Source organism: Bos taurus, chromosome 11 (genome assembly GCF_002263795.3).
Source record: "Bos taurus isolate L1 Dominette 01449 registration number 42190680 breed Hereford chromosome 11, ARS-UCD2.0, whole genome shotgun sequence".
In the NCBI taxonomy this organism is placed as follows: domain Eukaryota; kingdom Metazoa; phylum Chordata; class Mammalia; order Artiodactyla; family Bovidae; genus Bos; species Bos taurus.
Window position 1 is genome coordinate 93284958 of NC_037338.1, and position 63911 is coordinate 93348868.

At 40.9% G+C, this 63911-nt stretch overlaps 5 protein-coding genes across 5 annotated transcripts; all 5 read right to left on the bottom strand.

The window, feature by feature from the left end:
* Positions 1-789: 789 nt before the first annotated feature.
* On the bottom strand, positions 790-1843 carry OR1L12 (olfactory receptor family 1 subfamily L member 12). Its single transcript, XM_002691543.2, has one exon. It carries the CDS (start codon positions 1840-1842, stop codon positions 790-792), a length of 1053 nt encoding a protein of 350 aa, XP_002691589.2. The 5' UTR covers position 1843.
* Positions 1844-23055: 21212 nt separating this feature from the next.
* Positions 23056-24003, bottom strand: OR1L8H (olfactory receptor family 1 subfamily L member 8H). Its single transcript, NM_001390474.1, has one exon. The coding sequence runs from the start codon at positions 24001-24003 to the stop codon at positions 23056-23058; it is 948 nt and encodes a 315-aa protein (NP_001377403.1).
* A 13136-nt stretch (positions 24004-37139) lies between these two features.
* Positions 37140-38084, bottom strand: OR1L8 (olfactory receptor family 1 subfamily L member 8). Its single transcript, NM_001389890.1, has one exon. The coding sequence runs from the start codon at positions 38082-38084 to the stop codon at positions 37140-37142; it is 945 nt and encodes a 314-aa protein (NP_001376819.1).
* Positions 38085-46083: 7999 nt separating this feature from the next.
* OR1L8C (olfactory receptor family 1 subfamily L member 8C) lies at positions 46084-47028 on the bottom strand. The gene has a single exon (NM_001389967.1). It carries the CDS (start codon positions 47026-47028, stop codon positions 46084-46086), a length of 945 nt encoding a protein of 314 aa, NP_001376896.1.
* A 9236-nt stretch (positions 47029-56264) lies between these two features.
* Positions 56265-57212, bottom strand: OR1L8F (olfactory receptor family 1 subfamily L member 8F). The gene has a single exon (NM_001390697.1). It carries the CDS (start codon positions 57210-57212, stop codon positions 56265-56267), a length of 948 nt encoding a protein of 315 aa, NP_001377626.1.
* Positions 57213-63911: the final 6699 nt, after the last annotated feature.

Genomic DNA, 63911 nt, shown 5'->3' on the forward strand with positions numbered 1-63911 from the left:
TGCTTCTCAAGAGCCCTGAAAAGAGACAGTTTTCCCCTTACTTGTTTCTAGGTTCCAGATTCTCATGTAATCAGCCATTCTGTGCCCATGACTTTTTTTTAAAATTTTATTTTATTTTTAAACTTTACAATATTGTATTAGTTTTTCCAAATATCTAAATGAATCTGCCACAGGTATACCTGTGTTCCCCATCCTGAACCCTCCTCCCTCCCCATATACCCTCCCTCTGGGTCGTCCCAGTGCACCAGCCCCAAGCATCCAGTATCATGCATCAAACCTGGACTGGCGACTCGTTTCATACATGATATTATACATGTTTCAATGCCATTCTCCCAAATCTCCCCACCCTCTCCCTCTCCCACAGAGTCCATAAGATTGATCTATACATCAGTGTCTCTTTTGCATGACTTATTGAATAAGGAGATATTTGGTCGAGAGAAATTAATGCAGGATATTCATTTCCAGCTGCACTTGAAAGGAGCGAATGACAAAAGAGAATGGGAGGGGGAGATGAGGACTGAGTATGAAGACTCTGGCCAGCTGGGGGGCTGCAATAAGGTGGCTTTGATTGGTGGATATATATATATATATATATATATATATATGAATATATTGTATACTTCTATAATTATACTAAAAATAAGACTGTAGATTCTAGTCTTGTCAGTCATCTACACCATTTTTAATGGACTCTTGGCTTAGGAGTGTAACCTTCAGTAACTTACTTCAATTAGAAGCGAGGGGCCTCAGGAGAAGACTTACCCCTGAGTATGCCCACAGGAGTGCTGCCTAGGACATCCTCCTGCTCATCAGCTTCCTCAGGTCTCTCTTCATATCTTTGCTCCTCAGGCTGTAGAGAAAAGGGTTCAGCATGGAGGACAGAATGGTGTAGATGACTGTTGCCACTCGGTCCTTGATGGTGTAGGTGGACAGGGGTCGGAAATAAACATAAATAATGCTTCCATAAAAGAGGGTCACCATGGTGACATGGGAACCACAGGTAGAGAAAGCTTTATGTTTCCCAGCAGCCGAAGGGATCTTAAGAACGACAATGAGGATGCGTAGGTAAGAGATGATAACACATATGAAAGGGCTCACCAGGGTTACCAGTCCTTCGGTGTTAATGACAATTTCATTGACAAGCGTGGAGGAGCAGGACAGCTTCAGTAGAGGGTTGATGTCGCAGAGGAAGTGGTGGATGATATTGGAGTCACAAAAGAGAAGACGATTTATCAGGAGAACCAGTAAGAGGGAATGGAGGTGAGAGATGGAGCAGGAGAAGGTTACCAGCAGGACACAGCGGTGGCGGTTCATGGTGGTGACATAGTGGAAGGGGTCACAGATGGCCACATAGCGGTCAATGGCCATGGCTGCCAGGAGGTAACTCTCTGTGTTGGCAAAAGCCAAGAAGAAATACATCTGGGTCATACACTCAGCATAGGAGATGGACTTCTTCTTTGACAGAAAGTTCACCAGCATCTTGGGAACTATGGTGGTTGTGTAGCAAACATCAATAAAGGATAAAATGCTAAGGAAAAAATACATGGGTGTCTGAAGCTGAGTGTCAGAGCGGATGGCCAGAATGATAAGCACGTTTCCCACTATGGTGACTACGTACATGATGAAGAAGAGGGCAAAGAGTGGCTTCTGGTCCTCAGGCCGGGAGGAGAGTCCCAGAAGGATGAACTCGGAGACACTGCTGGTTTGGTTAACTCTCTCCATGGTCCTGCATAGGCCAATACATATATTCAAATATATAGTAAAAAAAAATTTTAATTCAACAAATTTCAATTCATTCCTCTCTTTCCTAGGATTCCTATAAAAAGTCCATGATTTTGTCATCCTTTCCACAGTCCACAAAAGTAAGTTGAACAATAAAATTGAACCTGTGTTAAGTGCAAGGACATCAGAGAGTGAATTTCCTTTCAGAAAGAATCCCAGGTAGACTTCAGCCATGCACTATTCTTATTTCCCCACAAATATTTATTAGATTTGCTGAAGTTCATCTCTCTACCATCCTTGCAAACCAAACAAAACAAATAAACAAAAAACCAAACAGTGAATCAGGTAAATAAGGTAACTGCTGACATAGGCACACAGTGACACAGTGCCAGTAGTCACCCTTTCAGAGCCAGTATTTTAATTCAAACCTGGTTTGGGGGGAAAAAAAAAAAACTGTTTGGCCAAAGAGTTGGCCAAAATTTCATTTGGGGTTTTCCATAAGATATGGAAAAACCTGAATGAACTTTTTGGTCAGCCCAATATTTGAACCTATGCATTAAAACATTCATAAACATTGAGGATTTATGGTCTCACAATTATTCAGTATCACTGTTTTAAACACTCACTAGGAACCCAACACTGAGATTAAAAAGATGAGTGATTCTCAGTTCCTATTCTTAAGGCGGTTATAGTCTGGCAGGAAAGACAAACTTTTACACAAATAACTGCCACAAAATTCTACAGGTATGGTGATAGACATACTTAAAAGCAGTGAGCATCATGTGGTGTCTTTGAGAAGAGCATGCGTTTTGAAATCAGCTCCTTCTCTTTCTGGCTGTGTGGCTTTGGGCTGGTTACCTAACATCTCTGTTTCCTGGTGTCCTTCTCTGAAATCTGGGACAGTAAACACCTCCCTTCTCGGCTTCCTCTTCTCCTGCTCCACCATCGTCTTCATGTCTTCCTTTACTTCCTGCCCAAATCCTCTCCTTTGTCAGGTGTATCTGGATGCTCTTGAAAACACTTATTCTGTACTTCTTTGCAAAACCTTATAGCTTTCATATTTTTCATTGTTTGACCGTGCTTCACCCAAGTTTACGAGACTTGGTGGGAGAAACATTTCTTTGTGCTTTGTATGATTTGAAAATGAGCGCACAATTAAGAGAAACAAAAGTCATACTTAAGACCTATTAAGCCTTACTGTGTATTAGGCAGCGAGCTAAATGCTTTATGTATATGACAGATGACAATTCTCTAACCTGGTTCTCAGCAACAGTCCCTTTCAATAGATGAGAACATTGAGGTTAGGCACTGAGCACTTTCCTCAAGATCACGCAACCCAGAAGGGCCAGAGCCTAGATCCCAAATGGGATAGTCTTAAGCACAAATGCTTTCATAAAGCTTCAGAAGTTTATGCTAGGAACAAATGTCCAGGGGAGTTGTTTTTCACTGTGGAATTTTCCACCCTAACATCTTTATTCCAGTGACGACAGGCTTGCAAAATCAGTGTTGCGTGTAGTCTCTTACTGTAACTGCTAGAGACAGGACCGCTCCCAAGTCTTGTGTGGACTGGGAGCTGTGGTTCTGTGGAGCTGTGCCAGGGGGTAGGGAAACATTCAGGAGACAGAGCCAGGAGATGTGGGTTGAGATCTGGGCTCCACCGTCTACACACAATGTGTCTGGCAAAATCCCTTCATCACTCTGAGTTTCACTTTCCTAATCCTTAAGGTAAAAACTGCTCTCAAGAGAAAAACGAGGAACATGGGTGTGAAAACCACAAACACAGTATATGTCAGCAGGATGACTGGGAAATGTCTGATAAAGAAGAAAGTAGCATCAGGGGAAGGTGAGGTGGAGCTGAATGGAATGCAGACACAGGAAAGGAGTTCGGCTATGAGAACAGACCAGGCTGAGTCTAGAATCATGGTGGGTGGATGTTACTGGAATCAGTGATTTTCCTATTTTATTCCGTTCCGTGTAGTACCCATTAGCGTGGGCTTTGATTCTTTAAGGATCTCCGTGGTTTCACCTGCTAGGTATCTCTTGAATCTTCAACTCTTCCTCTCCCTGGTCAGCACTCTGTTGAAAGCCATCATTTCCCATTCAGATTGTTGCAGCCTCATCTAAATGATGTATTTGGTTCCCCTGTCCTCTCTTGACAGCCCCTCCCCCGTCATTCTCTGCCCTGCAGCCACCATGATCTTTTAACAATAAATGTAATCACCTGACTTTTGAGGTTCAAGTCTGTTTGTTTCCTAGGGCTACTGTAACAAGGTATCACATCGGAGAGATGTGGTTGGAAAACTCTCCCCAGATGGTGAGTGGAGCTCTGGCATCACCCTTACCCCAGAATCCTTGGAGAATGGGTCTCCAGGAAGTCCCTCCTTGTATCTTAACTGGGTCTTCCCAACACAGCTTCAGTGATTACCCAACAGCAAGGTCAGAGACTCCTTGGAGCTTGCTTGGTGCTCATTCAGGGCTCAGTGAGGGACACGAAGTCTCAGGGAGAGGTGGCGACTTGGCCAAGACCATGGAACAGAGTTGGGCCTCCTGCAGACCCAGGGCGCCCAGCACCTGGCACTGGCCCCTTCCTGAGTTTTACGCAGAAAATGCCAGGTCCCTCCTGCAAACATGCTTCCTTCTCTGGGCTCAGAGCCAATGTGACAGGAAACTCTGACTCTTCATGCATCTGATTATAGGGAGTCAAGAGTGTAGCAACGGTCATGAGGAGCCCGAGAAGTCATCTCAGATTGCTGGGGTCAGAGGGCATGACCTTCTGGTTTAGGTCTCCTCATGTCACAGAATCATGCAAATAGTGTTGCTTAAGGCCTGACTTAAAACAATCAAAACGCCTTTTCTCATGGTTCTGGAGGCTAGAAGTACAAAGTCAAGCTTGTGGCAGGATTGGTTCCTTCTAGAGATGCTTAGGGAGGTCTGCTCCAGGCCTCTTGCCCAGCTTCTGGTGGATACAGGTAATCCTTGATATTCCTTGACTTGGAGATGCCTCACTTCAGTCTCTGCCTCTGTTTTCACATGGCCATCTTCTGCTCTGTTTCTTTACATGGCCTTCTCCTCTCTGTGCCTGTGCCCAGAATTCCTTCTAAGAAGGACACCAGCCTCTAGGGCCCACCTGACTCCACTGTAACCTCATCTTAACTTGATTATATGTACAAAGACCCTACTGACAAGTTAGGTCTCATTCTGTTTCCATACCAAATCCTATCTGAAAACAGTGTACTTAAGAATCTTCACAGCTTCTGTTAGAGACATAATTGACATAATTCCTTTATAGGAATGAAGGAAAATACTCCCATTTTTGAACCATCCTTTTATGTCAGTTCTACACAATTGCCTGTTACTTTATACATATTTTAAAAGATATAATTATGTAAATATTTAATATTCTGCTAATTTGATTTTGAATTGTAAATGTCAAGTATCCTGCTATTATACTTTGTTAAAAAGGAAACAGCATAGATTTTTAGAATATTTTTATGAAGAAATTTAAGGCACTGAAAATAAAAAAATTAGGTCACTTTCTGGAGTTTTTGGTGAATATAAATTTGGTGAGAGGGGGGACACTACTCAAGCCCCTCTTCATTTAATATGAATTGAGTTCCTATTCCCCTCCAGTCTCATCACATTCCTGCTTCCCCAGGGACTTCCTCCTGGTCTTCAAACACATTTCTATCTGGATGGTCCTTGCCCCTCGCCCCACATGCTTTTCCTCTCTATCGTCCTTTGGGTATCAACTCAGACGATACTTTTTCTGGGTCAAGTCACCCTGTTTTATGTTCTCATGAAACTCCTTTCCCTTCCTTTATGGCACATATCAGAGTCTGTAATTATTCATTTATTTATGTGAGTGGGGTTTGTCTTGACCAAATACAGGAATCCAGTTTCCTTTCCCTCACCGTTCTATCCCCAGAGTTTAGCACAGTGTTTGTGGAGGAAACGAAGCCACACCTGGCATTGAGGCTGGGGCACCACGAGATAAAAGTCAGAGTTGGGTGTTACGATGAAGGAGGTGATGATGCCTTGTGTCCTCAAGTTGCTTGTCTGTGTAGAACTTGTGTCTGTGATTCCTGATGGGCTGGTTGACTAGACTTGGCTCTGGCAATGTGTTTACCTGAGCTACAAACCCAGCCCAGGCACTGCTCTTGATTCTGTATTTTCTCTCATTTCCCACATCCCACTGATGATCACATCCTATCGATGTTGCCTGTCCACCTCTCTTGGTCTCTGCCAGCACTGCTCAAATGGAGACCTTTATAATTTCCAGCTTCCAAAATAGCCTCCTGGCAGCCATATTTGTCTTTCAATTTCCTCTCAGCACTGTAGGCAGGTCAGTTTTTCTAAAGTGCAAATTTGAATAGCTCGCTATATTAGTTTGCTGGGGCTGTTGAAACAAAGTACCATGCACTGAGAGGCATAACAGTGGAAATGTACTGTCTCACAGTTGCCGGGATGAAAAGTCCACAAAGTGTCAGCGTGGTTGGTTCCTTCTGAGGGCTGTGAGGAAGTGTCTGTTCCATGCCTCTGTACTTGACTTACAGATGGGGTCTTCTCCTTGTGTCTCTTCTCATCCTCTTTCATTTTGCATGTGTGTTTCTGTGTTCAAATTTCCCCTTTTAATGAGGACGCCAGTCATATTAGATTAGGATCCACCCGGATAACCTCATTTCAACTTGATTACCTCTGAAAAGACCCTACCTCCAGGGGACTTCCCTGGTGGTCCAGTGGTTAAGAATCTGCCTTCCAAGGCAGGAGATGCAAGTTTGATCCCTGATCGGGTAACCAGAATCCCACATGCTACCAACTACAGAGCCCATGTGCTCTGGAGCCCCCAAGCCACCACTAGAGAAAAGCCCGTTCGCTGCCATAAAGATCCCATGAGCTGCAACTAAGACCAGATGCAGCCAAAAATACATAAATATTAAAAAAATAATTTAAGAATCTTAAAGATCCTGTTTATGAATAAGGTCACAATCTGAGGTTCTTGGGATTAGGCTAGGCTAAGTCACTTCAGTCATGTCCGACTCTGTGTGACCCCATAGACCGCAGCCTATCAGGCTCCCCCGTCCCTGGGATTCTCCAGGCAAGAACACTGGAGTAGGTTGCCATTTCCTTCTCCAATGCATGAAAGTGAAAAGTGAAAGTGAAGTCACTCAGTTGTGTCCAACCCTCAGCGACCCCATGGACTGCAGCCTTCCAGGCTCCTCCATCCATGGGATTTTCCAGGCAAGAGTACTGGAGTGGGGTGCCATTGCCTTCTCCTCTTGGGATTAGGGCTCCAATATATCTTTTTTTGGGGGGGACACATTTCAACCCATAAGAGTTACTTTTCTACTGCAGAAGACTCCTTGTTGCTAAGTTGCTTCAGTTGTGTCCAACTCTTTGTGACCCTATGAACTGTAGCCCACCAGGCTCCTCTGTCCATAGGATTCTCCAGGGAAGAATAGTGGGGTGGGTTGCCATTTCCTTCTTCAGGGGATCTTCCTGACTCAGGGATCAGACCAGCATCTCTTATGTCTCCTGCATTGACATTGACAGGCAGGTTCTTTACCACTAGAGCTAACTGGGAAGCCCCCAGCCTCCCTGTTACCCATAGACTAAAGGCCAACTCTTTCCTGAGCTTACAGTGCATCCTATGATGTGTCTCCTGCTGGGCTCTGCGTCTCATCTTTTGCCTCCCTCTCTACTCTCTTTCATGCCAGCATTTCTTGCTTCTTCTTGCCTTGGGGATTTACTGTTCCATCTGTTTGAAATGTTCCCCATACCCCGTTTGTTAGCTCTGGTGGCTGGTGGTCACTCAGAATGGATACCCCATCCTTTCTGAAGCCTGGCCTGCCCTTCTTCCTGGATGGGCACCTGGGTGAGGTGCCCCTTTGGCACACATAGCACGGAACTGAATCTCAGTATTTCCAAGGCTGTCTTCCCTACTTAAGCTGCATAAGAATGAGGATTGTGTCTGGTTCTTCGTTACACCATCCACTCTGGCGCCATGCCTGGGACATAAAAATCCCTTGATAAATATTTGTAAAATGAAAGCATGCCTGGATGGTCATTTAGGAGTTTGAACAGATGGAAGGAAGAGTTGTGGCAGATCTCAAGTTGCAATCTTAAGAGCAGCATTCCATTTCATTCACCGCATGCGGTTGGGGCAGAGTCCAGGCAGGAATAGCTCGAGCCTGCTCTCCTGGAAGGTGCCTCTTGATTTCTCATTGCTTCAACTTTAAAGCACACACAGTGGAGCTCTGAGCCAGAGAAACTCTTAGAGATCGTGTAGTCTAATTTGTGGGTGCTCAGTTGCCAAATCCTGTCTGACTCTTTGTGATCCCTCTGTCCATGGGAATTCCCAGGCAAGAATACTGGAGTGGATTTCCATTTCCTTCTCCAGGGGATCTTCCTGACTCAGGGATCGAACCTGCATCTCTTGCATTGGCAGGTGGGTTCTTTATCACTGAGCCACCAGAGAAGACTGTAGTCCAATTCGCTTGTCTTAAAGAAGGGGGAAATGAAGGCATGGGGGGTGGGAGGACCTTATTATCATGATATTTTGATTGTTAGAACAGGGACTGGAACCCAGGCAACTTGGCTTCTCCCTGAAGCGTCTAGGTTATGCTCTGCCTGTTATGGATGCAGAGAGGCTAAGAGCTCGGGCTCTGGCCCACTTTCTAGGTCTGGGGTCCTGTCCTCATCAGGCAAATGGTCTAGGGCAAGTTACTTAACCTCTCTGGGGCACAGTTTCTCCACCCTTAAAATGGGGATAATGGGAGGCCCTATCTCATAGAGGACTCAGTGAACTAACGTCAAAGCACAGCACCTAACGTCAGCACCTCCACCCCCAAAGTTAGCTACTTTTACTACGAGGCAGAGAAAAACATTTGATCAAGTAAGCAACCAGTCATGGTTAAATGTTGGAAGTCTGCCTGGTCTGCAATTAGGTAACCACACATATGAAAACCAGAGGCTTACTCACAGTGGTCACTCATTCCTTTGTGTACACATAGATAACACTCGATTTCATTTGGTTAATTTTGACAATAACACAAGGATAACATTTTCCTGATTCACTGACATCAAAACATTCAAGTTTTTTGACAAGGTTTGATTCATGACCACTTTGGGACTCACCGATTTCAGATGGCGGGCAGGGAGGAAGGCGTGCCCGCTCAGTGTGGATTGTTTAGTCCTGGTTGTTTCCTGAGTCCAGAAGTTTTCTCTCCCACAGCTGTCTCTCCAGATGTGGAAGCCTTTTCCATGCCATGCTGGCAAGTGTATTCAGAACCCACACTTCAGCTGAAGGTCCCAGCCTCCTTACCCTCCTCCCCAACCCCTGTTAAAGGAAACCACTGAGAATGTGGTCAATAAGAGTGATGGGTTTCCCGACGCTGTTTCAAATCCTTTCTCTTTCCCCACCTCTGGTGCCCAGCTCCATCCTGACTCGTCTTTTCATAAGACAGAGCTCCCCAGAATCATTGAGCTGAGGATCCTCCCAGCCCATAATAGTTTAGCATCTTTGGCCTGGCCTCTTTGGAGCTCCTTATCTCTGAGGGAGAAGGTGTTCTCTCTTCCTGCTAGACCCTAGGGAACTCTGCCCAAGGGAGATGGAGAATGTCAGGTGCCTCCCGCTTAGTGCTGAGAATATTCCCAGAGCCTCCTTGGATTCATGGTCATGTCTCACAGATGTGACTCAGCCACCCCACTTATTGACCACTAGGATTGAGGAACAATGGTGGGTATTCTGGAAAATAGGGATTTTTTTTTTTTAAAGATCGGGGATAGAGTAATATGTTGTTGTTCAGTTGCTCAGTCACGTCCAACTATTTGCAACCCCATGGATTGCAGCATCCCAGGAGTCTCTGTTCTGCATCATCTCCCGGGGTTTGCTCAAACTCATGTCCATTGAGTTGATGATATTATCCAACTGTCTCATCCTCTGTCACCTCCTTCTCGTCCTGCCCTCAATCTTTCCCAGCATCAGGGTCTTTTCCAATGAGTCAGTTCTTCACATCAGGTGGCCAAAGTATTGGAGCTTCAGTTTCAGCATAGTCCTTCCAATGAATATTCAGGGTTGATTTCCTTTAGGTTTGACTGGTTTGATCTCCTTTCTGTCCAAGGGACTCTCAAGAGTCTTCCCCAGCACCACAGATTGAAGGCACCAACTCTTTGGCGCTCAGCCTTTTTTATAGTTCAGCTCTCACATCTGTACACGACTACTGAAAAAATCATAGCTTTGACTATACCTCTGGACATTTGGAGGCAAAGTAATGTCTCTGCTTTTTAATATGCAGTCTAGGTTTGACATTGTTTTTCTTCCAAGAAGCAAGTATCTTTCAATTTTATGGTTGCAGTCACTGTCCGCAGTGATTTTGGGGCCCCCCAAATAAAGTTTTGTCACTGTTTCCATTGCTTCCCTGTCTACTTGCCATGAAATAACATGGGAGAACAGTAGACTTCTGGTGATGAAAAAGTGTGTGGTGTGTGTGTGTGTGTGTGTGTGTGCTAATGCTAATCCACAGACAAGTGATGAAGGTAGGATAGAATTCCAGGTTGGTTTATGAAGTACCATCAGCTTCTTTGGGTTCTAGACATCTTGATGTCAGGTGCCCCTCCGAGTGAATTTTTAGTATGGAGTTACAATAATGTTTTATATGATTTATAAATTGGGATGGCTCTTAGCATTAATTATTTCAGTTTCAACTGCAGTATCGGCCAAACAGCTCTTTCCAGTTGTTAGCTGATGTGGAGTCATTGGTCTCCAGGGAACACCTCTGGCTCCCGGGCCAAGGAGGAGGATGTAGGCCTGGTCCTTTGAATTCTGGGAAGCATCCTCAAGAGCTTCTGTACATATCACAGGAGCTGGGGTCTTGTTCAGGAGAGAGACCTGACTTTCTGTTCATTTACATCTTGGGGTCACTAAGTCATACTTTGAAATACCCCAGGTTCACAAGAAAAGAAACTAACCAAGTATGTGTCTGGCTGGATTTCTTCCTCCCAATCCTCTTTTCTTTCTTTCTTTTTTTTCACTTGCTCTTTCCTTTTTCTTCTTTCTGTTTCTTTTTTTCCCTACTGTATTTACTTCTAAAAAGAACTGGATTGTTTAGAAAGGTAGATACAACAAGAAAAAACATAAAAATAACAGAGGGACAAGAAGGAAAAAAGTAAAAGTGTAGGATGGAACTCCCCTGTTTGTCCAGTGGTGGAGACTTCCACTGTAGGGATGCAGTTTCGATCCCAGTCTGTGAGCTAATATCCCACGTGCCTTGTGGCCAAAAAACCAAAACATAAAACAGAAGCAATATGGTAACAAATTTGAAAAAGACCTTAAAAATGGTCCACATAAACAAATCTTCAAAAAAAGCAAAGTGTAAGAAAAAGATCAACCCTGAATATTCACTGGAAGGACTGATGCCGAAGCTGAAGTTCAATACTTTGGCCACCTAATGCGAAGAGCCTGCTCATTGGAAAAGACCCTGATGCTGGGAAAGAATAAAGGCAGGAGGAGAAGGGGGCGATGGAGGATGAGATGGTTGGATGGCATCAGTGGGCATGAGTTTGAGCAAATAGGGAAGGACAGGCAAGCCTGGCATGCTGCAGTCCATGGGGTCACACAGAATCGGACACGACTGAATGAACAAGTGTAAAACGAATGTACAAACTCAGAAAGAGGTTCTGATAACTTTGTTAGAAGTTCAACTGACTCTAAACTCACTAATGACCAATGTGAAGAAGGTGGGAAGATAATTTAAATGATTCTTAGTATCTAAGAGATAAAAACAAGTAGATTATTTAGGACATGCATTACCAATTCTGGCTCTGTGATTTAAGAGAACTGTGTCCCATGGATTTTCATGAAGCGATTACAGTGCAATGCAAAGCTAAGCCTTTTCAACAAGATCCTTAGAGGAAACATTCTTCTGAATCCTTCTAAAGGTCCTCAGTGGGACCTAGGGGGCAATCTGCCAAGATCTAATTTAGCGGCAGTGATCCTAAGGGGGTCCATAGTATTTGCAGGTATTCTGCCCTCTGATGGTCTGGCTTATTTCAACATTAGTCTTTACTTAAGTGGTTCTCAATTTAGAAATGCCTCTGACTCTCCAAGAAAATTGTTAGTTGGGCTACACAGGACTATGTGCCCTCCGACATGGCATGTGCCTTTTGTATGTACGTAGAAATGTGCTTCCCCTCCTCCCCCGGAATGATGTAGATTATTAACATCAGATGCTCACAATGATCCTTGGCCCCAAATAGATTGAGCCATCTATGTAAGAGGGCTGAAGCCCTCCATGAATATAACTTATCTCCATTAGGTATTTGTCATTTATTTAGCTGTGCCAGGTCTTAGTTGCAGCATGGGGATATTCATTTTTCACTGCACCATGTGGAATCTTTAATTTCCACACACAGGCTCCTCAGTTCCCTGACCAGAAATCAAATCTGGGTCCACTGCATTGCAAGGCGAATTTTTAATCCCTGGACAACCAGGGAAGTCCCTCTGTTAGGTTTTAATAATCGTGTTAATGAGTCCTGTATTAGCAAGTGTGCAGAGGGCCACTCCTCTGAGTGTCTGTGAAAGTGTGTTCAGTCACGTCCAACTCTTTGCAACTATATAGCACCAGGATTCTCTGTCCATGGAAATTTTGGGGCAAGAATACTGGAGTGGGTTGCCGTATCCTACTCCAGGGGATCTTCCCGACTTCAGGATTTCGATCCAACATCTCTTGCATCTCCTGAACTGGTAGGTGTATTCTTTACCACTAGCCCCACTTAGAAAGTCCTGCATGTTTAGTAAGGGTTGGACAATTAGCTTTCACTGTCCCAGGTGGTTCTAGTGGTAAAAAACCTGCCTGCCAATGCAGGAGATGTAAGAGACATGGGCTCCATTCCTGGGTTGGGAAGATCCTCAGGAGGAGGGCATGGTAATCCACTTCAGTTTTCTTTCCTGGAGAATCCCATAGACAGAAGAGCCTGGTGGGCTACAGTCCATAGGGTCACAAAGAGTCAGACACGACTGAAATGACTTGGCACGCCCATGCATATGGCCTTAGAGCACACGTCAGTCATGAAAGGATATGGCTGAGATCTTGCTGGGGAGATTGAGGAGTTGTCGGGAAGATCCCCTGGAGAAGGAAATGGCAACCCACTCCAGTATTCTTGACTGGAAAATTCCATGGACAGAAGAGCCAGGCTGGCTACAGTCCATAGGGTTGCACAGAGTTAGACACAACTGAAGCGACTTAGCAGAATGAGGATGGGGCCTTTGCTCATTCTGGTTAATGATACCGGTATCCTGTGGAACGGGACAATACACTCTTACCTGCTTAGGAGGTTAACTTACTTTTGCTTGGATGTGCATCTGTAAAGTTCCCCTGATATATCCAAGCATCCCATAGAAGAGAAATCTGGTGTCTGTTCTAACACAATACTCAAGGCCACTAATTTTTCATGCCAGAGAGCAGGGTCACCATCGTTTAAGCCTGGAACTTCCCTTCTCTAGTTCCATGCTTAAATTTCAGAAGTAGTGTATGCTCATTGCCAAATATTAAAATAATTCAGATGTTTAGTTAGTAAAAATGAAAGTCTTCACCTCCCAGTTCCAAAGAGCTCTTCCATTTGTATACAAAGTAGAAGCACAAATGAAACTATGCTGTTTATATTGTTCTGTAACTTCTTTCTCCCACAGAGTATTGTTTCAGTTCCTATAGACAACACTGATGTTAAGAATGTTGACCAACTGGCATACTAATGTGGCTCAGATGGTAAAGAATCTGCCTGCAATGTGGGAGACCCGGGTTTGATCCCTGGGTTGAGAAGATCCCCTGGAGAAGGGAATGGTTACCCATTCCAGTATTCTTGCCTGGAGAGTGCCATGGACAGAGAAGCCCAGCTACAGTCCATGGGGTCACAAGTAGGACATGACTGCGAGACTAACACTTCCACTTCCTTCCGTACTAATGTAAACTAATTTATAAATTAAAAAAATAGAGTTCTATTTAGTGTCTAAAACTAAACTGTAAACATCAAGGGTCCATAAACTATGGCCTGCTATGAAAACAGGTCCACCACCCATTTTTGTTATATAATACTTACATTATTTAAATAAAAAGTTTTATTGAACATAATACACTCATCCACTAACATATCGTCCATGACTGTTTCTGCACTATGACAGGGAATTGAATAGCTATGACTGAGATTGTATGGCCCGCAAAGCATTTACTATCTGGGGCTTTCCACAAAACATTTGCTGAACTCTGCCGAATCTTATAGAATTGCTTCACAAAAATAAATCATTAAAAGCTGAAAGCCAATAGCTTATCAAATCATTTCAATACTTTCAAAATAATTTATTGGTTTATACATAGTTTACGGATTGATTTAAAAACATTTTGTGGAAGTGTGATACATATATAGAAAATTATACAAGTCCCAAGAGATTTGAGTAATCACAAGATGAAAACATGGACTTAACCATGGCTGAACTCTTACTAGCATCTCAGAAGTCCCCCTTCCCCATGGCCTCCTTTGTCATAGATTAATTGTCCATGTAAGTGTGGCTTTAATTCTGGGCTTCTGTTCTGCCCCACTGAATAATTTTTGTGTGAGTACCATACTATTTTGATTACTGTTGCACTGCAGTATAATTTAAAATAGGAGAGTGTGTCACCTCTAGTTTTGTTCTTCTTTTTCAACATGGCTTTCACTATTCAGAATCTTTTGTGTCTCTGAACAAATTTTAAAACCTTTTATTCTAGTTCTGTGAAAAAGGCCTGTGGTATTTTGATAAGAGATTGCATTGGATCTGAAGATTGTCCCAGGTAGTATGGTCATTTTAACAATATCAATTCTTGCAATCCATATGCATGGTACATCTTCCCATTTATTTATGTTGTCTTCAATTTCTTTCATAAGTGTTTTGCAGTTTTCAGAATATAAGTCTTTTAACTATTTGATTTGATTTATTCCTAGATATTTTATTCTTTTTGATACAATTATAAACAGGATTATTTTCTTAATTTCTCTTTCTGATACTTCATTTTTAGTGTATGAAAATGTAACAAATTTCTGTACATAATGTTGTATTTTGCAACTTTAATGAATTCATTTATTAATTCTAATAGTTTTTTGACAGTATCTTTAGGATTTTCTATATATACCATTATGTCATCTACAAATTTTTTCCTTTTTAATCTGGATTCATTTTATTTTATTTTTTTCTCTTCTGACTGCTGTGGCTAAAACTTCCAATATTATGCTACTAAAAGTGGCAAGAGTGGGCCTCCTTGTCTTGTTCCTGGTCTTGAAGGAAATGCCTTCAGCTTTTCATCATTGAGTATTATACTGGCTGTGGGTTTGCTCTATATGGCCTTTAATATGTTGAGGTGAGAGTTGGACTATGAAGAAGGCTGAGCGCTGAAGAATTGATGCTTTTGAACTGTAGTGTTGGAGAAGACTCTTGAGAGTCCCTTGGACTGCAAGGAGATCCAACCAGTTCATTTTGAAGGAGATCAGCCCTGGGGTTTCTTTGGAAGGAATGATGCTAAAGCTGAAACTCCAATACTTTGGCCACCTCATGCAAAGAGTTGACTCATTGGAAAAGACTCTGATGCTGGGAGGGATTGGGAGCAGGAGGAGAAGGGGTGACAGAGGATGAGATGGCTGGATGGCATCACTGACTCGATGGACGTGAGTCTGAGTGAACTCCAGGAGTTGGTGATGGATAGGGAGGCCTGGCATGTTGCGATTCATGGGATCGCAAAGAGTCAGACACGACTGAGTGACTGATCTGATCTGATCTGATGTGATGTCCTCTTAATACTGACTTACTTGAGACTTATTTTTTTAATTTATCTTATATTTGGCTATGCTAGGTCTTCATAGCTTTCCTGGGCTTTTCTCTAGTTGTGCAAGTGGGGCTACTCTTTCGTTACTGTGCATGCACAGGCTTCACATTGCCATCATTTCTCTTGTTGTGGAACATGGGCTCTAGGGCATGCGGGCTTCAGGAACAGGCCTCAGTAGTTACAGCTCCCAGGCTCTAGAATGAATGTTCAATAGTTGTGGCACACGGCATGTGTGATCTTCCTGAATCAGGGATTGAACTCGTGTCTCCTGCATTGGCAGGTGGATTCTTTACCACTGAGCTGCCAAGGAAACCTTAGAGTTTTTTAAAATTAAAAACAGATGTGGAAATTTGTCAATACTTTTTATTCATATATTGAGATGATTGGTTTTTATTCTTCATTTTGTTAATGAGATGAGTCAGTTTAACAAATCTGTGGGTATTAAACCATCCTTGCATCCCTGGGATGATTGCTGCTTGTCTGTGTAACTGTGACTCACTTATGTGATGGCTGTGGACCCACTGGAGGGTGGGATAGCCTTCTTGCACAGTTGACTATAGCCAGGGGCTAGGGGCTGGTGCCTGCCTGCTGGTGGATGGGGCCAAAGTTTCTGTGCAGCTATCTGCCTGACATGGATTGGGCCTGGGGGAGGGTGGGGCTTGGGACTGGTCTGGCCTTTAGTGTGTGCAGCCAAGTACTAGGCACTAATTGAAGGAGAATTCCAAAATGGCATTTGCCAGTACAAGCTCAAAAATGGCTGCCACTATCATCTCCATCCCTAAGGGGAGTCCTGGTTGTCCCTTGCCTCTCTAGAAGTCACTCCAAGATCAATGCGGATCTGAACCAGGCCACTTTCAAACCACTTCCTTTGTACTGGATTTGCATCATGTGAGATTTTGTGGATGCTCATTAAGAGTAGAATCTCTCTTTTTAGTATTAATAGCAGTCTAGCTCTTCTAAATGTAGTCCTGCTGGTTTTCAAAGCTGCATCTTCTAGGAGCCCATCCTCCTAGTGCAGGACCTCCTGCTGGGCAGCCTGCTGTGAAGCGCAGACACCTTGCTCTTGGGGGATGATCTCAGCAACTGTGGTATTCCTCTAATTTGCAGATTGCTGACATGGGTGGCACTAGTGGTAAAGAACACATCTGCCAAAGCAGGAGACATAAAAGATGCCAGTTCGATCCCTGGGTCTGGAAGATCCCCTGGAGGAGGGCTTGGTAATCTACCCCCATATTATTGCCTGGAGAATCCCATGGACAGAGGAGCCTGGAGGGCTACAGTCCATAGGGTTGCACAGAGTTGGACACAAGTGAAGCGACTTAGCATGCACCCATACACGACCTGGCTGTATGGGTCCTAACTGCACTGCATCTCCACCCTTTCTACCTGTCTCATTGTGGTTCCTCCTTTATGTCTTTAGTTGTGATAAATCTTTTCTGCTAATCTTCAGGTCATTCTCATAGATATTTGCTCTGTGGGCTCAATTGCTAAATTGTGTTCAATTCTTTGCAACCCCATGGACTGTATAGTATGCCAGGCTCCTCTGTCCATGGGATTTCCCAGGCAAGAATACTTGAATGGGTTGCCGGTTCCTCCTCCAGGTTTTTCTCAGTCCCAGGAATCGAGCCCATGACTCTTGCATCTCCTGCATTTGTAGTAGGATTATTTACCGCTGTGCTACCTGGGAAGTCCATTTGCTCTATAAGTAGTTGTAATTTTAGTATGTCCATGGGAGAAGGTGCGTTCAGGGTTTGCCTTCTCTGCCACCTTGGCCGCCTCTCTGCAACCATTTCATACCTATGTTTCTTCCATTTTCATTTATTTTTATAACTTAGTCTAAAATTCTTGACTATGCTGTGTAGCTGTGGCAGAGAGAATAAATCATTTGCACATACATATAATATACATTGGTTGCTATAACAAGGCCAATGTTTTAAACTTTCCTAGAAAAATAATGTTTGCTCATATATCTTTTATTTCTCATAACTGGTATAATTTCTAAAAGTCATGGCTCAGTAAACTCTAGGTTGCATCTGGTCTTTAGGCATACTTATATTTCATCCACCAAAGAACAAGTTTTATATTCACTCAGGGTCTAGGTATCATTTTGGAGCACTGCCCATCTGTCCCTCATAAGGATATCCCAAAGTTGATCTATAACCTGTTCAAACTCTACCAATTGTATCATAAAGAGCCAATTACACTTTTTAACACTGCGGCTCTGATGGAGATTCAGCAAATGTCAGGTTTACCAGTAAAATCTTGCCTTGGTTTATCCTGTTCATAGTATTCCCACAAGTAAACCTCTTCTTGCCTAAGCCTGTAGCACAGCTAACCACTACTGTTTAAATATATCAGATGCTATTGCTATCAAACGGCAGTTGTTCCTTCTTGCCTGAGGGTATGTGTTCTTTCCCACGGTTATGAACAAGCAAGATACAGATTCAGTTTAGCAAATGCATGGTGTATTTAAATATTGCTTTATCATATTTCTGAGCCAACTGCCAAGTTAGCCAGTTTTCTGGAGAGGACTCCCTCTAGTGACCAACAGACTATAATGGTGAGTCCCCAAAGTGTTTCTACTTAAGTCAACACACTTAACCAAGTTCCCAACTTCCTAAGTCCCTCTTCGTTCTCTGGGCCGATGTTATATGATCACAAATATTGTTGCCATAGTATTCATGGCATGAAACTAATTCAAGTACACTACACACACTAAAGGGCTTCCCAGGTGGCACTAGTGGTAAAGAACCTGCTTACTGATACAGGCAGCTGTAAGAGACACAGGTTCAATCTCTGGGTTGGGAAGATCCGTGGAGAAGGGCATGGCCACCCATTCCAGTACTCTTGACTGGAGAATCCCATGGACAGAGGAGCCTGGAGGGCTACAGTCCATGGGGTTGCAAAGAGTCAGACACGACTGAAGTGACTTAGCATGCACACACACACACACACATGCACCAAAATGGTGTTGAGTTCCTAAGGAGATTGTCAGGTGAGCATCTTCACTTAAATGTGATTTAGTTCAAATAACTCAAAGCCTTCCCCCAAATTGTTTTTTTTTTTTTGAAGTTCCAGAGTGAAATAATTGATGTGTGACAACTCTGTCATGTCAACTTTCCACTCTTAGACATCACTGTGATCCTTGAATTTTTGCCAGCATAGTCTTCCATCCACAATCATATCTGGGACAGTTAAAAGAGAATATTCAATTTGCAGAAGATGGCAACGTGTCTCATTTACACTCAGGTATCTGCTTTAACCAGTGTTTCCCTGGTGGCTCAGAGGGTAAAGTGTCTGCCTGCAATACGGGAAACCCGGGTTTGATCCCTGGGTCGGGAAGATTTCCTGGAGAAGGGAATGGCAACCCACTCCAGTATTCTTGCCTGGAACATCCCATGGACAAAGAAGCCTGGTAGGCTACTGTTCATAGGGTTGCAAAAAGTCAGACACGACTGAGCAACTTCACTTATTCTGATTACAGAAATATAATGTTTGATCCCTGGGTCAGTCAGGATGACTCCTTGGAAATGGAAATGGCAACCCATTCCAGTATTCTTGCCTGGGAAGTCCCATGGACAGAGGAGTCTGGGGACTACAGTCCCTGAGGTCAAAAAGAGTCCGACACAACTGAGCAACTAAACGACAACAACAAAGCAGGTCATCAAGGAAGTCATTAATGTCTTCTCTCCAAATTGTATACATAAGGTCTCAGGAAATTGTTGTAATGTGACCTAGGTCCAATTCTTTTCAGTAGAGAATAAATCCCGGAGCATCTTGTTTTGGCCCTGACTCAGTACCATGTATGAGAATATTACTGTCTTTCTGTGAGATAGTTTCTTATGAAACTACCTTTCCTGCTATTTATTTCCCATTATGTGATCTCTTTCAGCACTCATAGTCCTCCCGTTTTTCCCAATTAGTATCTGTCAAACCTGATTGAGTTTGTTTGGCATCAATGGCTCAGCTATACTGCCCTCTAGAGGCATTTAGCAGCATGTCTTTTCATATATGGTATCAGCCATTGGAATATCTTTTATCGTAAAATGACTGTTCACGTTTGTGGCCATCTGAACAAACTGAGTATGTGTCTACTTATGATTCACGTGAGTTCTCTGTATATTCTGGTATGTCTCTAGTCAGGTACGTGAGTTGTGAATATTTTTTCCTTTTTCATTTTCTTAAGGTGTCTTTTGATAAAAAAATTTTAAATAATAAATCCAATTTAATAATTTTTTGGTGTGGTTAGTCCTTTTTGTTTCTTGACCAAGAACTCTCCACTCATCTAAAGATCACAAATATTTTAAAAATATAGTTTTCTCTTTTCTTCAAGAAATTTTATAATTTTATTCCTTGCATTTAGGTCTACGAGCCCATCTGAATTAATTTTTGTGTGTGGTATAGAGTAAGGGGTCCAGGTTTAACTGTTTCCTGCCTGCACATCCAGTTACTCTACGCCTCCTCTTCTCCACATTAAATGGCACTGGCACTCTGCCAACAATGAAATGATTGTGTAAATAAAGATTTATTTCTGAGTTCTCTATTTTGTTATAGTATAGTGAGCCGCTCAGTCGTGTCTGACTCTCTGTGACCCCATGGACTCTACAATCCATGGAATTCTCCAGACCAGAACACCGGAGTGGGTAGCCTTTCCCTTCTCCAGGGGATCTTCCCAACCCAGGGATCGAACCCAGGTCTGCCGCATTGCAGGCAGATTCTTTACCAGCTGAGACACAAGGAAAGCGAAAGAATACTCCAGTGAGTAGCCTATCCCTTCTCCAGCGGATCTTCCCAACTCAGGAATCAAACCGGGGTCTCTTGCATTGCAGGCGGATTCTTACCAACTGAGCTATCAGTGAAGCCCTGATATTCTCTATTCTGTTACACTGATCTATTTATAGGGTCTTATAAAAATATGCATACAAATCACTTTAACTTTGTAGTTGGTTTGGTAATGTGTGTCCTCTAAGTCTGTGATTTTTTTCAAGATTGCCTTGAGTGTTCAAGGTCATTTTCAGTTCAGTTCAGTTCAGTTGCTCCGTTCGTGTCCGACTCTTTGCGATCCCATGAACCGCAGCACGCCAGGCCTCCCTGTCCATCACCAACTCCCAGAGTCCACCCAAACCCATGTCCATCCAACCATCTCATCCTCTCTCGTCCCCTTCTCCTCCTGCCCTCAATCTTTCCCAGCATTAGGGTCTTTTCAAATAAGTCAGCTCTTTGCATTAGGTGGCCAAAGCATTGGCGTTTCAGCTTCAACATCAGTCCTTCCAATGAACACCCAGGACTGATCTCCTTTAGGATGGACTGGTTGGATCTCCTTGCAGTCCAAGGGACTCTCAAGAGTCTTCTCCAACACCACAGTTCAAAAGCATCAATTCTTCTGTGCTCAGCTTTCTTCACAGTCCAACTCTCACATCCATACATGACTACTGGAAAAACCATAGCCTTGACTAGATGGACCTTTGTTGGCAAAGTTCTGTTCAAATTTTAGAATTGGTTTGTCTGTTTCCATGGACAATAACCGAGATTCTTTGCCTAGGCTTTGAGTAAATAAGTGAAATCAAGGTCTGCACTCATAAGGTCTAAGTAGAGGCAACATGGTCACATTGGATGTAGGGTGTAGACTGTGCTTAGGTGAGAAGATCATGAAGGACACATTAGAATGGCCTCTTGCTTCTCACCAAAAACACCTGATGGCAGTACAACAGTGAGATATGTCCTCAAAGTTTCAATAGTTTTGGTACTGAGAATGCTGTATCCTATCAAATGATCATTCAAGTCTAAGAGCCAAACAATGATGTTTTTCTAATTGCAACACCTAGAAAGTTTCCCTTCAGCTGAATCTTGCAAAGAATGTCTTTCACCATTGCATTGGTCATCTGATTGATTAGTAGTCTTAAATTCCACAAGCTACAAATATTTATTTGAAAAAATTCAGACATTACCAATGTGAATCAAGAAGTGGAAATTCTCTCTCTCTCTGTCTCCCTCCGCTCTTCCATTCTTACTGCAGTGACTATACACACATACATATTCATATAATAGTTATTACTTTTTGCCTATTCTCTGCAGCACGTAGGATCTTCTTTCCCCAACCAGGGATTAAACCCAAGCCACCTGCAGTGGAATCATGGAGTCCCAACCACTGGACTGCCGTGGAAGTCCCATGTTCATATAATTTTTTAAAGCATAATGGAATAATGCTTTTACAGTTTGTTCTATAGCTTTATTTTTTTACTTAATTTATTTTTAAAGAAGTAATAGAGATCTGTTTGATTCTTTCAATTTGTTGCATATGGTTACATTCTATGTAATTGATCATAATTATTCTGTTTCCTGTTATTAGGATTTTAGGTTTTTGCCAGTTTTTATCTCTTAAACTGAGACTCATTAAAAAAAGCCTCAATATTGTATATACATTTATGATAATATTTTTATAAGTCAGACTTTTAAGAGTGAGAATTTCTAGAATAAAATATTAAATCACATATTTTTATACACACAGCTTTATGGATAGATGGAGGGAACAAAGTTTCCAAAATCCCCACTGTGGAATGCATAATTTTCACATTATCATTGTTGCATTTGTTCTTTCTGTCCATTAACATTTTTTATTGTTTGGTTAAAAAAAAATTGGAAAAAAACTCATTGGAAAAGACGCTGATGCTGGGAAAGATTGAAGGTGGGAGGAGAATGGGATGACAGACGATGAGATGGTTGGAGGGCATCACTGACTCAAAGGAAATGAGTTTGAGCAAGCTCCAGGAGTTGGTGATGGATGGGGAAGCCTGGCGTACTGCAGTCCACGGGGTCGCAAAGGACATAACTGAGTGACTGAACTGAATTGAACTGAAAAAAATAAGAAGGATTTGAAAAGAAATAAAGCCATAACAACATAATAAAGGAAGGGTAGATAAGAAAAGAATAATAATGAAAACAATTTTTAAGCAAGAAAAAAATTTTTAAAAAGACAAATAAGGAACTATAAAAATTTTCAGATTGTGGAAATTAGCTGAAAGGTACACCTTCTCCTCTTCTTCCTTCTGTCTATTCATTCTTTCCTCTTTCAAACATTTTCAAGGACATTCAACAGCTATAAATTAAGTAATTATTTTTAGCAATATACAGAAATGTGAAAGATTTTTGAGGATAATTCTCAACAAAAGAGAAATCTGTTCAGGAAATACCTGTGGGAAAAGGCTTAATTTAAAGCAACATTTGGAAGACAGGAAAGTGATGAATCTTCATATGAGAGAGGAGTGTTCTATGAGAGAGGAGTGGTCATCCACTGGCCATCCACTCTAAGAGTATCATGATTGTAGCCAGAGGCAGAACCAATTGATGAACCATCATCAATGGATGTTAAGTGTCCACAATAGCCTTGTCTCCCATGGGTTGAAAATGCTAACCCCCAGCAGCTTGATTGTTTCCCAAGAACCACAGAAACCAGATTCCAGTGGAGCAGATTCCGCATGTGTGTTCATCAAGAGGTTGCTGCCTGGAGACCCCTCCTGCCCACCAGCTTCCTCAGACCCTGTTTCAGGTCTTTGTTTCTTAGGCTGTAGATAAAAGGATTGAGCATGGAAGATAAAATCGTGTGAACAATTGTTGCCATGTGGTCCCTAACAGTGTAGGTGGACACAGGCTGTAAATAGACATAGAAGATGCTTCCATAAAAGAGTGTTACCACAGTGAGGTGCGAACCACATGTGGAGAAGGCTTTGCATTTTCCTGCAGCTGAGGGAATTTTAAGAACCACAACGAGGATTCGTATATAAGAGAAAACAATGCATAGAAAGGGGGTCACCAGAAAAGCAGATGCTTCTGTCATCAACACAATTTCATTGACAAATGTAGGGGAGCAAGACAATTTTATCAGAGGGCTGAGGTCACAGAGAAAATGATGGATAATATTGGAGTCACAGAAGGTGAGCTGATTCAACAGAAGTATGTGTAGGAGTGAGTGGAAATGAGGCAATGAGCAGGAGAAGGCCACCATCAGGACACAGCGTTGGTGGCTCATGATGGTGACATAGTGGAAGGGATCACAGATGGCCACATAGCGGTCATAGGCCATGGCTACAAGAAGACAGCTGTCAATGTTGCCCAAGGCATATATAAAATACATCTGGGTCAAACATCCAGCATAGGAGATGGTCTTCTTCTCCAACAGGAAGTCGACTAGCATCTTGGGGACAATGGTTGTTGTATACCAAATGTCAGTGAAAGACAGGACACTCAGGAAGAAATACATGGGGGTGTGCAGTTGGGGGTGAGAGTGGATGGCCAGGATGATGAGCAGGTTCCCTGTTATGGTGATCAGGTATATGATGAGGAAGAGAATAAAGAGTGGCTTCTGGTCCTCAGGCCGGGAGGACAGTCCCAGGAGGATGAACTCAGTGACACTGCTGGTTTGGTTGAGTCTTTCCATTGATTTGGGTCTAGTTATACCCAAGACATTTTGTTATTTATTATGCTCTGATCCCATAGCCCAAGTCATGATACCCAGCAAGTCTTTGTTTCCTCTATTTGGTCAGCATTAAGAGCTGTGCAGGGAAAGCTTGCCAATCTCCTGGTCCTTGATGTGGTCCTCCCTTCCCAAATCCATGGGCATCATAAGTGCCTTATGTTGCAAGCTGGAGGGACAAAAGAAGAGTTCTCCTTTAAAAATCATCACAGGTGAACCTCTCTGATTCAAGTTCCTTAGTTTCTTTTCTGGGAAAAGCACTGTTTCCCCTCTGGAAACATAGTAATAAAGCAAGAAATCTTTGTCCTTCTGTAGTTCATGTTGCAGTTTTGGTCATTAACAAGTAGAATATATAATATGATATCAGGTGGGGAGAGATTTATTTAAAAAAATAGAGCAGTATAACAGATGAAGGTGACTGGGAAGTTGGGATGGAAATATTTTTGACAGGGAAGTCACAGAACCATCATTCTTCATCAAATTCAGTTGTTATAACTAGACTTTAACTTTATATGTATGAGAAACAAATAAGGGCTTGTCAAAACAACCAACAGGGAAATCTAAGAGAAATGCTGAATGCAGTTCAACTGTGTTTTTCCTCTTGTCTGGGCACAGAATGAGAACTTCATTCTCATTTGCTCATGGGATGCTATCGTCCTCAGACTGTGCGATCTGGGAAATGAGGAATACAAATGTTAGTGGGAATTTGGTGAATTAGTTGGATCAGATGCTGCAGGTTGTAGATGTGAGGAACACCCATGCTGGTGACTAGAAGAAAGGATAAAGGTTTTGGAGCTGAGAATCAGGAAGAATATTCTAAAAGCACAAGGTGTGTTAATCAGGCTGAGAATAGAATAGTCTTTTTTTCCTTTTCCTTTTACTGATGGGGTTTTCCTTCAAAATAAATGAAATAGAGGACCTTGAAGTCAAACTGGAAGGACTTAAAACCAAGTGCCACATGGAACTTTTACTTGGACCTTATAATGTCTCAAATCCATGAGATATTTGAAAGTATAGGAGAGGAAAAGAATAAGATGCCAAATTGGGTTGAAGTAGCCAAGTGAGTGGCCAGCATTGAAGCTCACCTCCATGTCCAGATGCTTTTCTTCCTTCCCAGCCCCTCCAGAAGTTGATCTGCACCACACCTGTTCATCAGGTCACGTCTGCTTCTCACACAAAGCTCAGCTTCCTCGTGTGTCTCCCATGAGCTTCTGGGCTGAGTGACAAGGAGAGAAGCAGGGATGGAGGAGGAGTTGATCTGCTTCTCCAAAAGGATAACACGTTTCCCTTCCCTGACCTCAACACCTGGGCTCACTGCTGCTCTCCCAGCTCCAGATCTCAGAAGGCAGAGATGCTCTGACTCAAGTGGGAGGGCGCTCCTGATTGAGGAAGCCCAGCCAGCTTCTCATGAGTCTGAAGCCTGCTCTACTTGCCTCTGGGGCACTTGTTAGGCTGAGGGAGTTGAGGTGTGATGATCTCTTAGGGGAATGTGTCCCTGGAGAGGGAGTAGAGAGCAGGTAGAGAAAGCAGAATGGAAATCACAGCCAGCACTGCTGACTCCAAGGGGACAGGGGACCGCTGAGGCTTCCTGTTTAGACGCTGAGACTAATCTCAGAGCTTCTGAACCTCACTATGACATCTTAGGGTCTTGCTTCAGTTTCCCCAACTATGGGTTATCAAGGGTAGAAACACATTTATCTGGGTGAATATTTTAATTTTGGGGGATTCAGATGTGGATCCAAGTGTAGTCTAGATCCATTCAGATTATAGATCAATAAGGGGAGGTTGCAGTTTTCAAAGGATTCAATGGGAGAACAATGGTGTGTATTTCCCAGTGTCTGTGGAGGCACGTGGATTAGATTTTTTTTATGTGTGGGATTAGGTTAATATTAGTGTTTATTTAGGGCTTCCCAGGTGGCTCAGAGGTTAAAGCATCTGCCTGGAATGTGGGAGACCCGGGTTTGACCCCTGGGTCAGGAAGATCCCCTGGAGAAGGAAATGGCAACCCATTCCAGTACTCTTGCCTGGAGAATCCCATGGAGGGAGGAGCCTGGTAGGGTACAGTCCATGGGGTTGCAAAGAGTCGGACATGACTGAGCGACTTCACTTCACAGGTGGCAATAGTGGTAAAGAACTCACCTGCATATTCAAAAGATGTAAGAGACTTGGAAAGAAATTCAAAAAAGCAAAATGGCTGTCTGGGGAGGCCTTACAAATAGTTGTGAAAAGAAGAGAAGAGAAAAGCAAAGGAGAAAAGGAAAGATATAAGCATCTGAATGCAGAGTTCCAAAGAATAGCAAGAAGAGATAAGAAAGTCTTCTTCACAGATCAATGCAAAGAAATAGAGGAAAACAACAGAATGGGAAAGACTAGAGATCTCTTCAAGAAAATTAGAGATACCAAGGGAACATTTCATGCAAAGATGGGCTCGATAAAGGACAGAAATGGAATGGACCTAACAGAAGCAGAAGATATTAAGAAGAGGTGGCAAGAATACACAGAAGAACTGTACAAAAATGATCTTCACAACCAAGATAATCATGATGGTGTGATCACTGACCTAGAACCAGACATCCTGGAATGTGAAGTCAAGTGGGCCTTAGGAAGCATCACTACAAACAAAGCTAGTGGAGGTGATGGAATTCCAGTTGAGCTATTCCAAATCCTGAAAGATGATGCTGTGAAAGTGCTGCACTCAATATGCCAGCAAATTTGGAAAACTCAGCAGTGGCCACAGGACTGGAAAAGGTCAGTTTTCTTTCCAAGCCCAAAGAAAGGCAATGCCAAAGAATGCTCAAACTACTGCACAATTACACTCATCTCACACGCTAGTAAAGTAATGCTCAAAATTCTCCAAGCCAGGCTTCAGCAATACGTGAACCATGAACTTCCTGATGTTCAAGCTGGTTTTTGAAAAGGCAGAGGAACCAGAGATCAAATTGCCAACATCTGCTGGATCATGGAAAAAGCAAGAGAGTTCCAGAAAAACATCTATTTCTGCTTTATTGACTATGCCAAAGCCTTTGACTGTGTGGATCACAAGAAACTGTGGAAAATTCTTCAAGAGATGGGAATACCAGACCACCTGACCTGCCTCTTGAGAAACCTGTATGCAGGTCAGCAAGCAACAGTTAGAACTGGACATGGAACAACAGACTGGTTTCAAATAGGAAAAGGAGTACATCAAGGTTGTATATTGTCACCCTACTTATTTAACTTCTATGCAGAGTACGTCATGAGAAACACTGGGCTGGAAGAAGCACAAGCTGGAATCAAGATTGCTGGGAGAAATATCAATAACCTCAGATATGCAGATGACACCACCCTTATGGCAGAAAGTGAAGAGGAACTAAAAAGTCTCTTGATGAAAGTGAAAGAGGAGAGTCAAAAAGTTGGCTTAAAGCTCAACGTTCAGAAAATGAAGATCATGGCATCTGGTCCCATCACTTCATGGGAAATAGAGGCAGAACCAGTGGCTGACTTTACCTTTTTGGGCTCCAAAATCACTGCAGATGGTGACAGCAGCCATGAAATTAAAAGACACTTATTCCTTGGAAGAAAAGTTGTGACCAACCTAGATAGCATATTGAAAAGCAGAGACATTACTTTGCCAAAAAAGGTCCGTCTAGTCAAGGCTATGGTTTTTCCTGTGGTCATGTATGGATGTGAGAGCTGGACTGTGAAGAAAGCTGAGCACCGAAGAATTGATGCTTTTGAACTGTGGTGTTGGAGAAGGCTCTTGAGAGTCCCTTGGACTGCAAGGAGATCCAACCAGTCCATTCTGAAGGAGATCAGCCCTGGGATTTCTTTGGAAGGAATGATGCTAAAGCTGAAACTCCAGTACTTTGGCCACCTCATGCAGAGTTGAGTCATTGGAAAAGACTCTGATGCTGGGAGGGATTGGGGGCAAGAGGATAAGGGGACAACAGAGGATGAGATGGCTGGATGACATCACTGACTCGATGGACGTGAGTCTGAGTGAACTCCGGGAGTTGGTGATGGACAGGGAGGCCTGCTGTGTTGCAATTCATGGGGTTTCAAAGATTTGGACACGACTGAGCGACTGAACTGAACTGAACTGCCTGAGGTTTGTCATATCTTTCCTTCCAAGGGGCAAGTGTCCTTTAATTTTATGGCTGCAGTCACTGTCTGCAGTGATTTTGTATCCAGAAAAGTAAAATCGGTTACTGCTTCCAAAATTCACCCTTTCCTGTACGTTTTAGTTCACTGATTCCTAAGTTGTCAATGTTCATTGTTGCCAACTCCTCTTTGACCACATCCAATTTACCTTGATTAATGGACCTAACATTTCAGGTTCCTATGCAATTTTGCTCTTTATAGCATTGGCCGGTTACCACCAGACACATCCACAACTGAGCGTTGTTTCCACTTTGGCCCAGCCATGTCATTCTTTCTGGAGCTATTAGTAGTTGCCCTCTCCTCTTCCCCAGTAGCATATGGGACATCTTCCACCCTGGTGGGCTTATCTTTTGGTACCATATCTTTTTGCCTTTTCATACTGTTTATGGGGTTTCTCGCAGCAAGCATACTGGAGTGGTTTGCCATTCCTTTTTAGTGGACCATGTTTTGTCAGAACTCTCCACTATGACCCCTCTGTCTTGGGTGGACCTAACTGCTTGGCTCATAGCTTCACTGAATTACTCAAGCCCCTTCACCATGACAAGGCTGTGATCCATGAAGGGGTTTTGAGTTTTATAGTGGAAATATTGTGTGTTATTGTAAACATCATCCACAACGTTATAGGAAATGCAAAACATTTTGATGCTGGTCAGAATAAAGCACTGTTTCACACAAGACATCTGTGTCTTCTTCTTTAGATTTGAATTTAATTAAAGAATTTCAATCTACATATTAAGAATAAGTACTACAGAGATAGAAAGCCCTGGGTTTCAGTCCTGCCTCTTGCACTTACTCTTCATGTGGTTTTCGTGTTACTGTTTTTCTATTCCTTCATCTAATAAGTAGCTCTTAATCAATTTCCAGCTTTATTGAGATGATTGACATAAAGTTGTGTAAGTTTATGGTGTACAACACAATGATTTTATAGACATATTTATTGCACAGTGATTTTGACAGTAATGTTAGTTAACAACATATCCATAAACCCACATAGTTAAAACATATTCATTTGTTTTAGTGAGAACCTTTAAATCTTCTCTCTCAGTAACTGTCTTAAAAAAAATTTTTTTTTAATTGAGGTATAGTTGATGTACAATAGCATGTAAGTTTCAGGTATACAACATAGTACCTCAATTATTCTGCTATTGATTCCTTCTAGAGTATTTTTAATTTCAGTAATTGTGTTGCTCATCACTGTTTATGCTTTATTTCTTCTAGGTCCTAGTTAACTTGTTAAATGATTCTTGCATTTTCTCCATTCTATTTTCGAGAGTTTGGATCATCTTTACTATCATTACTCTGTATTCTTTTACCAGTAGTTGCCTTTTTCCTCTTCGCTTATTTGGTCTTGTGGGTTTTTACCTTGTTCCTTCATCTGCATGATATTTCTGCCTTTTCATTTCCTGAACGAAGACATTTTTTCCCTTTTTAAAAATAATTAATTGATTCATTTTAATTGGAGGATAATTACTTTACAATATTGTGGTGGTATTTGCCATACACTGACATGAATCAACCACAGGTGCACATGTGTCACCCCATCCTGAACGCCCCCTCCCACCTTCCTTCCTACACCATTCCTCTGGGTTGTCTCAGAGCACCAGCTTTGAGTGCCTTGCTTCATGCATCGGACTTGCACTGGTTATATATTTTACATATGGTAATATCCATGTTTCAATGCTATTGTCTCAAATCACCCCATCCTTGCCTTCTCCCACATGGTCCCCAAAGTCTGTTCTTTACATCTGTGTCTTTTTTGCTGCCATGCATATAGGGTCGTCGTTACCATCTTTCTAAATTCCATATATATGCATTAATATAGTGTATTGATGTTTCTCTTTCTGACTTACTTCACTCTGTATAATATGATCCAGGTTCATCCACCTCATTCAGTTCAGCTCAATTCAGTGTCTCAGTTGTGTCTGACTCTGCGTCCCCATGAACCGCAGCATGCCAGGGCTCCCTATCCATCAACAACTCCAGGAGTTTACCCAAACTCATGTCCATTGAGTTGGTGATGTTATCCATCTCATTGTCTGTCATCCACTTCTCCTCCCACCTTCAATCTTTTCCAGCACCAGGATCTTTTCAAATGAGTCAGCTCTTCACATCAGGTGGCCAAAGCTTTGGAATTTCAGCTTTAGCATCAGTCCTTCCAATGAACATTCAGGACTGATTTCCTTCAGGATGGACTGGTTGGATCTCCTTGCAGTCCAAAGGACTCTCAAGAGTCTTCTCCAACACCACAGTTCAAAAGCACCAATTCTTTGGTGCTCAGCTTTCTTTATAGTCCAGCTCTCACACCCATACATGATCACTGGAAAAACCATAGCCTTGACTAAATGGACCTTTATTGGCAAAATAATGTCTCTGCTTTTTAATATGCTGTCTAGGTTGGTCATAACTTTCCTTCCAAGGAGTAAGTGTCTTTTAATTTCATGGCTGCTGTCACCATCTGCAGTGATTTTGGACCCCAGAAAAATAAAGTCAGCCACTGTTTCCACAGTTTCCCCATCTATTTCCCATGAAGTGATGGGACCAGATGCCATGATCTTCGTTTTCTGAATGTTGAGCTTTAAGCCAACTTTTTCACTCTCCTCTTTCACTTTCATCAAGAGACTTTTTAGTTCTTCTTCACTTTCTGCCATAAGGGTGGTGTCATCTGCATATCTGAGGTTATTGATATTTCTCCCAGCAATCTTGATTCCAGCTTGTGCTTCTTCCAGCCCAGTGTTTCTCATGATGTACTCTGCATATAAGTTAAATAAGCAGAGTGACAATATACAGCCTTGACATACTCCTTTTCCTATTTGGAACCAGTCTGTTGTTCCATGTCCAGTTCTAACTGTTGCTTGCTGACCTGCATACAGGTTTCTCAAGAGGCAGGTCAGGTGGTCTGGTATTCCCATCTCTTGAAGAATTTTCCACAGTTTCTTGTGATCCACACAGTCAAAGGCTTTGGCATAGTCAATAAAGCAGAAGTAGATGTTTTTCTGGAACTCTCTTGCTTTTTCCATGATCCAGCGGATGTTGGCAATTTGATCTCTGGTTCCTCTGCCTTTTCAAAAACCAGCTTGAACATCAGGAAGTTCATGGTTCACGTATTGCTGAAGCCTGGCTTGGAGAATTTTGAGCATTACTTTACTAGCATGTGAGATGAATGCAATTGTGCAGTAGTTTGAGCATTCTTTGGCATTGCCTTTCTTTGGGCTTGGAAAGAAAACTGACCTTTTCCAGTCCTGTGGCCACTGCTGAGTTTTCCAAATTTGCTGGCATATTGAGTGCAGCACTTTCACAGCATCATCTTTCAGGATCTGAAATGGCTTAAATGGAATTCCATCACCTCCACCAGCTTTGTTCGTAGTGATGCTTCCTAAGGCCCACTTGACTTCACATTCTAGGATGTCTGGCTCTAGGTCAGTGATCACACCATCATGATTATCTTGGTTGTGAAAATCTTTTTTGTACAGTTCTTCTGTGTATTCTTGCCACCTCTCCTTAATATCTTCTGCTTCTGTTAGGTCCATATCATTTCTGGTCCATACCATTCCACCTCATTAGAACTGACTCAAATGTTATTCTTTTTTATAGCTGAATAATATTCCATGGTGTATATGCACCACAACTCTCTGATCCATTCATCTGCCGATGGACATCTAGGTTGCTTCCATGTCCTAGCTATTGTAAACAGTGCTGCAGTGAACACTGGGGTATATGTGTCTGAAAGAAGACAATTTGATTGAAGAAAACTCATCTCAGAGTGTTGCTCAAAAAATTAAGATGACATGAAACTACCTTGCTCATTTTCCAGCAAATGTGTCTTCATTTCTGCCCTTTTTCCCTTAGCACTTCAGTATGCAAAAGTTTTGTCCAACCTTACCTTTTGAATAGGATTTCCTTTCTGAGGTAGTGGGATCAAGTTTTATGCTGTCCTACCTGGGGAGGAATCTTCCTGAGTCCAGCGTTTTCCCCATGTTTCATTCAGCAGCTATCTTGCTTTGTAAACATCAGATCAGATCAGATCAGGTCAGTCGCTCAGTCGTGTCCGACTCTTTGCGACCCCATGAATCGCAGCACGCCAGGCCTACCTGTCCATCACCAACTCCCGGAGTTCACTCAGACTCACGTCCATCGAGTCAGTGATGCCATCCAGCCATCTCATCCTCTGTTGTCCTCTTCTCCTCCTGCCCCCAATCCCTCCCAGCATCAGAGTCTTTTCCAATGACTCAACTCTTCACATGAGGTGGCCAAAGTACTGGAGTTTCAGCTTTAGCATCATTCCTTCCAAAGAAATCCCAGGGCTGATCTCCTTCAGAATGGACTGGTTGGATCTCCCTGCAGTCCAAGGAACTCTCAAGAGCCTTCTCCAACACCACAGTTCAAAAGCATCAATTCTTTGGTGCTCAGCTTTCTTCACAGTCCAGCTCTCACATCCATACATGACCACAGGAAAAACCATAGCCTTGACAAGACGAACCTTTGTTGGCAAAATAATGTCTCTGCTTTTGAACCTGCTATCTAGGTTGGTCATAACTTTTCTTCCAAGGAGTAAGCGTCTTTTAATTAGTGATTCACAATTTTTAATGGTTATCCTCCATTTATGGAGAAGGCAATGGCACCCCACTCCAGTACTCTTGCCTGAAAAATCCCATGGAAGGAGGAGCCTGGTAGGCTGCAGTCCATGGGGTCGCTAGGAGTCGGACACGACTGAGCGACTTCACTTTCACTTTTCACTTTCATGCACTGGAGAAGGAAATGGCAACCCACTCCAGTGTTCTTGCTTGGAGAATCCCAGGGACGGGGGAGCCTGGTGGGCTGCCGTCTATGGGGTTGCACAGAGTTGGACACGACTGAAGCGACTTAGCAGCAGCATCCTCCATTTATGGTTATAAAGTATTGGATATACTACCTGTCTGAACAATGTATCTTGTAGGTTATTTGTTTTCTACATAGTGGTTTTGTTACTCTTAATTCTCTACACCTATCTTAGTCCTCACCCCCTCTCTCCTTGCTGCTAACCTATAGATTCTTCTTTGTAACTGTGAGTCTGTTTCTTTTTTGTTATTTTCAATAATTTGTTTTATTTTTTATAATCACGTATAAGTGATGTCATACAGTATTTGTCTTTCTCTGAGTGTTTTCATTTCCTTAGGGGAAATTGTTTTATTTAGCTTTCCTTTTTTATTCAATGAAAGATTCTTTTGAGTCTATAATTCTTTACAAATTTCAAAAGTTTCATGTACATGATTTCATATAATTCCATAAAAACCCTTTAAAAATCTTTATCTCTATATTTCTCCTCCCCACTTCTCTCTCTCCACTGGTAGCTACTAGTTCTTTTGCTATATCTGTAAGTGTGCTTCTTTTTTGCTTTATTCACTAGTTTGTTGATTCTTTAGATTTCATATGTGAGTGATATCATACAGTATTATAAATTTACTGAATTCATTTATTAGTTCTAACAGTTTTTTGGTAATTTCATTAGGATTTTCTACATATTGTGTCTTGTCATCTGCAAACAATGACAGTTTTACTTCTTTTGCAATCTGAATTCCTTTTATTTCTTTTTCTTTTCTGACTGCTGTGGGTAGGACCTTCCAATACAATGTTGAATAAACGTGGGAAGACTGGGCCTCCTTACGTTAAGATCCATTACATCTTGTTTGTAATCTTCAAGGAAATGTCTTCTGCTTTTCATCACTGAGTGTGTGGTTGTCAGTTTGCCATTGTTGTTGTTGTTCAGTTGCTAAGTTGTGTCTGACCCTTTGTGATTCCATAAACTGCAGTGTGCCAGGCTTCCCTGTTCTTCACTCAGAGTTTGCTCAAACTCATGCCCATTGTGTAGATGATGCCATCCAACCACCTCATCCTCTGTCACCCCTGTCTCCTCCTGCCCTCAATGTTTCCCCATGTATGGCCTTTATTATGTTGAGGTATGTTCCCTCTATACTGATCTTCTTTATAGTTTTTTAAGTGGAAACAGTGTCAGACTTTATTTTTTTGGGCTCCAAAATCACTGAAGATGATTGAAATTAAAAGACACTTACTCCTTGGAAGGAAAGTTATGACCAACCTAGATAGCATATTGAAAAGCAGAGACATTACTTTGCCAACAAAGGTCCGTCTAGTCAAGGCTATGGTTTTTCCAGTGGTCAAGTATGGATGTGAGAGTTGGACTGTGAAGAAAGCTGAGCACCAAAGAATTGATGCTTTTGAACTGTGGTGTTGGAGAAGACTCTTGAGAGTCCCTTGGACTGCAAGGAGATCCAACTAGTCCATTCTAAAGGAGATCAGTCCTGGGATTTCTTTGGAAGGAATGATGCTAAAGCTGAAACTCCAATACTTTGGCCACCTCATGCGAAGAGTTGACTCATTGGAAAAGACCCTGATGCTGGGAAAGATTGAGGGCAAGAGGAGAAGGGGACAACAGAGGATGAGATGGCTGGATGGCATCACCGACTTGATGGACATAAGTTTGAGTGAACTCCGGGAGTTGGTGATGGACAGGGAGGCCTGGCGTGCTGCGATTCATAGGGTTGCAAAGAGTAGGACATGACTGAGCAACTGAACTGAACTGAATCATAAATGAATGAGGACTTTTGTCAGAAGCTTTTTCTGGATCTATTGAGATGCTCGTATGGTTCTTATGCTTTATATTTAATATGAGACACAGTATATGTGTATAACCAGTTGCTCCAACTTAACATATTGAATGGGTCCTACTCTCCTCTTTAAATTAAGTTAGCACTTTGCCCAAAATAAAATGATTATATTAATAAAGATTTATTTCTAGGTCTTCTATTCTTTACATTTCTGTATATATATTTCCTATATAAATGTTACACATACTAATTACTTCACTTTTGTAGTACATCTTGAAATTTTTTAATGTGTGTGCTCCAATTCTGTGATTTTTCTTCAGGATTGTATGGGCTTCCTTGGTGGGTCAGATGGTAAGGAGTCTGCCTGCAATGCAGGAGACCCAAGTTCAAGACCTGGGTCAGCAAGGTCCCCTGGAGAAGAAAGCCCCATTCCAGTATTCTTGCGTGGAAAATCCCAAGGATAGAGGAGACTGGCAGTTATAGTCCATGGGGTCGCAAAGAGTTGGACATGACTGAGTGACTAATACTTCATGGCTGATCCAGACCATTCTCATTTCCATTCAGCTTTAGAATTGAATTATTTCCAAAGACAATGACCTTTACCCGCACTTGGTGTATACTGTGTGGACTCGAATCTGCTCCCCTAAAGCCAAAACAGTGGCACCATGTCTATATTTGGTGGTTATAAACTGTGTTTAGGGGAGGTGATCACAAAGAACACATTAGAACATTCTTTTGTTTTTCACCAAAAACACTTGATGCAGTAGAACAGTGAAATATGTCTTTAAAGTATCAGAGGTTTTGGTACCAAGAATAGTATATTCTATGAAATTGTGATTTAAATGAAGGAGCCATGCAATGATGGTTTTCAAATTTGCAAGAAAGTTTTTTTTTCAGCTGGTATCTTACAAAGAAAGTCTTTCATCATTGTCCGGGTCATGTAATTTATTAATACTTTTAAATTCCATGTGCTATAAATATTTATTTGAAGAAGTTCAGTCATTACAAATATATACCAAGAAGTGGAATTTCTCTCCCTCTCAGTCCTTGCCTCCCCTCACACTTCCATTTTTATTTCAGTGACTATAAAAATATATATCATAAAATTTTAAAAACTATAGTGGATTCATCCTTTTGTACTTTGTTATACTTAATTTTTTCTAATTAATGACATTTCAAGAAAGTAATAGAGATCTGTTTCATTTTTTCAGCCTTTTGAATATTGTTACATTTTACATAAAACCCCACAATTTTCTTATTTCCTATTAATAGAGTTTTAAGTTTTTGCCAATTTTTATCTGTTATAAACTGAGACTGACTAAATAAAATCTCAGTACTCAATATACATTTATGATAATATTCCTTCAGTTAGACACCTGAGTGCTAAAGTCTCTAGAATACAGTATTAAATCATATTTTAAACATACAGCTTTAGGGATAGATGGAGACAAGAAAGATTTCAACATTCCACTATGGAATGGATATTTTAAAGTCACCACTCTTGATTCTTGTTCTTTTAGGCCATTAACATTTTCAATTGTCTGTTAAAAAAAAAGAAATTGAAACTAAGCTACAGCAATGTAATGAAGGAAGAATAGAAAGATAAGAGAATTCTAAACTTGAAAACTTAGTAATTAAAAAAGAAGAAGTTTTGGAGGAGAAAAATAAGGGATTATAAAAGTCCTCAAATGAGAAAATTAGCTGAAATGCATCCCTCCATCCTCTTCTCCTTTCCCTCCTCTCCTTTCATTCTCCTTTTTTAAAACATTTTCAAAGACAGTCGGCAGCTACAAATTAAGAACTTTTTTTTTTTTTTTAGCATTATACTGAATTTGAAGGATTTTGGAGATAATTCTTAATAAAAGAGAGAAACTAGTTAAGGAAATCTATGTGGGAAAAGTGAAAGTTAATCGCTGTGTCCGACTGTTTGTGACCCATGGACGGTAGCCCGCCAGGCTCCTCTGTTCACGGAATTCTCCAGGCAAGAATGCTGGATTGGGTTGTCATTTCCTTCTCCAGGGGATCTTCCCAATTTAGGGACTGAGCCCAAGTCTCCTGCATTGCAGGAAGATTCTTTATTGTTTGAGCCATCCACCCAGTGTGGGAAAAGGATTAGGTTAAAGCAGCATTTGAAAGATGCAATGTGATGACTCTTTGTAGAAAAGAGGAGAAATAGTGGGGAAGAGTATCATGATTTAATCACAGGCAGAGCCAATTAATAGGCCATCAGCAAAGTATGTAAATGCTCACAATACCTTGCCCCACATGGGTTAAAAATGCTAATCTCCAAGAGCTTGCTTGATCACCAAGAGCCAGTAGAAACCAGATTTAAATGGGGATGATTCCTTTGTGTGTACATCAAGAGGGTGCTGCCTGGGGTTTCCTTCTGCCCACCAGCTTCCTCAGACCCTGTTTCAGGTCTTTGTTTCTTAGGCTGTAGATAAAAGGATTGAGCATGGAGGACAGAACTGTGTAAACAATTGTTGCCATGTGGTCCCTGACAGTGTAGGTGGACACAGGCTGTAAATAGACATAGAAGATGCTTCCATAAAAGAGTGTTACCACAGTGAGGTGAGACCCACATGTGGAGAAGGCTTTGCGTTTCCCAGAAGCTGAGGGAATTTTAAGAACTGCAATGAGGATTTGTATATAAGAGAAAGTAATGCATAGGAAAGGGGTCACTAAAATAAAAGATCCTTCTATCAATATCACAATTTCGTTGACAAATGTGGGGGAGCAGGACAATTTTATCAGAGGGCTGAGGTCACAGAGAAAGTTATGGATAATATTAGAGTCACAGAAGGTGAGCTGATTCAGCAGAAGTGTGTGTAGGAGTGAGTGGAAATGAGGCAACGAGCAGGAGAAGGCCACCAGCAGGACACAGCGGCGGTGGCTCATGATGGTGACATAGTGGAAGGGGTCACAGATGGCCACATAGCGGTCATAGGCCATGACTGCCAGAAGGCAGCTGTCAGTGTTGCCCAAGGCATATATAAAATACATCTGGGTCAAACATCCAGCATAGGAGATGGTCTTATGTGACAGGAAGTTCACCAGCATCCTGGGGACAATGGTTGTTGTGAAGCAAATGTCAGTGAAAGACAGGACACTCAAGAAGAAATACATGGGGGTGTGCAGTTGGGGGTCAGAGCGGATGGCCAGGATGATGAGCAGGTTCCCTGTTATGGTGACCAGGTACATGATGAGGAAGAGGATGAAGAGTGGCTTCTGGTCCTCAGGCTGGGAGGAGAGTCCCAGGAGGATGAACTCAGAGACACTGCTGGTTTGGTTGAGTCTTTCCATTGACTCGGGTCTATTAATAGCTATATACAAGAAGGTTTATTATTTCACATGCTTCAATTAGGTATCCCAAATCATGAGAACCCAGCAGATCATTGTTCCCTCTATTTGGTCATCATTAGCCACTCTGCAGGGAAAGCTTGTTACCCTTATTGTTCTTGATGTGGTCCTTCCTTCCCAAATCCATGGGCTTGATAAGAACCTTATATTGCAAGCTGGAGGGACAGAAGAAGAGTTTTACTTAAAAAAATATTGAGGTGAACCTCTTTGATTCTAGTTCCTTCATTCCTATTCTGGAAAATTCCTATTTCCTTCTTGGGAACATAACAATAAAACAGATGTTTCTTTTGAGTTGTTCATTTTGTAGTTTGGGAGACAGATCATCAGCAGAGTAGGTAATATTATATCATGTAGGGACACATTTTTAAACAAAATATAAGAAGATGGAGGTGACTGGGGATTAGAGGGCATTTTAGATATTGAAGTCACAGAACACTCATTCCTTATCAAAGCAAATTCAGTTGGTATACTAGGTCTTGGGTGGAAATAACCATTTTTCAAAATAACCAACAGAGCTAATCTCAAAGAAATGTTGAATCCAGTACAATAGTGATTTTTCCTTTTGTCTGCACACAGAATGAGAGGCTCTCCCTCCTTAGCTCATGGGATATGAGCGTCAGTCTATGCAGATCTTCCCTCTTTGTAAAACCATTTTCCTTTTTTTTAAACTCCTGTTGTAAATTACATTTGTATAGTATGGACATCCATTTTTGACTCTTCAATTTTTTCCTTAAAATTCCTCTTTCATATGTTTATCAAAAAATAACTGTGAGAAACATGTCTACATACTTTTTTTTTTTTTTTTTGGTTGTATCTAGTGACCTAGCAATGGACATTAAAATAGCCTCTGTTTCTTACTACTGCAAAAGTTCTATAGTGAGGGATTGTGCATCTACAAAGTACTCTAACAAAGTGCTTTAAATCAAGATTTCAGAGTCAGCGTATCCCCCTATATCTTGTGAATAGACATATCCCTTAGGGATTTTGATACATTTTGAGATGTTTGGGTATTTATACATTCTTAGCTACAGTAAAAATCTCAACATATATACTTTCATATCATATATGACATGAAACACACATATCATCAAAGTGTCTAAAATAATTTCTTTAGAGGCAGCATATCATTTCAGACATTTTGAATGCACATTGGTATAAAAGTACACTGATATATTATCATATTAATTAATAGAAAAAATAAGTAAGTGCTTACATTTAAGTTTTAAGTTACCCCAAGTTACTTAAGTTACTTCATGTGTGATATTGAGCAAAAGCATCCACATTCTCATGAGGGGTTAGTGAGATAGCACATTTCAAACACCTCAAGACAAGCATATTATGAACACTCAGGAGAAGCTGCTAATACTCATCAATCCCCATGTCACCCTCCCTCATCTTCTATTTCTAGAAGGTCTCAAAATCAACTCATTCACCTGTGTAAAATATCACATCCTGCACCGCCAAATTTTCAGGCTAATTTTATGATTTTGTAAGATTTTATGGAAGAAAAGAAAAGACCCTGATGCTTGGACAGATTGAGGGCAGGATGAGAAGCGGGTGACAGAGGATGAGATGGTTGGATGGCTTCACTGACTCAATGGACATGAGTTTGAGCAAACTCAGGGAGACAGTGATGGACAGGAAAGCCTGGTGTGCTATAGTCCATGGGATTGCAAAGAATGAGACATGACTTAGTGACTGAACAACAGCAATGGAAGAAATATTTGTTTTGTTTCAGTGCATTGAGCTTTGAGTGGATCAGTAATTAAAGTTAATTAGAATAAACCAATATTTGTTGAAAATGTATTACATGTCAAGCTTATTATAGTCACCTCACTAAATTCCATAATAAGAAATTGGAAAGCACGTGTTATTAAATGGGAGAATGAGGCTTATAGAGGTGAAGCAATTTGCTCAAAGTCACTAAGGAATCGCAATCAGGATTTGGACGCATTCAGATTTCTGACTCACTTTAAGCTCATGCTTTCAAGCATTACGCTACCCCTCCCCTAGGTTTGGTATATTTATCATTTGTCACAGTCACCAACAATCAATCATGCACTATTTTCCTCATTTTGGCAATTTCCTAACATGAAATACCTCTCTATTGCCCTTTATCGACAAGCTTTCTTCTCCCATGTTCTGAATCTATCCTTGTAGTTGCAAGAGAGGTGATCTGGTTATCTTTGTTGCTGAGATGGTAGAATTTGAGTATTTGAATATTCATGATTAATTGACCAAAATCATGGGCTTTTATAACTGGGGTGTGTCTGGAGTGTGGAGTTGTGGCCATGCAGTGACAGTACCCTGAAGACAAAAAATGGGGTTTGATTTGTCCTGCATCTCCTGCTCACAAGTTGGTTCTTGACATTTTAAGGATAGCAAGGGAGACACCATGTCTGCAAAGCAGTTTATCACACACAAATCAAGATTGAAAGGTGAGTCATTTGTGAAAGGGCTGCCTGGGGGAATGTGGAATACAAAAATTAGTGGCAATTTGGTGAATTATTTAAATTGGATGCTCCAGGTCATAGATGTGAAGAACACCCAGGCTAGAAAAAAGGAGGAAGGTTTTGGATCTGAGAACCTGGGAGAATAGTTCTAAAAGCAGTGTAAGTGGATCAGAATAGGAATACAACAGTTTGTTTTTTTTTTCCGTCTTCTTTTCTGCTGAAGCACTTTGCTTTCACCAAAACTTATGTTATAGGTAGCCTAGAAGTCCAACTGGATGAACTTAAAACCAAATGCCACATAAAAGTTCTACTTGGACTTTATGACTTCTCAATCCATAAAATATTTGAAAGTATCCAAAGAGAAAAGTGTAAGATATTAAGCTGGGATAGAGTAGCCCAGTGGGTGGCCAGTTTCCTGAAGCTCACCTGCATGTCCAGATGCTTTTCTTTCATTCCCAACCTCTCCAGAAGCTGATCTGCACCATGTCTGTTCATCAGGTCATAGTTTGCTTCTCAGCCAAAGCTCAGCTTCCTCGTGTTTCTCCCATGGAATGGGAGACGCTCTGACTTAAGTAAGAGGACTCTCCTGATTGTGGAAGACTAGCCAGCTTCTCGTGAGTTTGGAGTATTCTCTGCTAGCCCCTGGGGTGCTTGTTAGGTTGAGGAAGTTGTGGTGTGATGACTTCTCAGGGAATTTCATCCTGGGATCTCTGTAGGCAGAGAAAGCACAAAGGGAATCAGAGCTAGCCCAGCTGACTTCAAGGGGACAGGGGACCCCTGAGGCTTCCTGTTTAGCTGTGGGACTAATCTCAGAGCTAATGAACCTCAGTGCACTGTCTCAAGGTCAGGCTTCAAGTGTATTTTATCAAGGATAGGAAAATATTCATGTGGGTGAATATTTTCATTTTATTGAAAATAGGTGTGGACCAAGGTGTATTCTAGAACCAGACAGATCATACATAAATGAATATGCAGAGTTTTCCAATTTTAAGGGGATCAATTGGTGAAGATCAATGGTGTGTATGTGCTTTCCAGTATCTGGGGAAGCATGTGGATTAGATTTTTTTTTAAGTGAGGGATTAGGCTACTGTGAATTTACATATGTTTAAAATCACAGGGTTAGGCAAATGTTGTCATATTTAGCAAAGGGGCTTTGAAAAACATGTATGTATTTAAGAGTTTAGGCTCAAATCAGTGATTTGAAGTTGTATTGAGGGAGAGGAGATACTTATTAGAATGCTGGCCTACTCATTTAGGGGTTGCTTTTAACAAGAGACTTTGCCTCTATGAGCCTCAGTTTCTTCATCTGAAAAAGCAGGATAGCAGTTCTTTATGGCACTAAAACCAGAAATAACATTTTCTTTTGAGCTTTATATAGATAATATTGTGTATTTTGTTAAAAATCATCCACAAATATAGGAAAAACAACACATTCTGCTACTGCCTTCAGGGTAAACCACTGTCTCACACAAAACATCTGCATCTTCTTCCTTACCTTTGAGTTGAGTGTAGAAAGTTTAATGTACTTACCAAGAGTAAATACTACTGAGGCAGAAACCCCTGGGTTTGAGTCATGCCTCCTGCACTTACTCTTCATGTGGCCTTCATCTTTCTCTTGTTTCCATTCATTCACCCAACAAATATTTAATTATTATTTTCCAGCTTTATTGAGATGATTTACATATAACATTGTGTAAGTTAAAGGTATACAACACAGTTGTTTGAGACGTATTTATTAAGCACAATAATTACCACAATAATGTTAGTTAACACATCCATAACCTCACATAGCTACAACTTATTTGTTTTGGTGAGAACATTTTTTCTTGCACAACCTGGTAAATTTTCTGATTTTCCTTTTTAAAAATTTTTTTATTAGAGTATATTTGATTTACGATATTTCATTAGTCAGATGTAAGCAGAATGAATCAGTTACGCATATACATATATCCACTCTGGTTTAGATTCTTTTCCCATATAGGCCACTACTGTGTGCTGAGTAGAGTTCTATGTACTATTGGTGGGAACTTTTAAATTTTTGTCCTCTTAGCAACTGTCTTTATTTAAAAGAAATTTAAAAACTGAGGTACACTTGATGTGCAATGTGTTAAGTTCAAAGTGTACAACATAGTGATTCTCATTTTTAAAGATTGTACTCCATTTATAGTTATTATAAACTATTGGGTATAATATCTGTGCTGAACAATACATGCTTGTATAAATAGGTCATTGTTTTATATATGGTGGTTTGTACCTCTTAAACCTCTATCCCTATTTGCTCTGCCTCACTGTTAACCTAGAGTTTGTTCTCTATGTCGGCATTTTTTTTTTTTTTTGCTATTTTCAATTGTTTCTTTTATTTCTACATTCTACATATAAGTGATATCATACAGTATTTGTCTTTCTCTGTTTTCTTTTTCTTAGGGGAAAATTGTTTTATTTAGTTTTCTTTTGTTTATTCAATGAAAGAGTCTTTCAATTCTATAGTGCTTGACAATTTTCAAAAGTTTCACATATATGATTTCATATAACCCCACAATTGCCCTTTTAAAAATTCCCTTCTCCTATGTTCCCCTGCATGGATCACAGCTTTGTCTTTGCAAAGGGTTTTGTGTGACTCAAAAAATTATTAAAGAGATGGAAATACCAGGCCATCTTACCTGTCTCCTGAGAAATTTGAAAGCAGGTCAAGAAGCAACAGTTAGAACCAGACATGGAACAGTAGACTGGTTTCAAACTGGGAAAGGAGTATGTCAAAACTGAATACTGTCACCCTGCTTATTTAACTTACATGCAGAGCCCATCATACGAAATGCCAGGCTGAATAAATCACAAGCTGGAATCAAGATTGGCAGGAGAAATGTCAACAACCTCAGCTATGCAGATAATACCACTCTAATGGCAGAAAGTGAAGAGGAACTAAAGAGCCTCTTGATAAAGGTGAAAGAGGAGAGTGAAAAAGCTGGCTTGAAACTCAACATTCAAAAAGCTAAGATCTTGGCATCTGGTCCCATCATTTCACGGCAAATAGTGGGGGAAAAAGTGGAAGCAGTGATGGACTTTATTTTCCTGGGCTCCAAAATCATTGAGGATGATAACTCCAGGCATGAAATTAAAAGATGCTTGCTCTTTGGAAGGAAACTTACAACAAACCTAGACAGCCTATTAAAAAACAGAGATGTAACTTTGTTGACACAGGTCTGTATAGTCAAAGCTACGGTTTTTCCAGTAGGCAGGTGTGAATGTGAGAACTGGACCGTAAGGAAGGCTGAGTGCCAAAGAATTGATGCTTTCAAGTTGTGGTGCTGGAGAAGACTCTTCAGAGTCCCTTGGATGGCAAGGAGATCAAAGCAGTCAATCCTAAAGGAAATCAACACTGAATATTCATTGAAAGGATTGCTGAAGCTGAAGCTCCAAAACTTTGGCCACCTGATGAAAAGAGCTGACTCATTGGAAAAAACCCTAATGCTGGGAAAGATTAAAGGGAAAAGGAGAAGGGAGTGACAGAAGATGAGATGGTTAGATAGCCTCATCGACTCAAGGGACATGAATTTGAACAAACTCCAGGAAATAGTGGAGGCCAGAGGAGCCTGGTGTGCTGCAGTCCATGGGGTCACCAAGAGTTGGACATGACTCAGTGACTGAACAACAACAAAAGGGAGGCAATCACATTATAATGACCTCTTGATTCTCACTGAAAACACTTGATGCAGTAGAACAATTAGATATGTCCTTAATGTTCCAGAAGTTTCGATACTTAGAATGCTGTATCCTATCAAATTATGATTCAAGTGAAAGAGCCAAACAATGATATTTTTCATATTTGCAAGCACCTAAAAAGTTTCTCTTCAGCTGGTATTTTACAAACAGTCTTTCACCATTGCATTGGTCATTTGATTTATTAATAGATTTCAATTCCATGAGCTATCAACATTTATTTATACAAATTCAGATGAATGTGTATCAAGAAGTGCAATTTCTCTCCCTCTGTGTCCCTCCCTAGCCTTACACTTCCATTCTTATTCCAGTGACTATATAGATATATAACATATTATTTTGAAAACTAAAATGAATTCATACTTTCATACTCAGGTCTACTTAAGATTTCTATTTAATGATATTTCAAGAAAATAACAGAGATCTGCTTGATATTTTCTGCCTGCTGCATATTGTTATATTCGATAATTAATCACAATTAGTTTCTCCAGTCCTTATTGGTAGGATTTTAGGTTTTTCCCAAATTTTTATCTGTTATAAAATTGATTGACTAAAATAAATTGTCTGGAATCAATATACACTTACGATATTAATAATATACCTTCAAGTCAGACTCAAGAATTGGTGTTTCTAGAATACAGTTTAAATCGTATATTTTAAACATGTAGGTTTAAGGATAGACAGAAGTAAGAAATGTTTCAATATACATACTACGCAATGGATAATTTTATGTTATCATTCATGATTCTCATTCTTTCTGGCCATTAGCATTTGGGAGTTGTGTGCTAAAAAAATATGAAACTGAAAAGGTATAAAACCATAGAAATATAGTAAATCAGGAGAAAGATAAGAGAGTAGTAGAAGTGAAAACTTAATAAGCCAAGAAAAAGTTTTGGAGAGAAAATTAAGGTGTTATTAAAGAGGGTGGGATGATTTGGGAGAATGGCATTGAAACATGTATAATATCATATATGAAACGAGTCAGCAGTCCAGGTTTGATGCACGATACTGGATGCTTGGGGCTGGTGCACTGGGATGACCCAGAGGGATGGTACGAGGAGGGAGGAGGGAGGGGGGTTCAGGATGGGGAACACGTGTATACCTGTGGCAGATTCATGTTGATATATGGCAAAACCAATACAGTAATGTAAAGTTAAAAAATAAAAGAAAAGAAAAAAATAAAAAGTATACATGTAAGATTGCATTTATGGGGACCTGTAAATGTTTAGGAATGTGCCAACTTTAATGAGAAGTGTAATTTAATGTTTTTCAGATGTTGATATTTGAATAAAATCTCTATAAATGCAAAAAAAAATCCTGATATTGAGATAATTAAGTAAAATATACTCCATCTTCTCCTTTTCCTTTTCTCCATTCATTATCTCCTCTTTCAAACATTTACAAAGACAATCAGCAACTATAAATTAAGTAATTAGTTTTAGCCATTTACTGAAATTGAAGAATTTTGGAGGATAATTATTGATAAAAGACAGAAATTAGTCCAGGAAATATCTGTGAGAAAAGGCTTATCTCAAAGCAATATTTCTAAGATGCAATGTGATGAATTTTCATAGAAAAGAGGAGAAATGGTGAGGGGGTGTATCATGATTTAAGCTGAGGCAAAGCCAATTGATGGGTCTTCATCAATGGATGTAATTGACCACAATTCCTATTCTCACATGGGTTAAAAATGCTAACCTCCAAGAGCTTGCTTGATCACCAAAAGCCAGTAGAAACCAGATTCAAATGGGGAAGATTCCCTTGTGTGTTCATCAAGGGGGTGCTGTCTGAGGTTTCCTCCTGCCCACCAGCTTCCTCAGACTCTGTTTCAGGTCTTTGTTTCTTAGGCTGTAGATAAAAGGATTGAGCATGGAGGATAGAACTGTGTAGACAATTGTTGCCACGTGGTCCCTGACAGTGTAGGTGGACACAGGCTGTAAATAGACATAGAAGATGCTTCCATAAAACAGTGTTACCACAGTGAGGTGCGAACCACATGTGGAGAAGGCTTTGTGTTTCCCAGAAGTTGAGGGAATTTTGAGAATTGCAATGAGGATCCGTATATAAGAGAAAGTAATGAATAGAAAGGGGGTCACCAAAAGAACAGGTCCTTCTGTCATTATCACAATTTCATTGATTAATGTGGGGGAGCAGGACAATTTCATCAGAGGGCTGAGGTCACAGAGAAAATGATGGATAACATTAGAGTCACAGAAGGTGAGCTGATTCAGCAGAAGTACATGTAGGAGTGAGTGGAAGTGAGGCAATGAGCAGGAGAAGGCCACCAGCAGGACACAGCGGCGGTGGCCCATGATGGTGACATAGTGGAAGGGGTCACAGATGGCCACATAGCGGTCAAAGGCCATGACTGCCAGAAGGCAGCTGTCAGTGTTCCCCAGAGCATATATAAAATACATCTGGGACAGACACCCAGCATAGGAGATGGTCTTATGTGACAGGAAGTTCACCAGCATCCTGGGGACAATGGTTGTGGTGAAGCAAATGTCAGTGAAAGACAGGACACTCAAGAAGAAATACATGGGGGTGTGCAATTGGGGGTCAGAGCAGATGGCCAGGACGATGAGCAGGTTCCCTGTTATGGTGACCAGATATATGATGAGGAAGAGGATGAAGAGTGGCTTCTGGTCCTGAGGTCGGGAGGAGAGTCCCAGGAGGATGAACTCAGAGACACTGCTGGTTTGGTTGAGTCTTTCCATTGGCTTGGGTCTGGTTAAATACAAGACATTCTGTTATTTCACATCTTACCATTCCATAGCCCAAATCATGATAAGTCTTTGTTTCCTCTATTTGGTCATCATTACCAGCTATTCAGGCCATGTCACTCTCATGGTTCTTGATGTGGACCTCCCTTCCCAAACCCATGGGCATCATAAGTGCTTTATGTTAAAAGTTGGAGGGAGAGAATGAGAGCTTTCCTTTAGAAGTCATCAGAGGTCGACTTCTCTGATTCAAGTTCCTTAGATCCCAATCTGGGGAAAGCACTGTTTCCCTACTGGGAACATAGCAATTCAACTGAGAAATATTTGCCTTTTGTGCCATTCATGTTGTAGTTTGGGTGACAGATCAACAAACATAATATGTAAAATAATATTATGAAAAAACTCTACATCTGCAGAGTGTTTTTAAAAAGTGTTTTATGTCAACTTCTTAGAGTCAGCATATTCATCCTTGCCTTTTCTATAGACACATTCCATAAGAATTTCAATCATTTTTAGATATTGGTTATTTATAGATGCTTGGTTACCATAAAAATCTCTACAGTGAACATACTGTATCAACAAAGTGTTTAAAATCATTTTTTTTAGAGGCAGCACACTCTCACACATTTTGAACATACATTGGTATACTGTGCGTGCATGCTCAGTCGCTTCAGTAGCATCTGACTCTTTGAGGCACTGTAGACTATAGCCTGCCAGGCTCCTCCATCCGTAGGGTTCTCCAGGCAAGAGTATTGGAGTGGGTTGCCATTTCCTTCTCTGTTGGCATAGTATGTTGATGCATTAATATATTCATTGAACAAATAGATACTTACACTTTAGTTGTAAGCTACTAAACAGTTTTTATTTTTTTTTATAAATTTGTGTTTATTTGAGAAAATCTGATTTATTTTATTTTTTTAATATAAATTTATTTTTTTAATTGGAGGTTAATTACTTTAAAATATTGTATTGGTTTTGCCATATATCAACATGAATCCGCCATGGGTGTACACATGTTCCCCATCCCGAACCCCCCACCTCCCCTGTACAATCCCTCTGGGTTGTCCCAGTGCACCAGCCCCAAGAAACCAGTATCATGCATCGAACTTGGACTGGTGATTCATTTCATGTATGATATACATGTTTCAATGCCATTCTCCCTAATCATCCCACCCTCTCCCTCTCCCACAGAGTCCAAAAGATTGTTCTATACATCTGTGTCTCTTTTGCTGTCTCACATACAGAGTTATCGTTACCATCTTTCTAAATTCCATATATATGCGTTAGTATACTGTATTAGGGTTCTTCTTTCTGGCTTACTTCACTCTGTATAATAGGCTCCAGTTTCATCCACCTCATTAGAACGGATTCAAATGTATTCTTTTTAATGGCTGAGTAATATTCCATTGTGTATATGTACCACAGCTTTCTTATCCATTCATCTGCTGATGGACATCTAGGTTGCTTCCATGTCCTAGCTATTATAAACAGTGCTGCGATGAACATTGGGGTACACGTGTCTCTTTCAATTCTGGTTTCCTCAGTGTGTATGCCCAGCAGTGGGATTGCTGGATCATAAGGCAGTTCTATTTCCAGTTTTTTAAGGAAATCTCCACACTGTTCTCCATAGTGGCTATACTAGTTTGCATTCCCACCAACAGTGTAAGAGGGTTCCCTTTTCTCCACACCCTCTCCAGCATTTATTGCTTGTAGACTTGGATCGCAGCCATTCTGACTGGTGTGAAATGGTACCTCATTGTGGTTTCGATTTGCATTTCTCTGATAATGAGTTTTTAAACCTCACTTACTTCATATGTAATATTGGACACAAATACCTACATTCTCATGAAAGTTTAGTAAGAGAAGGCAGTTAAAACACTTGAAACAAAGACAAGCATATTGTAAACATCCACGAGAAGATGTTGGTACTCATCAATCCCTGTGTCATTGTTCCTTATGTGCTATTTCCAGATGCTCTCATAATCAGTTAATTCACGTGTATAAAATACCACATTCTTCATCATTGAATTGTCAGGCTAATTTCAGGATTTTCCAAGATTTTATAGAACACCTTGTTTATGCCTTGAGCCTTGAGTGAATTAGTAGAGTTAATAATAATACCTAATTATTTATTGAAAAGTTATTACATGCCACATTTATGCTAAGCACCTCACTACATCCCCCAAAAAGAGGAATTGAGAGGCATGTGTTTTTATCAGGAGACTGAGGCTTATGGAGGTGAAGTGGTTTGCCCAAGGTCATGAAGGAAGTGAGTAGGAATCAGGATTTGAATCCTACTCTGATTTCAGTCTCACTCTAAGCTCATGCTCCCAAGCAGTATGCTACCCTTCTCTAGTTTTGGTATACTTATTATCTGTCACAATTTGGCACACGCACTGTTTTCCTCATTTTGAAAATTCCCTACATGAATTATCCTTCTACCCTTTTAAACTGACAAGTCTTTCTTCCTCCATGTTCTTATAGTCACAAGAGAGTTGACCTACCTTTCTGTGTTGAAGAGATGGTGGAATTTGAAAATTGGAATATCCTTGATTAAAGGGCCCAGGTGAGTCAGAAATAATTAGCCATGCTTGGCTGGGGTGTGCCTGGTGTGTGGAGCTGTGACTGTGCCGTGGACAGTACCCTGAAGACAAAAAGTATGGATTTGATTTATCTTGCATCACCTGCTCACAAGCTGATTCCTAATGTTTTATAAACAGGGAATATCATGTGCATGAGGAAGTTTATCACACACAGATCAGTATTCAAAAATGAGTCACTTGTGAAAGGTCTTCCTGGGCAATGTGGAATATTAAAAATCAGTGGTGATCTGGTGAATTATGAGATTGGAGCCTCCAGGTTGTAGATGTGAGGAACACCCAGGCTGATGACTAGAAAGAGAGGAAGGTTTTGGATCTGAGAATCAGGAAGATTAGCTCTAAAAGGACAGGGTGTATGAATGATGCTGGGAATACAACTCTTTCTTTCCTCTTATTTCTATTGAAGGATTTTGCTTCCACCAAAACATATGGTATAGGTGCCTAGAAGTCCAACTGGATGGATTTAAAACCAAGTGACATATGGAAATGTTACTTGGATCTTATGACTTCTCAATCCATGAAATATTTGAAAGTATCAGGGAAAAAAAAGTAAGGTACCAAACTGGGTTGGAGTAGCCAAGTGAGTGGCCAGCTTCTGAAGCTCACCTCCACGTCCAGATGCTTTTCTTTCCTTCCCAGCCGCTCCAGAAGATGATGTGTACCACATCTGTTCATCAGGTCAAATCTGCTTCTCAGTCAAAGTTCAGCTTCTGCATGTGTCTTCCGTGTACTTCTAGGCTGACTGACAAGGAGAGAAGTAGGGATGGAGGAGGAGCCGACACACTACTCCAAAGGGATAACACATTTCCCTTTCCTGACCTCAACCCCCATTTCTTCCCTAACGCCTGGTCCCTAGCATGATGCTGCTCCTCCCAGCTCCAGATCTCAGAAGGCAGAGATGGTCTGACTCAAGTGGGAGGACTCTCCTGATTGTGGAAGCCCAGCCAGCTTCTCATGAGTCTGAGATCTGCTCTGCTGGTCTCTGGGGCATTTATTAGGCTGAGGGAGTCGTGATGTGAGCACCTCTCAGAGGAGTTTGTCCTTGAATCTCTGTAGGCAGAGAAAGCAAATGGGAATCACAGCCAGCACTGCTGACTCCAAGAGGACAGGGGACCCCTGAGGCTTCCTGTTAACATGTTGGCACTAATCTCAGAGTTTCTGAACCTCAGTACATCATCTCAAGACTATGCTTCAGTTTCCCCAGGATGGGCTATCATGAGTGGACAAATATTTATATGAGTGAGTACTTTTGTTTCAGGGGATTCAGGTATGGACCAAGGTGTAGTCTAGATCTGGCAGATCATAAGTCAATGTGGGAACATTGTACTTTTCAGGGGATTCAGTTGAGGGAGATCAATGGTGTGTATGTGCTTGCCAGTGTCTGGGGTGTATGTGGATTAGATTTTTTCTGTGTGGGATTAGGTTAATAATAATGTATTTTTAATGCACGGGGTCAGGCAAATTTATTGTCATATTTAACAAAGGAGCTTTTGGAAAAAATGTATGTATTTCAGAGTTCAGGTGGTATGAATACAAAATAGAATATTACTCAGCCAGAAAAAAGGAAATCTTGGCTCTGGCAACAACATGGATGGACCTGGAGCAGTGTTTTGAGGTTAAGTTCTTTGTTTAATTTTTTTAAAATTGAGGTATGGTTGATATACAATATTATGTAAGTTCGGGTATCCAACATAGTGAGTCCCAATTTTTAAAGGTTATACTCCATTTATAGTTATTATACAATATTGGGTATATTTTCTGTGCTGAACAATATGTCCCTGTAGGTTATTTATTTTCTACATAGTGGTTTGTACCTCTTAATTCTCTACCCCTATCTTGTCTCTTCCCTCTCTCTTTGCCTACTGCTAATCTATAGTTTGGTGTATGTGTCTACGAGTCTGTCTTTTTTAACATTTTCATTAGTTTGTCTTTTAATAGTCTATATATAAGTGATATCATATAGTATTTGTCTCTGTTTTTTTTTTTTTTTAGGGGAAATTGTTTTATTTGGTGTTTTGTTTTTATTCAATGAAAGATTCTTTAAATTCTATATGCCTTACAACTTTTCAAAGTTTCACTTCACAATTTCATATAATCCCACAGTAACCCTTTTTAACAAGTTCCATACCCCGGTGTTTCCCCTCCCCTTCTCCTTCTCCCCGCTGGTAACTACTAGTTCTTTCTATATAGCTGTGAGTCTGTAATCATTTGTTCCATGCAAAGTTATTATAATACTATTGACCTTATTTCTTAAGATGTACATTGCTGCTGCTAAGTCGCTTCAGTCGTGTCCGACTCAGTACGACCCCATAGACGGCAGCTCACGAGACTCCCCCGTCCCTGGGATTCTCCAGGCAAGAACACTGGAGTGGGTTGCTATTTTCTTCTCCAATATGTACATTACATCTCCACAACTTATTTATTTATAACTGGAAGTTTGTATCTTTTAGTTTCCTTTAATTATACCCTCTCCCCTCCAAAGTCCATCTCCTCTGGCTACCACCCGTCTCTTCCCTGTACGTGTGAGGCTTTTCATTTTGTTTTGCTTGTTTTGTTTTTCAGATTCCACATTGAAGTGAGGTCATACGATATTTTTCTTTCTCTGTGTGATTATTTCACTTAGCATCATACCCTCTAAGTTCATCCATGTTGTTGCATGAGTAAAATTCATGTTGTATGCATGAGTAATATGGCTGAGTAATATTCTATTTTGTATGCATACCACATTGTTAAAATCTATTTATCTACTTATGGATACTTAATTAGCTTTCATACTTTCTCTATGGTAAACAATGCTTCAGTGAACGTTAGGGAGCACTTTCTTTTTTTTCAATTACTGTGTTTGTTTTCCTCAAGTAAATGCTCAGAAGTGAAACTGCTGGATCATGTGGCAATTCTATTTTTAACTCTTTGAGTTCCTTCCAGTATAATTTTCCACCCAATTTAAGTCTGTTGTAGTTAAAAGACCAGTTAGATTCCAACATACAGGGTGGAGGACCAAACATGTCTCTCTTGTACTCAGGTGCCTGCTTTAACCAAGGTGTCATCCTGGTTACAGAAACATAAAGCAGCAGCTGCTCGTTGACAGTCTCAGTATGTCACTGATGTTCAAAGGCAGGTGCCCTGTCTTAGTGCTACAGCAAATGTAACAGCAATATGTGTGATATTACTAAAGTGATAATCCGAACTTACTATTGTCTAGGCAGGTCTTTAAGAAACTCATTGATATCTTCTCTCTAAATTATATGCAAAATGTCTCAGGAAATTATTATAGTTTGGCTTTGGCCCAATACTTCATCTCCTGGAAAAACGAACCCTGGAAACATCCTGTATGGGCCCTGACTCAGCACTACATGTGAGAGAGGCAGTTAAAAACACTACATTCTTGCTTTGAGGTAGTTTTGCAAGAAAGGAACACTGAATCCCTTTCCTGCCTTTATTTTTCATCAGGTGATCTCACTTCAGCTGCCTTAGTTCTCCCACTTTTTCCAATTACTACCTGTCCTAAAACTAAGATCATGGCATCCGGTCCCATCACTTCATGGCAAATAAAAGGGGAAACAATGGAAACAGTGAGAGACTTTAATTTTGGGGGCTCCAAAATCACTGCAGATGGTGACTGCAGCTGTGAAATTAAAAGACACTTGCTTCTTGAAAGAAAAACTATGACCAACCTAGACAGCGTATTAAAAAGCAGAGACATTACTTTGCTGACAAAGGTCCATTTACTCAAAGCTATGGTTTTCCCAGTCATCATGAATGGATGTGAGAGTTGGACTGTAAAGAAACCTGAGCAGCAAAGAATTGATTTTGAACTGTGGTGTTGGAGAAGACTCTAGAGAGTCCCTTGGACTGCAAGGAGATCCAACCAGTCCATTCTGAAGGAGATCAGCCCTGGGATTTCTTTGGAGGGAATGATGCTGAAGCTGAAACTCCAGTACTTTGGCCACCTCATGCAAAGAGTTGACTCATTGGAAAAGACTCTGATGCTGGGAGGGATTGGGGGCAGGAGGAGAAGGGGACGACAGAGGGTGAGATGGCTGGATGGCATCACTGACTCGATGGACTTGAGTCTGAGTGAACTCCGGGAGTTGGTGATGGACAGGGAGGCCTGACGTACTGCGATTCATGGGGTCGCAAAGAGTCAGACACAACTGATTGACTGAACTGACTGAGACGAAGGCATGCTCCAGAACATTTTTCCTTTAGAAGTAGGCACAGTCAAAACTTGTTGTTGTTCAGTTGCTAAGTCATGTCTGACTCTTGGAGACCCCATAGATTGTAGCATACCAGGCTCCTCTGTTCTTTATTATCTCCTGGAGTTTGCTCAAATTCATGTCCGTTGAGTCAGTGATGCTAACTATCTCATCCTCTGCTGACCGCTTCTCCTCTTGCCCTCAGTCTTTCCCAGAATCGGGGCCTTTTCCAATGAGTCAGCTCTTCACATCAGGTAGCCAAAGTATTGGAGCTTCAGCTTCAGCACCAGTCCTTCCAATGAATATTCAGAGTTGATTTCTTTTAGGATCGACTGGTTTGATCTCCTTGCTGTCCAAGGGTCTCTCAAGAGTCTTCTCCAGCACCACAGTTCAAAAGCATCAATTCTTTGGTATTCAGCCTTCTTTATGGTCCAACTCTCACATCCATATGTGATTTCTGGAAAAGCCATAGCTTTGACTATACAGACCTTTGTAGGAAAACTGGTTGGAATTAAATAGAACTCTCAGCAGCACTGTCTCCTTTGGTATGGACATATACATAGTACCCTTAACTTAAATCAATTGGATTCCCAAGACAAAGAGTAAACTGGTGAACGTGTTAGTTGCTCAGTTGTGTCTGACTCTTTGAGACCCCATGGAACTTCATTTAGCCCACCAGGCTCTTCTGTCCATGAAATTCAACAGACTAGAATACTGGAGTGGGTTGCCATACCCTTCTCCAGGGATCTCCCCAGGATCGAACCTGGGTCTCCTGCATTGCAGGTAGATTCTTTACCGTCTGAGCCACCACACGAGACAAAGAGAAAATTGGTGAGTTGAAGGTAAATTTTGTGAGGTGAAGGGTAACATTGCCCTTGACCCTCTCATTCCCTTGTATTCAGATGAAGCGCACATTCAGCTGGTATTAATCTTTATTGTGCACCAGTGATGAATCATCCCCAAAGCCTTTGCTTATTATCTCCAGGTTCCAGGCTTTTTTTTTTTTAAGTGATACATAATTTTTAGTTAGTAAAATGACAAATCTTATGTGTACAGCATTTTACTGATGACTTGGTCATCTTTTTCTTGTTGATGACCATTTAATTTGTGTTTAGTTTTTCCTAACATAAAATACTATGTATATTTTTGAGTTTTTAATAAACATAAAGTATTTTTATGTTTATAAGAATTTCCATACTGCTTTCCAAAGTGATTGTGTAATTTTATATTACCAGTCACTGCCTCTAGGTCATGAGGTTATGGTAATTTTTAAATTTTTACTTAAAAATTTTTGTATTATATTTTTTTGCTTATTTTTTTGCTTATTAATACTAAAATGCTTTATCTTTAAAAAAATTTTTTTAATTGGAGGCTAATTACTTTACAATATTGTATTGGTTTTGCCATACATCAACATGAATCTGCTACGGGTGTTCATGTGTTCCCAATCCTGAACCCCCTTGCCACCTCCCTCCCCATACCATCCCTCTGGGTCATCCCAGTGCACCAGCCCCAAGCTTCCTATATTTTGCAAGACTTGGAGTTTCTAGAAGAAATATTAAGTTATATAATGTATACCTGTGGCAGATTAATGTTGATATATGGCAAATTTTTTCTTATTAAAAAAAAATAAACATATAGTTGTAGGAAGAGGTGGAGGAAAAAATGGTTTCAACATTCCTATTGTTGAATGGATAATTTCTTGGTTCTTGTTCTTTCTGATCATTAGCAATTTTTTAAATTTAAATTTATTTATTTTAATTGGAGGCTAATTACTTTACAATGTTGTATTGGTTTTGCCATACATCAAAATGAATTTTTAATTGTTTGGAAAAATGAGGAAATTTAAAAGAAAGACATAGCAATATAATAAAGGAGGAATGGAAAACCAAGAGAAGAGAAAAAGTGAAAACTTAAGTTTTAAACAAAAAAATTTTGAAAGAGAAAAATGAAGAATTATGAAAATCTTCAAATTGAAAATCAGCTAAAATGTACTTTCTCCTTCTCCTCCTCCTCCCTCTCCTTTCTTCCTCTCCCTTTTCAAATGTTTACAAAGGCATCCAAGAGCTACAAATTAGGAAATTATTTTTAGTGATATACTGAAATGTGAAGGATGTTGGTGGATAAGTCTTGAAACGAGAGCAATTTGTTCAGGAAGTATCCGTGGGAAAAGGATTAGTTTAAGCATCTCATTTGGAAGATTCACTGTGATGACTCTTGATAGGAGAGAGGAGAAATAGAGAGGGAAAGTATCTTGATTAAGCAGAGACAGAGCCAACTGAAGGATCATCATCACTGGATGTAATTACCCATGATGCCTCATCTCACATGGGTTAAAGAAGCTAACCTCCAAGAACTTGCTTGTTTACCAAGAATCAGCAGAAACCAGATTCAAGTGGAGCAGAATCCACACGTGTGTTTCTCAAGAGGGTGCTGCCTATGGTTTCCTTCTAACCAACAGCTTTCTCAGGCCCTGTTTCAGGTCTTTGTTTCTCAGGCTGTAGATAAAGGGATTGAGGGTGGAAGTTAAAACTGTGTAGACAATTGTTGCCATGTGGTCCCTGACGGTGTAGGTGGACACAGGCTGTAAATAGACATAGAAGATGCTTCCATAAAAGAGTGTTACCACAGTGAGGTGAGACCCACACGTGGAGAAGGCTTTGCATTTCCCAGCAGCCGAGGGAATTTTGAGAACTGCAAGGAGGATTCGTATATACGAAAAAGTAATGCATAGAAAGGGAGTCACCAAAAAAACAGATCCTTCTATCATCATCACAATTTCATTGACAAATGTGGAGGAGCAGGATAATTTCACCAGAGGGCTGAAGTCACAGAGGAAGTGGTGGATAATATTAGAGTCACAGAAAGTGACCTGATTCAGCAGAAGTGTATGTAGGAGTGAGTGGAAGTGAGGCAATGAGCAGGAGAAGGCCACCAGCAGGACACAGCGGTGATGGCTCATGATGGTGACATAATGGAAGGGGTCACAGATGGCCACATAGCGGTCAAAGGCCATGACTACTAGAAGCCAACTGTCAGTGTTGCCCAAGGCATATATAAAATACATCTGGGTCAGACACCCAGCATAGGAGATGGTCTTATGTGACAGGAAGTTCACCAGCATCCTGGGGACAATGGTGGTTGTGAAGCAAATGTCAATGAAAGACAGGAAACTCAAGAAGAAATACATGGGGGTTTGGAGCTGGGAGTCAGAGTGGATGGCCAGGATGATGAGCAGGTTCCCTGTTATGGTGACCAGGTATATGATGAAGAAGATGATGAAGAGTGGTTTCTGGTCCTCAGGTAGGGAGGAGAGTCCCATGAGGATGAATTCAGAGACTCTGCTGGTTTGGTTGAGTCTTTCCATTGACTTGCATCTAGTCATATACAAGAAGGTTTGTTATTTGTCATGTTCCAATTCCATAGCCCAAGTCATGATAACCCAGCAAGTCTTTCTTTCCTCTATTTGGTCACTGTTAGTAGCCGTCCCGGGAAAGCGTGTCCAGCTTATGGTCGTTGATGTGTTCTTCCCTTCCCAAATTCATGGGCATCATAAAGGCCTTGTATTGCAAGCTGGAGAGACAGAAGAAGACAAGTTTTCCTTTAGAAATTGCCAGAGGTGGCCCTCTCTGATTCAAGTTCCTTAGTTCCTATTCTGGGAAAAGTCCTATTTCCTTACTGGGAACATAGCAAGAAAACTGACAAATCTTTGCCTTTGTGTAGTTTATGTTGTACTTTGGGAGTTAGATCATCAACAAACAAATACATAACATAGTATCAGGTATGGATAAATTTTGTTAAGCAAGTAGAGCAACCTAAGAGAATGGAGCTGACTGGGGAGTGGAGGTGGAGGTATTTTAGATAGGGAAGTCAGAGAGCCCTCATTTTTTATTAAAGCAAATTCTGTTGCATAATTCTAAAGTTTTTCTTTGCACTGTTTTGGATAGAATAAGAACATTTGTGAAAATAATCAACAGGGCAAATCTAGGAAGAACGGTAAATGTAGTTCAACAGCATTTTTTCCTCCTCTTGGCAGAGAATGAGAGGTTCATCCTTCTTAGTTCATGGGATGCTATCATCACCAGCCTGTGCAAATTGTATATAATTTTTCCTTTCTTTAATTCCCCTGTCCTAAATCTCATGTGTACAGGATGGGCATCCTTTGTTGATTATTCAATTCATGTTTAAAAATTTCTTTTTCATATGTTTATTTAAAAATATATGAGAAACATTTATATACATTTTTTTCAATCATATCCAGTTGTCCAACAGTGGATATTGAAAAAGCCTGTTTCTTGGTGCTGTAAAAAACTAGGTAATGAGAGATCTTACACTAGCAAAGTGCTTTAAATAAAATTTTTAGAGTCAGCACATCCACCCATGCCTTGTGAATAGACATATTCCATAGGCATTTGTAAGCATTTTGAGATATTGGTTATATATTTTTGGTTACTGTAAAAATCTCCACAATACACACTTACATTATCCCTCACTGTCAAATTGTCAGGCTAATTTCAGGTTTTTACAAGATTTTATGGAAGAAATGTTGGTTTAGGCATTTAGCTTTGAGTGAATCAATAATTATTACTTAAAGCTCAATGCATAACAAATATTACTTCCATAAAATCTTGTAAAAACCTTAATACATCCTGATGGCTCAGTGGGTAATGAATCCTCCTGCAATGCAGGAGACACAGGAGACACAGGTTTGATCTGTAGTTTGGAAGATCCCCTGGAGAAGTAAATGGCAACCCCCTCCAGCACTCTTGCCTGAAAAATTCCATGGACAGAGCAACTTGGGGGGCTACAGTCCAAAGTGTGCAGAGTCAACACGGCTGAGTGACTAAGCGAGCAAATGAAGTCAATATTGCTATTAATCAATATTTATTGAAAGTTTTCGATACCATGCTTATGCTAAACATCTCACTAAACCCCACAATAAAGAATTGGGAGATATGTGTTGTCATCAGGTGCCTGAGTTTTATGGAAATGAAGCAATTTGCCCAAGGTCACTAAAGGTAGTAAATAGCCATCAGGATTTGAACCCCACTCTGATTTCAGACTCACTCTAAGCATATGCTCTCAAGCATTGTGCTAAATCTCTTCTAGCTTTGGTATATTAATTTTCTGTTGCAATCAGGCAAGGTTCTATTTTCTCATTTTGATAATTTCCTACATGAATTACCCTTCTATTCCCTTAACTGACAATGTTTCTTCTCCCATACTCACTTGCAAGAGAGGTGAGTTATCTTTCTATGTTGTAGAGATGGTAGAATTTGAAAATGTGAATATCCATGATTAACTGGCCATAATCAGGCAGAAATAATTGGCCATGCACGACTGGGATATGTCTGGTATGTGGAGCTGTGGCCCTGTGATGCACACTGCCCTGAGTTGAAGACAAAAAGTAGGGGTTTGTTTTGTCCTGCATCACCTGCTCACAAGTTGGTTCCTGATGTTTTGTGAATAACAAGGGAGATACCTTGTTTTTGTCTGTAAAGCAGTTTATCACACACAAATCAATGTTAAAAAAAATGAGTCATTTGTGAAAGGGCTGCTTGGGGAATGCTCAATACAACCATTAGTGGAGATTTGGTTGGATGGCATCACCGACTCAATGGACATGAATTTGGGTTAACTCCGGGAATTGGTGATGGATAGGGAGGGCTGGCGTGCTGCAGTCCATGGGGTTGCAAAGAGTCAGACACAACTGAGTGACTGAACTGAACTGAACTGGTGAATGAATGGGGTTGAGTATTCCAGGTTGTAGATCTCAGGAACACTCAGGCTGATGACTAGAAAAAAGGAGGAAGGTTTTGGATCTGAGAACAAGGAAGAACATTCTAAAAGCACAGGGTGAGTGAATGAGGCTGGGGATTCCATAGTTTTTGTTTCTATTCTACTTATGGGCTCTGCTTCCATTAAAACATGTGGTATAAGGGGACTTCCCTGGTGGTCCAGTGACTAAGACTCAATGCTGCCAACACAGGGAGCTTGGGTTCAATCACTGGTTGACTAAGATTCCATGCTGCCAACACAGGGGGCTTGGGTTCAATCATTGGTCAGGGAACTAGATCCCACATGACAAAATTAAGAATTCATATCCTACAACTAGGAGTCCGCATGCTGCAACAAAGACGCGGTGCAGCCAACATTTTTTAAAATGTGGTATAGATAGCCTAGAAGTCCAACTGGATGGATTTAAAACCAAATGGCATATGGAAATTTTACTTGGACCTTATGACTTCTCAATCCATGAGTTATTTGAAAGTATCTTGGAGCAAAGAGTAAGATACCAAACTGGATTGGAGTAGCCAAGTGGGTGGCCAGTTTCCTGAAACTCACCTCCATGTCCAGATGATTTTCTTCCCTTCCCAGGCCCTCCAGAAGCTGTTCTGCACCACATCTGTTCATCAGGTCAAGTCTGCTTCTCATACAAAGTTCAGCTTCCTCATGTGTCTCCCATGAACTTCGGAGCTGATCAATGAGAGAAGCTGGGATGGAGGAGGAGCTGATCTACTACTCCAAAGGGATAACATGTTTCCCTTCCCTGACCTCAACACCCACCTCTTTCCCAACACCTGGTCCTGGGCTCACTGCTGCTCTCCCAGCTCCAGATCTCAGAAGGCAGAGATGCTCTGACTCAAGTGGGAGGACTCTCCTGATTGAGGAAGCCCAGCCAGCTTCTCATGAGTTTGAGGTCTGCTCTACTGGCGTCTGGGGCACTTGTTAGACTGAGGGAGTTGAGGTGTGATGACCTCTCAGGGGAATTTGTCCCCAGAGAGGGAGTAGAGAGCAGACAGAGAAAGCAGAATGGGAATCACTGTCAGCACTGCTGACTCCCAGGGGACAGGGGACCCCTGAGGCTTCCAGTTTAGATGTTAGGACTAATCTCAGAGCTTCCAAACCTCACTGTGACATCTCAAGGGCATGCTTCAATTTCCTTTACTATGGATTATCAAGAGTGGACAAATAATTATGTGGGTGAATACTTTCATTTTTGGAGACTCAGATGTGGACCAAAATGTATTCTAGGTTTGGGGAGGTCATGAGTCAATGTGAAAGGCTGCAGTTTCCAGGGGATTCCATGGGGGTAGATCAATGGTGTGTACATGCTTTCCACTGTCTGTCTGCATGTAGAGTAAATATTTTACTAGGTGAGATTAGGTTAACATTAGTGTATATTTAAAGGGCAGGTTCCAGCAAAAGTTACCGTCACATTTAGCAAAAGAGCTTTGGAAAAAAGGTATGTATTTCATAGTTTAGACTAAGAGCAGTGTTTTGAGGTAAAGTGTCGGGGAAAGGAGATATTTCCTAGAACGTTGGCCTTGTCACTTAGTAGTTGCTTTTAATAAGCTTCTTAGCCTCTATAAGCTTCAGGTTCTTCATCTGAAAAATTAGTGTAACAATTCTGGCACCAAAACAAGAAATGAAATTTCCTTTTGAGTTCTATACTGAGAATATTGTGTATTACGGTGCATAATATCTACAACAATATTACAGGAAATAAAACACATTCTGCTACCACCCTCAGAGTGCCACTGCCTCACACAGAACATGTATTTGTTGAAGAATGATCACTACAGTAATGTTAGTTAACACATCCATACGTTTACATGGTTAAAACTTATTGACTTGTTTTGGTGAGAACTTTTATATCTGCTCACTCAGACGATTAAAAAAAATTTTTTTTTCAAACTGAGTTATAGTTGATGTACAATATTATATAAGTTTGGGTATCCAACATAGTGACTCATAATTTTTACAGTCATATTCCATTTATAGTTACTATAAAATATTGGGTGTATTCCATGTGCTGAACAATATGTCCTTGTAGGTTACTTATTTTCTGCATAGTGGTTGGTAACTCTTAATTCTCTACCCCATCTTGCCTCTTCCCTCCCCTCTTCCCTACTGCTAACCTATAGTTTGTTCCATGTATTCATGAATCTGTGTCCTTTTTTCAGTAGTTAATTTTTTCAGTAGTCTATATTTAAGTATTATCAGACAGTACTTGTCTTTCTCTGTTTTATTTTTTTAAGGGGAAACTGTTTTATTTAGATCCTTGTTTTTATTCAATGAAAGATTCTTTAAATTATATAGTGCCTTTACAATTTTGAAGTTCCACTTACATGATTTCATATAATTCCATAATAACCCTTAAAAAAAATCCCTAAGCCTCTATTGCCTCTCCGCTCTTCCCTCTCATCACTGGCGGCCACTAGTTTGTTCTCTATCTGTGAATCAGTCATCATCTGTCCTCACACAGAGTTATTACATTATTATTGACCAGACTTCTTATGATGTATGGTGCATCTCTGCAGCTTGTTGATTTATAGCTGGAAGCTTGTATCTCTAATCCCCTTCCACTTTCCCCCTCCCCTCCAAATCCCCTCTGGCTATCACCCATTTGTTCTCTGTATTTATGAGTCTGTTTTCATTTTGTTTTGTTTTTTAGATTACATATTAAAGTGATATTATATGGTATTTCTCTTTCTCTTGTGTGACTTATTTCACTTAGTATAATAGCCTCAAGTTCATCCATCTTGTTGCAAATGGCAAGATTTCATTTTTTATGGCTGAGTAATCATCCATTTTCTATGCATGTTACTGAAAGGTATGTGGGGTTTGGCTGCTCACCTCTCGAAAGTCAACAGACAGACCAGGTTGGTGGAAAGGAAAGTTTGCTTTAGTTCAGGTGCCGGCAACTGCGGGGAAGGGTGGCCGACATCGACATCTGTCCAAAGGCCGACTTCCACCCCGCCCCCAACAAGCAGGGGGTGAGAGCTTTTACAGACAGACTGGTGGCGGGGTGGGAGTGGGGGCGAGCAATGTATAGAAACAGCATAGTCATTTTCAAACTGGTCATCGTTGATCTGACCAGCATCATCTTGGTTGTTTTAGGTACAGTTAATCTTCAGTTTCAGGGTGCATATGTTCCCATTTCTTTTCAGCCAGTTCTCAGAATTGTGGCCCCTCATGTCCTGGGTACAGTCTGGTCATCAAGCAGTTAACTTCTCCACCTGGTATTCTAGTATCTATAAGACAGCTCCCAGGATATGGCTCAGAATATTATCTACAGCCCTTGAGGAAGCACTAAAAGTCCTTGACTTTAGTTCAAGCTTAATGACCACGTTATTATTATTTGGTCTCCTTTGACTGTTTTCCTTTGTTTCTGCAGTTCTTCTCTGATTAAACTTATTCTTTGACAAAAGGCAGGCAGAGGACATGGTGGTCGTGGAGGTGGGCACCCCCCAAAAGTAGCAGCCTGCTCTGTGTCATGCACACCACATCTTTGTTTAATCTATTCATCTACTGATGAGCACTTAGTGAGCTTTCATACCCTCTTTATTATAAATAATGCTTCAATGAACATCAGGGTGCATTTTTTTGGATTAGTGTTTTTCTTTAATTCAGGTAAATATCCAGAAGTGAAACTCCTGGATCATTTAGCAGTTCCATTTTAACTTTGTAAATTCCTTCCAGTATAGTTTTCCATCCACATTCAAATCTGGTGTAGTTAAAAGACCAAATTAGATTCCAATGTGTCAGGCAGAGGACAGTAATGTGTCTCTCTCACAATCAAGTACTTGCTTTAACCAGGGTGTTATTCTGGCTACAGAAACATAAAGTAGCAGTTACTACCTGACAGTCACAGTATGTCATAGAGGTTCAAAGGCAGGCATCCTCCTAGTGCAACAGCAAACATAATGATATGTGACTCAAGTGATAAGCCCAAATTACTATAGTTTAGGCAGGTCTTTAAGGAACTCATTGACATCGTCTTTCTAAATTGTACATAAATTGTATATAAACGGTCTCAATGGACATGAATTTGAGCAAACTCTAGGAAATAGTGAAGAACAGAGAAGCCTGGCATGCTGCAGGCCATGGGGTCTCAGAGTCGGAAATGATTTAGCAACCGAACAACAACAAAATAAAAGGTCTCAGAAAATTGTTTTAATGTGGGTTTGGTCCAATTCTTCCTCTCACGGAAAAATGAATTCTGGAACATTATTGGCCATGACTCAGCACTACACATGAGATAAACAGTTAAGAACACTAAACTCTTGCTTTGAGGTAG

Bases quoted from the DNA above. Each gene is read 5' to 3' on its own strand.
- OR1L12 (XM_002691543.2), bottom strand. From the start codon at position 1,842: ATGACAAAATCATGGACTTTTTATAGGAATCCTAGGAAAGAGAGGAAT.
- OR1L8H (NM_001390474.1), bottom strand. From the start codon at position 24,003: ATGGAAAGACTCAACCAAACCAGCAGTGTCACTGAGTTCATCCTCCTG.
- OR1L8 (NM_001389890.1), bottom strand. From the start codon at position 38,084: ATGGAAAGACTCAACCAAACCAGCAGTGTCTCTGAGTTCATCCTCCTG.
- OR1L8C (NM_001389967.1), bottom strand. From the start codon at position 47,028: ATGGAAAGACTCAACCAAACCAGCAGTGTCTCTGAGTTCATCCTCCTG.
- OR1L8F (NM_001390697.1), bottom strand. From the start codon at position 57,212: ATGACTAGATGCAAGTCAATGGAAAGACTCAACCAAACCAGCAGAGTC.